Source organism: Camelina sativa, chromosome 16 (assembly GCF_000633955.1).
Source record: "Camelina sativa cultivar DH55 chromosome 16, Cs, whole genome shotgun sequence".
Taxonomy (NCBI): Eukaryota; Viridiplantae; Streptophyta; class Magnoliopsida; order Brassicales; family Brassicaceae; genus Camelina; species Camelina sativa.
This window is the reverse complement of record NC_025700.1, coordinates 12,630,933-12,703,021: the sequence shown is the minus strand read 5'-3', so window position 1 is coordinate 12,703,021 and position 72,089 is coordinate 12,630,933. Positions and strand designations below refer to the sequence as shown.

The following is a 72,089-nucleotide window of genomic DNA, read 5'->3' as shown; positions in this document are numbered from 1 at the left end:
ATAAAAACTTTAAGCACATATGATGTAACCTAAGTCCATAACCCAAACAAGAAAAGCAAAAGGATTGACCAAGAAACAACGCACGACATAATATAGAAGCCGACGGAAGTTGTAAGTAAGTAACCTTATACTTGATGTATGAATTTATAACAAATAATTTGTGGGATCTTAAGGTAAATAGGAAGAGTCTCGTTGATATACGAGCCGGGATTCGGCTAAATACACAGTTACAAAAATTGTTTGAGGCCGAATTGGTATAATACTTGACAAGGAACAAACTATTTTTGACGATTTTGATGTGTAGTTTTCAACGCTGGAGCGGATCACACAATTCAGATTTGTGAGTTTGTGTAGCGTTCCATCAAGGTGATAATAAAGATGATGGTGATGAGGCTTAAGAATGTTATTCCGAAGCTTATTTGTCCAACCCAAGCTACTTTCATCCCGAGAAGCCTAAGAATCAATAATGTGGTCGTGGTTCTGGAGGCGGTGCACTCTATGCGAAGGAAAAACGGAAGGAAGGGTTGGATGTTGTTAAAGTTGGAACTAGAGAAAGCATAAGGTCGCATAACATGAGATTTCTTGAAGGAAAAGTTAGAGGTTGCATATATTATCGAATGTGTTTCTAATTCGAGTATGAGCTTGTTGTGGAATGGGGAGAAGAGGGAATCTTTTCAGCCCTCACGAGGTTTGAGGCAAGGGGATCTGTTATCTCTTTATTTGTTTGTTATGTGCATTGAGAGACTATGTCATCTCATTGAGGCTGCAGTAGGAAGAAGGGATTGGAATCCCATTTGTCTTTTAAGGGGAGGGCTTAAGTTGTCACATATTTGCTTTGCTGATGACCTTATATTGTTTGCAGATGCATTTGTTGCTAAAGTGAGAGTGATTAGAAAGGTTTTGGAGACATTTTTTCTTGCTTCGAGACATAATGTACGCTTGAGAAAAAATCAAAAATATTTTGTTCAAGTAATGTTAGTCAGGATATGGAGGGATTGATTAGTGCGGCAAGTGGTATTTGCTGTACAAGAGATATGTGGAAGTATTTAAGCATCCCTATCTTGCACAAAATAATCAATAAAATGACTTACGGGAAGGTTTGAAGTGAGTGTCATCTCGCTTGGAAGGTTAGAAAAGTAGGACTCTAAGTTTGGTTAGGAGGGTCATGTTGACCAGAGCGGTTCTTTCTTTGATTCTTATTCACTGTATGAGATCCATTGTACTTCATCTGTTGATATTAAAGAGCCTGGATAAAATGCTGAGATCGTTTATGTGGAGAAGTACGACGGAGAAAAAGAAACAACATCTGCTTGTGTGGAAAAGAGTGTGTAAACCGCGAGCTGAGGTTGGTTTGGGGTTATGGGGTTCACGTGAGATGAATAAATCTCTACTGGAGAAAGTGGGGGTGGCGGATTTTACACGATCACACAAGCCTGTGGGCACGTGTTTTGCGTTGTAAGGATTGAGTGGGAGAGGTTGATGATGGTTCTTAGGTTATTCCCGAAGAGTAATTGGTCTTCTACTTAGCAAACTGTGGGAGTGGGGTTACGGGATGTTATTTTACTGGGATTAGGCTGGGTTCATGGCGATGGTCGATCAATTAGGTTCAATACGGATAGATGACTGGGGACGGAAACATTGTTACAGCGGTCAGTGATTTTGGTACCCCAGGAGGAGTTGCATAAGAGGGCGGAGAAGTATTAGGTTGAGGGCTTGGGTTGGGATATTTCAAAACTGGAGCATTATATTCAGGCTAGTACAAGTTTGCAATTATATGCGGTTGTGCTTAAGCACATACTGCGGAAGAAGGATACTTTATCTTGGGTGGGGAACACGAATGGGGGGTTCACGGTGAGTTCCACGTAATCTTTGCTTACGCAAGATCACTTACCTAGGCTGTGTATGGCACAATTTTACAGTGGAGTTTAGATAGTGGTGGCGCTAGAAAGAGTTCGTTTTTTTTATGGCTAGTTAGCCACCAGGTTATCATGACCAATGTAGAGCGTTTACGATGACATATGGGGGAGAGTGAGGTCTGCCCAGTGTGTAACGGAGCTATAGAGATGATTATATATATGTTGCGGGATTGCCCAACAATGCATGGGCTTTGGTTGGAGCTGGTACCACAAAGTAAGCGGCTAGCATTTTTACCAAGTCATTGTTTGAATGGTTCTTTGATAATTTGCGAGAGTGCAATGAGTGACGAGGAGCGTCCTGGTCAACTCTTTTTAGTATTGCATCTTGGTGGGTGTGTAAATTAAATGGAGGTGTGAGAATGTGTTTGGTGAGCACATGACTTGTTGAGATAGGGTGAGACTTTTGAGAGAGCTATCTTTGGAGGAAACGAAAGCTCACCATCTCGTTGCAAATTCTATAGCTTCATGGAAAAATAGATTGGTTGGAAAAAACCGACTGTGGGCTGGTTTAAGGTCATGACGGATGGTGTTTTTCACGAGAATTTGGGACCGAATACGGCTAGAAGATTCATTCTGGGTGAGAGGGGAAACTAGGTATGCGGGTTTGCATTGAATACCAAAGTCTGTTCCTCTTTGATGGCGGAGTTGTGGGGAGTGTACTATGGGTTGACCGTAGCATGGGAGCGTGGATGGAGACATGTTGAATTGGAGGTGGAGTCATAGTTGGTGGTAGATTTTATTTGATCAGGAATAAGTGATGCTCATCCGCTCTCGTTACAAATTCTACAGCTTATGTGGAACAGTTGATTGGTTGTTAAAAACCGAGTGTGGGGTGGTTCCTGACGGATGGTGCTCCTCAGAGGAATCTGGGACAGGCTATGGTTAGAGGAGTCATTCAGGATGAGAGGGGAAACTAGTTATGCGGGTTTGCGTTGAATATCAGACTCTATTCCTCTCCGATGGCGGAGTTGTGTGGAGTTTACTATGGGCTGGCCATAGCATGGGAGCGTGGACTGAGACGGGTTGAATTGGAGGTGGATTCACAGTTGGTGGTAGGTTTTATTCGTTCATGGATAAATGATGCTCATATGATATCGTTCCTGGTACATTTGTGCCATAGCATTATTGTAGGAGACTGGCTAGTCCGGGTTACACATGTGTATAAGAAGGCTTATTGTCTGGCTGATGGGTTAGCGAACTATGCATTTTATTTGTTTTAGGTTTTCTCTTTTTGGATTCGTGTCCCGATCATCCAGCCAATTTTGGTAGAAGATGGGAATGGGATGGCTTTGCCACGTCTTGTCCAGTTGTGGTTTTGATTATTTTTAATGAATTGGAGGAGGGTTTATGTAACACCCCGACCCTAAAACTCCTTACCAAATTAAACCTTATTTGATTCTAACTTAGAGCCAATTAATTTTTCACTTGTTTATTTGACAATATGCGCATTCAGTTAAGTAGATCAGGCCATAAATAAGCATAAACGTGCAATCAAATTAAAGATGAGGTTCTAGTAAAACGAAAGTCATGCCTATAAGGTAATACATCGATTCAAAATACTAGCCGGGAAATAAAAGTACCCAAAACCACCATCTTCTTCCTTCCTTGCCTTTGTCACGCGAGCTGGTCAGCCACTTAGGTTTAGATCCTCAAACCTTTCCTTTCCTGCATCCAAAAAGGAGGCGTAAGCAAACAAATTTGCTTAATGGAGCGGTCATCCCATCTCACTAGGCTCAGTTCAATAATCTAAATCCGACATAGGGTCTATTTCAATGAAGTCATGCAAGTCAAATAAACTTATAGGATAGTTGTCCAAATCGCTTCGACCATCCATCAAATTATTGCAATAAAAACAACTAGCCATGACATGCAAGCAAACAAGACTATATAAACCATGAGTCAAGAGATCGACCATAAAACTCAACCATAGTCACGTACTCACCCTGCAATCTGACCCTTGGTGCCAATTCTCGTCTATATCTTGTCCACTTCGTTCAATCCCTAATCTGATCACGTGACACGATCTCTCTCTCTCTCTCTTTCTAGCGGCGGCTCAAGATTTCTAATGAGGTGCTCTCTCAAGAGCCTTATTGTTGTCTCTCTTTATATAGGGTCGACTACACCGCCTTGGACTTCCAAAAGCGATAAGCCTTATCACGCCCAAAGTTCCCTTTTATTTCGCAACTACCTTATCCTACACAGATTGCCTTTTCCGCGAGTTTCCATTTTTCTCGAGTTTCCCAATCTGTGAGTTGGTCTAATTCCTTCGAATGATTCCGAGTACTGGACCAGCCATCAGTTATAGTCGTAACCGCATTACCATTGGACTATTAGCTCGGTCCATCGTTCATCGATACTTCCGTACCATCCGACAGTCTATGGCTCCGACAGTCCTTGTTTGAATCCCACTTCAGTGTCTACTCTCACTGGTCACTTCACTATTTCCATTTTCATTTGGGTTCCTTTTCTTCAATTCAAACATCGGTTCACAACTGTCACTTCACTAGTGTGGAACTCTCCATTTTTATTTCTTGGGACACTTGGATTCCCATAGGCTAGTGAATCCAACGTCACACGCTGACGGAACCTATCGTTAGTCGATGATGGAACCTATCGTCAGTTGATGACGAAACCTATCGTATAGCTGAGGAAGAAGTAAGAGGAGTTCTCGAGCACTACCATGGGTCCGCCTATGGTGGTCATCTTGCTACTTTCAAGACCGTTCAAAAGATCCTTCAAGCCGACCTTTGGTGGCCAACCATGTTCAGAGACGCACAAATTTTCACAACCAAGTGTGACCCATGCCAGAAAATGGGTAACATCAGCAGGAGAAACGAAATGCCTCAGCAGCCCATCCTAGAAGTCAAAGTTTTTGACATCTAGGGAATAGACTTCATGGGACCTTTCAATCCGCCTTCGAACGGAAAAATATACATCTTGGTGGCAGTCCCTTATGTCTCAAAGTGGGTCGACGCAATAGCAAGCCCGAAAAATGATCGCAGGGTCGTAGTAAAGATGTTCAAATGCATCATTTTCCCAAGGTTTGGAACCCTTAGAGTAGTGATCAGCGATGGAGGAACCCACTTCATTACCAAGGTCTTCGATGGTTTGTTGCGGAAGCATAAAGCCAAGCATAAATTGTAACAGCTTACCACCCAGAACCAACGGGCAAGTTGCAGTAAGTAATAGACAAATCAAGACAATATTAACTAGGATCGTGGGAATCACAAAAAAAGATTGGGTCTCCAAGCTAGATGATGCATTATGGGCTTATAGAACAACTTACAAAACCACGATAGGGCGAGATTGCCATTCCAGCTTCTTTATGGAAAAAATTATCACCTACCAGTTCAAGAAGAATACAAGGTGATCTGGGAAACTAAACTTCTGAAACTGGATATCAATACTGCTCAAGAAAGGAAAGCTATGGTCTTCATGAACTCGATGAAATACGATTATAGGCATATGATAATTCAAGGATCTACAAGGAAAGAACTAAGGCTTTTCATGATAAGAAGATCCAAGACAAGGATTTGAGAGCTGGTGATAAAGTTCTCCTATTCAACTCCAAGCTTCGACTGTTTCCCGGAAAAGTCAAGTCAAAAGGGTCAGGACCATTCACAATTAAAGAAGTAATGCCTTATGGAGCAGTAACTTTGCTTGGGAATGATGGGTCCGAGTTTACTGTAAACGGGCAGAGAGTGAAGAAACACATGGCAGGTGAGGGCAAAAAGGGGGGAGCATCTCTACACCTCACTGACCCCGCCCCAGTATGACAAGCATCGAAAGTCAAGCTCAATGACTATAAACAAGCTCACTTGATAGGAAGTCTCAACGATATCCTTGTGAATATGGTTTAAGTCTTTGATCATTTTAGGTCTCTTCTCTCTCCAATTTTCTTGACTACCCGGTGAGCTACGCTTAGGCGAGCATGGAGGCTGCTACAACCTCCCTTTTCACCAACCCATGAGGTACCACATTCATCCAAACCTTTGTAAATAACATTGCATTTATTTTCTTTCATTTTGTGATTTTTGGTTTCTTTTCCGAACTTTTACTTACAAAGGGACTGTGTAGTTTAAGTTTAGGGGAAGATCCAAGAATGTATTTAACATTGTGTTTTATTTTCTCATTTCAAACTTTTGCATACTAGTTTTATTCATTTGAATCTGTATCCATTTGCCTTCAAAAAAAAACCCAAAATTTTTAAAAACAAAAAAAAAATTTATATAAAAAAAAAGTGTTCATGTAGTTGCATTTACATAATAGGATCGAGTCTAGATTGTTTCATATAGGGTTGTTGCATATGCATTTTAGAGGGCAATGATTGATACTACCTTTTCTAAGTTCAACCTTAGGATTGGAGCTATAGCCCTTAATCACCATTCAGTGTTGCTTGATCAATCTTTGAAAAAATGAAGAATCTTTGTTGAAAACCTTGTTTCTCTCGAAAGCTTCTTCCATTTGTGTGAAACTTGCTTGAACATCGTAGCATCACTATATTATTGGAATTAACCTGAACTTGAATTATCTTTCTTATGGAACTTCAACACTCCATTTTTGACAATCTTTTCGTTTAAGCCAAAATGTTTTTCCCTACCCTTGAACCCAAACCTTTGTTTTCAAGCCTTGTTGTGATTTCTTGAGTGAGGCCTTTTTAGCTTTGATAGTGCTATAGGTTGTGAAAATTTGAGAGTATTGAGAATGATAAAGAATTGGCTCTTGTTTTAGCTAAGTTTAGTACCTTTTGAACTAGCTAATAGAATCGGTTTTCACTACAAGAAAACAGACAATTTACGACTGCACTTATAGGCGCTTAGTACTCGCTAAATCAAATATTACGACTACGTTACGACTAATCACCGTTGTCGTAAAACGTTAGTCGGTAAGAAATTCAGTCGTAACTTAGTCTGTAAATAGCGAGTACTTTCTGACTAATACACGTAGTCGTAACAGTAGTCGTAACGTTGTCGTAAATGTTTACGACTGTTTGGTGACGATGTTACGATTAATAAAAAAGTGAACAGTAGTACTGTACGTGTAGTCGTAAAGTAGTCGGTAAACACTTACGACTATTTGCTGACAGTTTAACGATTAATTCGATGTGAAGGAGATTGTTTGAGAATAGTTGTGATTTAGTCGTTAAATGTAGCGACTATGTGGCCACTACGTGACGACTGTTGTGCGACTATTGGACGACTTAATTGCGACTATTTGACGACTGAGTTGCGACAATGTAAAACCATTTTTAATGACTATTTGAAGACTATAGGGATTAAAAACCAGAATATTTTCTTTTTTGTTTTGTTTATAATTCGAATTTATAATCAAAGAAAGCCCTAAAATTTGCTTTTGTAATAACCAAAAGTTAACAATATTTGTAACAAGTACACCATATTAGCAATAACCAAAAGAGAGAACCATATTTAAAACAACCAAAAAGAGAACCCAAATGATCAATCCTAAAACTATGATTCTCTTAAGTGACAAGGAACAACACATCATCCCAAATTGTCAAGTTCATTAGAGTAAGAAATAGAGATAAGTAGCCTAAGAAGTAACCTAAGGAGGAGATGGTCTTTATGTTGGAGGGTTGATGGATGCATCACTTGATTCAGACTCATGGAATTCGACAAAGGCCGGATCAAGTTTGCGCATGAACTTTTCCAAGTGCTCTATCTTCTTCTGTTACTCAGCCACAACTTTGGAATGTTCTGCTTCACGAGCAGCAATCTCAGCATCACGTTTTGTATTATAGGCAACTTGTTCTGCGACTACTTACCGACTACCTGGCGACTGTGATGTGACTCGAACTAACAGTCGCAAAAAAAACAAAGCTTAACAACCCCACAAACGAATAAAACATGTTTCTTTTTGGCCGACATGTTTACGACTCGCCTCATTAGTCGGTTAGTAGTCGCCAAAGTGCCGACTAACATATATAGTCGTATGTTAGTAGCCAAATTAACGACTCGCCGCAATAGTCCCCATGTAGTCGCCAAATCAGCTACTCTTAGGTGACAATATTACTTTCTCGTCTTTCAGTCGTAAAGTCGTCGCTAATCAACGACTACTGAACCAACTACTCAATTCAGTCGCTAAAAACGACTAACTTACAACTAATAATAAGTAGTTGTAAATTAGTGGTTAAGCAGTCGTTATATAGTCACTAAATTTGGCGACTACGTGTTTAGTCGCCTATCGCAGTCGTAAATGCCCTGTTTTCTTGTAGTGTTATCAAAAGAGAAATATAAAAAAATGAGTCCCTAAGGTTCAGTTTAATTAGCTCTAAGATTCTAAGTAAAAAAAAAGAGAAAAAAAAGAGAGAGAAAAGTTTTGGTAATGCTCATACAAAAAAAAAAAAAGGAGTATAGCAAAGAAAAAGAAAAAAAATTTGTAATAGAGAGCTAGTTATTCAAAGTTAATACCATAGGGATTGCAAAAAAAAAAAAAAAAAGGAGTTAAGATCAAGGTTGGCAGTTCCGTTGTAGTAACTTTGTATGCCCCAATTGTTCTCTATGTTAGATAGTTTTCACAACTATCTAGTATTACTTCTTTCGAGAGTAAGCTACCTGAAAATATTGTTTGAAACCTACCTCTAAAAGCCTTACCCTTGAAAACCGATTGAGCTTGATTCACCTACCATTTGCATGAATTCACCAAACACTTTATGAATGTGAAAGAGATGTTCTTTGGAATTGCAACTCTTTACTGATTAGTTGGAGGATGAACTACATCGATGCATGGTGATAAGCATAGAATAATACTTGTAAGTATGTCGATTGATCTTAGTACCTTTGAACTATCTTTAAGGACTATAGTTTGGTACTATGAGTGTATTAGTCCCCACTTTCAAACCTCATCCTCTTACTTTCTTGCTAGAGGACTAGCAAGAGATAAGTTTGGGGGTGTTGATAACTCTCTAATTTACACTTTTTCAGGCATCTTTTTATCCATGTTTTGCATTGTATATAGCCTTACCTTAGCATTATTAGGTCCTTAACCTTAGGAATTTGCATTTAGGCTATTTGGGGTGCTACATTGTTGCATTTGTGCATTTTTGATGAAAACAGGTGCTTTGGAGCCTAAAAAGAGCAAGAATGAGGTGAAACCCAAGCATACACCCGATGGAGTGATCATGCAAGAAGAACAGTCCAGACCTTTTGATAACAGGATTTTCACCCAGGATATCAATCCCCTATGCAGTTGTAGTACAAAGGGTTATCAATCCAAATGGTTGTTATGCTAGCAGATAAGATATGATCAGAACTATGCAAGTCAAGCCAAGCAATAGTTCGGTTTGATCTAACAATCCTAAAATAAGAAAAAGAAAGCAAAAGAACAAGAACCACACGACCTAATCACTCGATGCAAGCATTCAAGTACATGATCGGGTGGGGTGAACGAGTAAACAAGGGAAGCAAGAACAGCTCGAAGGTATACTCGAAATAGGTGATCGTGTACCTGTTAGGGTAAGGGATCAAGTGATGAATAAAAACGTAAACAATCTAAATACGAAAGCTCCTAAGGATGGGGTACTCGACTCCTAAGTGTTCCTGACCAATATGGATATCCTACATGCCTCAAGCAAATATTCCCTAGACAATGAATCTGTAAAATCTTGTTAAAACACTCTCGTGATAGAAACAATCAACCTTAATCACTTCCCTACCCAACTCTCGTTGGAGAAACATGACCAAGCAGGCAATACAAACCGATTCATTATTGTCAATAAACCCTTTACTCATCTAATCTCTTAGGCTAAGTGAGTAAATCTCTAGCATTGATTGATTCAAGCATTTCATCTACACCTCTCGGTGGTAAAACGCCCTAGATCTAATCTCAACCTCTCGGTCTGTTAACAACATTAAGAACACCAATCTAGAAGGGAATTTATAAAACACAAATATCAAGCTAAGACATCATAATCAGTCAAGAACACAAAATTGTCTATCCCATCCCTAGAAACTTTACTACACTACTCATATCTCATTGCCGAAAACACAAAAGCATAAGTGAAAGAAAATTGCATTATATCAAAGATAGAGTAGAGTAGAAGAGTATATTGAAGAAATCTAAAAATGATAACAAAAAGAAGTAAAATAAATCCTAACAAAAGTGGAAAAGAGATTGAGTCACTCTAGATCTCTCTCAAAAGCTCTCGCTCTCTGGTTTGAGGGTCTGCGGCGTGCTCGTTTGCGAGGAAGAAGAGGGGGGTTTCTAGGGATGGGTTAGGTTAGTGAGTGTTCTTAATCGATTAGGATGTTTTAGATTGATTTTTTTTTAAATCCCTTCTAGATAAGTGTTTTTAGTGCTAGTTTCAGACCGAGAGGTTGACACTAGATCTAGGGTTTGCCAACGAGAGATGTTTGTTGAAATGCCTGAATCAACTTATGCTACAGATTTACTCACTTAGCCTAAGAGATTAGATGAGTAAGGAGTGAATCGGGTTTTAATGCCTGCTTAGTCATGTTTCTCCAACGAGAGTTGGGTAAGGAAGTGAATAGAGTTGATTGTTTCTACCACGAGAGTGGATTAGCAAGGGTTAGAGATTCACTATCTAGAAAATAGATTGCTTGAGGCTTGTACAATTTGAAAGAAGTGAGTCGACCCCTAGAACTACTAACCTTAGAACCAGAAAAAATTGATAGATTAGAAATCGACAAATAAAAAAGAAAAAGTAAGTGTACCTAACCCATCGAATCATGACTATATCCACTAATTTCTTTTCATGAAAGTAAAAAAAAAAAAAAAAAAAAAAAANGTTCGACTATTTCTTAAAATTTAAGACAACGATGAGAAAAGGAAGAAAAAAAATACCGATATTGAGATCTGCTAAAACAAGGTGATTACTAAAGGGTTCAAATACCCATGGATTCGCTGTTTGCTTACTGGCTTCCTTTGTTTATGCGGAACAAATTACTAGAATTCGTCCCCTACCTCCTTTATCACTGAGCGGTCATTTAGGGGCGTTCCGAGGAAGTTCAATTCCAGAGATGGCTTGGGAGCGTAAGTGGGTGACGATTAACTTGAGCGCAGCCATCTTATCCACTGAACTAGCTAGAAGCTATCGCTTCGGGTCGAAGCACTAAAAGAAAAGCACCGGGAAACGCGGCGGCATAGGAACAGTCCATGGATTTTCCTTCCTTTTGTAAATCGATTAGGAATACTTAGGAGCCGACCCCATCCTTAGGAGATTTTGTATTTTTGTTGTGTACAGTTTTACATCAACTTGACCCTTTACCTGAACTGGTACTCGATCATCAGCTTCGTGTACAGCCTCGGGTTGTTCATCATTGTATTTCCTATTTTTCCTGCTATCCGACCACCTATTTGATTCAGTACTTGATTGCTTGCATCGTGTACTTAGGTCGAGTGGTTCTTGTTTTATTTCCTTTATTTCTGCTCACCTTAGGTTGTTAGATAAAATCCCTATTTTTACTTGGCTTGACTTCTATTGTTCTGATCACATCTTATCTTCTAGCATAACAACCATATGGATTGATAATCCTTTGTACTTCAACTGCATAGGGAATTGATACCTTGGGTGAAAATCCTGTTATCATTTGTTTATCTAAGACTCGGACTACGAAACACGAACCTTAATAATTGCCACCTAAACAAAAATCATCTCCCCCCTTTGACTATCCCTTTAAACCCAACTAGAAAATTACTCTAGCATGTTTAAAGCAATCATCAAAGCAAGGTTGAATAAACTCATAAACATAAAAGAAAAAGTAGAGAAAAGGGTTTTAGATATTACTTCAATGGTTGTAAAAATTGTTTGAAAAAAGCTTTCTCTTTTTTAAAAAAAACAAATAACCACCAATTACGATACATGACTAAGAGTATTTATTCTCCTCTGAATAATAAACTATGACATCCCGGTTTCAAAGACTTACATAGAGGTTAAAAACTATTGATTTGGCCACTTATGTTACCAAAATGCACTTATCCTAAGAAAACTCTACAGTTAAGCGTGCTTTAGCTGGCGTAGTCTCTTAGATGGGTGACTTTCCGGGAAGTGATTGTTAGAACTGTGCGAGTGAGGATAAAACACAGGGAAAGATCATGTGGTAATTTGTAGGGACGGTAATCAGTCTTTAATACCTCCCGCACGTAGCAAACCGAACGTCGGATATAGATGGGCTCACGGGACTAGTGAGAGGACGTGAAGTCCATTAAGAAAGGTGGGCCCATGGACTAGGAGTGGACATAGGTCCCACTAAGAGGTGGCGTTCGGGGCGTTACAAGTGGTATCAGAGCCAAACCCAGACGAGTATGGAGTCGAGTGGGCTCACACCGTTATGGGGTGACGGTCTTGGTACGCAACAAGGACGTTGCAATCTGTTAGTAGGGGTGAGTTGTGACACCCCGATTTTATAGATTTTCTAAGAGGTTTAAAATAATTCATTTGGCCACCTATGTTACCAAAATGCACTTATCTTTTTGGTCAAGGATCCTCAGAGAACTCCACAGTTAAGCGTGCTTGAGCTGGAGTAGTTTCAGAATGGGTGACCTTCCTGGAAGTGACTGTCGAGTGAGGACAAAACACAGGAAAAGATCATGTGGTGATTTGTTTAAACTTTTTGGGTTTTTCTATGCAAATAGATGTAAACTCAAATGAATAAAACTAGTATGAAAAAAAAAAACAAAATTAAAATTAGAAAATAAAACACAATGTTAATTACATTCTGAGACCTTCCCCCAAACTTAAATTACACTGTCGCTTGTGTAAATAAAAGTCTGAAAGAGAACCCAAGAATCACAAAAAGAAACAAATTACAATGCAATGGTATAAACAATGATTTGTATGAAAAGTGGTACCTCATTGGAGGGTGAAGAAGAAAGTCGTAGCAGCCTCCATGCTCTCCAGGGTGTATATAGGCTCGTCACCTGCTTCAGTAGGTGCTGGTGTTAGCTCATCAGTTATAAGTTGTAACATCTGCGAACCAAATAGTCGGTTGGGAGTGGGTGTCGACTGACACCATTAATTTCCAGTTTGACCGGGTTCATTTAAATTGTTGTCTTCGTTCAATTTGGTTCAATTGAAATCCCTAACTGACATATTTAAAGGGGTAAGTCGACTTGAGGGTTGGGAGAAGCCACTTTTTGTCGATTGTCGTTTCCTAGAGAATGAAAATAACTTGGAGAGAGTGTTCTTGGGAGATGATTTTACCCATTTTAGCTATCGTTTTTATATGCATTTAGAAAGATTTTGACATGATTTCAAAACTTTAATGTCTATTATCATATATTTTATGTTTCAAGAAGGTTTTACAGGTTTGATAGCAAAAAGAACCAAAAGACAAGGAAAATGCGTTTCAGGAAAGATTCAAAACTTTACAGTACGACCTCCTTTTAAAGAACTTTAAGAACTCACATTTTGACGATCTTTTGGTCTATGGATAGATGGAAGATTCATTTTTTTCCTCGAAGTGTAATCAAGCTATTTCGTTCATCTAATTGGAAGATATGCCTGATTTACCATAAATGTCATAAACCAACGAGAAGATAAGTTTGAAGCCAAGTAAACTTTAATGATGGGCCGATTAGCAACCTTCACGGCGGCCTGATCTAGAGGAGTAACGAGTGTCCAAAACTCTCCTTCGCCGCCCCTTTTCGTGCACTCCATAAGAAAAGACATTTTTACCCTTTCCAAACCCTAAGCCTTTAAAACCCTATAAATACTCATCTAAACCTATGGTGGAGTCGAGTGGGCTCACAGCATTGGGGGTGACGGTCTTGGTGTGACACCCCGGTTTCAGAGACTTGTGGAGAGGTTTAAAAGAATTTATTTGGCCACTTAACGTGCATTTATCTTTTCGGTCAAGGGTCCTGAGAGAACTCCATAAGTTAAGCGTGCTTATGCTGGAGTAGTCTTAGGATGGGTGACTTTCCGGAAAGTGACTGTCGGAACTGTGTGAGTGAGGACAAAACACAGGGAAAGATCATGTGGTGATTTGTAGGACGGTAACAAGTCATTACTCATGGGCTAAGTGAGAGGATGTGAAGCACATTAAGGAAGGTGGCCCTACGGACTAGGGGTAAACATGGTACCCACTAAGAGGCGACGGTCAGCGCATTACATAAACCTTAGAATTCTAAGCTTGACCATCAAGAAATGTTCAAACCGACTTATCCTTAAAAGCCAAACGAGACTAATAAAAAGCCCAACAAGAAAAGAAGTAAACAAGAAGATAGTAAATGGTGTTGCATTAGTCTCTCGGGGTTAGAAGAAAATTTGTCCATGAATTTTCAGAATTTTCTTCAGGTAGAAAAGGAACAAGATGCTTGACATTGAAAGACGTCAGCTGTATGCATTTGCGGAGGTAGTTGAAGACGATACACATTATTTTTAATCTTCTCCAAAAATTTGTAGAGGACCAATCTTTCTTTATTTCAACTTGTCATACATTCCTCGTTTGAAACGATCTTTGGTTAACACTGCTCACACAATCACCCACGTTGAAGCTGACCGTAAGATGATGCACATCAGCGGTGGTCTTGTATTTAACCGTTGTAGCCTCTAAGTTTGACCAAACCAGTTGTGAAGTGCTCCAAATTCTTCGACAACATCACAAACGCGTCATGAACAAGAGTACGATCAAGGGAGATACCCAAATCCACAGGACAACAAGTCAACAAACCATAAACGACTTTAAAATGGCTGAAACTGGTACTGCAATTAACAGCTCGGTTGTGAGCAAACTCAGCTTGGCTGAGAACAGAGTCCCAAGACTTAATACTTTCACCAACCAAAAATTGCAACAGATCACCCAAAGCTTGATTTGTGAGTTCCGTTTAACCATCCGTTTGAGGATGATACGCCGAACTCATATCCAACTTAGTGCAGAAAAGACGCCAAAGAGACCGCCACAAATGACTAAAAAAACAAAAGTCTCTGTTCGACACTAGAGATGTAACGGCAAACCATGCAGCTTATACACTTTGAAAAACAATCAACAACAACAAAGATGGAATCGTTCCCTCGTTGAGTGTAGAGAAGACCTAGGATAAAATCCATGCTGACGTCCGTCCATGGTTGTGTAGGGATAGGAAAAGACAGATACAAACCAGCGCTTGTTGCTTTTCCCTTTGTCGTCTGACACACTCCATAACGCATAACAAACCATTCAACATCACGTCTTAATGTTGGCTAAAAATACGACAAACTAACCAACTTGAGGGTTCGATCTCGTTTAACGTGACCTTCTCCATGCAACTCACTAATCAAGTTTAACCTTAGGCTACACTCCGGAATACATAGGTGTGCTCCTCAAAAAAAAAAAAGCTATCATAAGACCAGATAAGCATCGCTAAGACCGTTACTCGCGTCACTCCAAATCTTGCCAAAACAAGGATCACTAGGATAGAGTTTTGGCAGTACTTCAAAGCCGGTTATCGAATCATGCGTCATAGTTAAAAGGGACTATCTTCGACTCAACGCATCTACAACCTTTAGTGAACCCACCTTATGCTTAATAACAAAAGTAAATTGTTCTAAATAAGCAAACAAAGCAGCATGACTTTCCGAAACCTTGTCTAGAGAACCCATATGCTTTAGCGCATCATAATTAATATAAAGTATGAACTCACGATTAAACAGATAGTGACGCCAATGTTTAATGGCCTGACCTACAACCTAAAATTCCATGTCATAAGTGCTATAACGTCCACACGCAACAGTAATTTCTCACTAAAGCAAAGAAGCACTACAATGGAGTTCAATTGCTTAATCAAAACGGGGTAGAATTAATAGAGGGGTAGTAGTCAATTTTTGTTTGATTGTGCAAAAATCAAGGTCAGTCGCGGGGGTGCGTGAGAACAGTGCCGCCTTCATACAATCATTTATTGGTGTCATGATACTACTAAAGTGCGAGAAAAACCGCCGATAAAATGATACCAAACCGTGGACACTTTGGACATCGGTCATTGTTTTGGAGTAAGCCAAAATTCAATGGCCACAACCTTAGGCTAATCAACCTTGAGTCGATTTCCAGAAAAATGTAACCCAAAAATGCACTTCCTCAACGCCAAATGCACACTTTTTTACTGTACCAAATAACTTGTGACGATGAAGCACCATTAAAACCACACGCCAAAACCCAAGATGTTCTACGAAAGAGGAAATATAGATTACTATATCATCAAAATAAACAACAACAAGGTGACCAATAAATGGACAGAGGGCTTGATTCATAACACGCATAAACGTGCTTGGTGCATTCGATAAGCCGAAAGGCATGACAAGCCAATCAAACAAGCCTTCCCTCGTTTTAAATGCTGTCTTCCACTCATCTCCCAGTCGAATATGGATTTGATGATAGCCGCTCTTAAAGATCCAACATAAAAAAGTAGAAGTATAGCCAATCTGATACAACAGGTCATCCAAACGAGGAACGGGAAACCGGGAACGAACTTTGATCTTTTTGATCGCCCTTCTGTTAACACACATCAGCCATGTCACATCTTTCTTTGGAATGAGTAACGCCGGAAAAACACATGGACTTAAGCTCTCGCACACATTTGCTTTAGTAAGTAAAGCTTCATCTTGACGTCTCAAATCTTCATGTTCTATATGGCTCATCCGATAATTAGGACGGTTTGGCAACACCGCATTCGGAGCTAAGCCAATGCAATGGTGTATATCATGCAAAGGTGGTAAACCATCTGGCAGATCCACAGAAAACACATTGGTAAATTCATCCAAAAGATCACGGAAAGCCAAAAGTATTGCTAGTTGAGTACTAATATAGTCACTAGGCTTTACCATTAAAACAAAGGCAATGTTCTCCGATTGAACCTCTCCGAGAATCTTTTGCTTATGAACACAAAGCACCAGAATAACATACATGGTCGAAGTAGGTTTCCTTGCATCCTCAACACTCCAACGAGGACTTGGAAGGAATCAAATTTATATGTCGCCCCACATATGTAAAAGTATGATTGTTAGTAAAGCCATTATGAATAAATCGACGATCATATTGCCATGGATGCACCACCAAAAGAAGATGGCATGCATACATAGGTAGAACATCACAACAAACCAAATCTTTGTAATTGAGACCCATAGAGAAAGGCACACAACAACGTTTAGAGACGCGCAAGTCTGTCTTAGAGTTCAACCAAGCCAAGTTATACAGTGTGGGATGAGATTCAGTAAATAAAGCCAACTTTGGAATTGCTACTTTAGAGATGATATTCGTAAAAATACCAAAATCGATAATCATTCGACACACTTTTCCCCGAATTGTACATGTTGATTGGAAAATATTTTTACACAACCATGATTCTTAAACATGACGAGGAACAAGACGATTATCACTGATCAACTGGTCTCCGACATCATCTGCTTGGTATTTGGTATCACAATACTCATCATAAACAGGGTCATTGATAACTCTCTAATTTACATGTTTTTAGCATCCTTTTTTGTCCATATTTTGCATTGTTCATACCCTTAACTTAGCATTTTTAGGTCATTAACTGTAGGAATTCACTTTTAGGCCATTTAGGGTATTGCATTTTTGCATTTGCATATTTTGGATGAAAACAAGTGCTTAAGAGCCTCAATCGGGAAAAAACAAGGACAAACCCGAGCATGTACCCGAAGGAGCCATCGAGCTGGAAGAAAAAGTCCGAACCCCAACACGATCGAGGAGGATCCAAAAGCATGAAGAACAACCCGAGGATCTACCTGAGGACGAACTCGACCACATCCTCGTGTACCACATCGTGTAGACCCTCGGGCAGGACTGGGAAGCTAGGTCAAAGGGGTTTCCATATATAAACCCCTCCTCCTCTTCCTCGCAAAGGAGCACGCTGCAGACCCTCAAACCAGAGAGCGAGAGCTTCTGTGAGAGAACTGAGCGACTCAAACACTTTTCCATTTTGTTTTGGATTTTTTTTATAACTTTTAATCATTTTTCTTTAGATTTCTTTCTTGTAATCGTTTAATATAATGCAATTTTCCTTCATATTTTTTGTTTTGTTTCTTGCTATGATTTCCGAGTAGTGAAGTAAAGTTTATAGGGATGGGATAGATAATTTTGTGTTCTTGATCGGTTAGGATGTCATAGTTGATTGAATATGTTTAATACATTTCCTTCTAGATTGGTGTTCTTAATGCTGTCAACAAACCGAGAGGGAGAGATTAGATCTAAGGTGTATTACCACCGAGAGGTGTAGATGAGATGATTGAATCAACCAATGCTAGAGGTTTACTCACTTAGCCTAAGAGATTAGATGAGTAAGGGGTTTACTGACAATAATCAATCGGATCTTAATGCTTGCTTGGTCATGTTTCTCCAACGAGAGTTGGGTAGGGGAGTGATCAAGGTTGATTGTTTCTATCACGAGAGTGTTTTAACAAGATTTTAGAGATTCATTGTCTAGGAAATATTTGCTTGAAGCATGTAAGACATTTGTACTGGTTAGGAACACTTAGGATTCGATTACCCCATCCTTAGAAGCTTTCGTATTTTAATTGCTTGCATTTTCATTCATCACTCGATCTCTTACCCGATCAGGTACACGATACCCTGCATCGAGTAACCCCTCGAGTTGTTCATATTTCATTTGCTTACCCGATCACCCCCACCCAATTCTGTACTCGAATGCTTGCATCGAGTGCTTAGGTCGTGTGGTTCTTTATTTATACTCTTTTCTTTTATTATTTTAGGATTGTTAGATAAAACCCATAATTGCTTGGCTTGACTTGCATTGTTCTGATTGCATCCTTCCTGCTAGCATAAACAACCATTTTGATTGATAACCCTTTGTACTACAACTGCATAGGGAATTGATATCCTGGGTGAAAAACCTACTATTAATTTGGCGCCGTTTCCATTTGGTTGATTTTATTTTGCTATGTTTAGGATTTCAGCACTTGCTAGATCAAGTTCTTTTGTTAATATTGGTTCAGAGTCTGACTTGTTTGCTTTCGTTCTTGTTTGTTTTCAATCTCAGGTACAACCCGAGCACCCACCCGACCCGTCACTCGATCGCCTGGATCGAGTAGACCCTCGTGTACACACTCAGTTACTTTCTTGTGCATGCAAACACTATCCAAAGGTAGCCAGAACCTGATTCCTTTCATTGATAACATTGACAGACCAAGGCTACTCAGACAACAACAAGTTCAACCGCAACCAGCAATCATTGAGGAGAGAATGAACAATCAAAACGGTCCACCAGCTCCTCAAGCAAGGACCAACATAGGAGCAGGAGATGCTCCATCTACTCACACTCAAAGGAATGACATTGTGCCACCTGCTGTCCAGAACAACAATTTTGAGATCAAGAGTAGTCTCATCCAGATGATACAGAGTAATAAGTTTCATGGATTGCCAATGGAGGACCCATTGGATCATCTGGATGAATTTGATAGGCTATGTAGCCTCACAAAGATAAATGGAGTTAGTGAGGACGGATTCAAAATCAGGCTTTTCCCATTCTCTTTGGGAGACAAAGCACACATCTGGGAGAAATCACTGCCCAAGGAATCCATCACCACTTAGGAAGCGTGCAAGAAGGCATTCCTGGCCAAATTCTTCTCCAACTCCAGAACCGCAAGGCTGCGAAATGATACTTCCAGCTTTGTTCAGAAGAACAATGAAACACTCAGTGAAGCTTGGGAACATTTCAAGGGATACACTACCAGATGTCCTCATCACGGTTTCAGCAATCCTTCATTGCTGAGTAAAATTTAAAGAGGAGTGGTCCCCAAGATACAGATGTTGCTGGACACCGCAAGCAATGGTAACTTCCTCAACAAGGATGTTGATGAAGGTTGGGACCTAATGGAGAACTTGGCTCAATCTGATGGCAATTACAATGAGGGATATGATCACTCTGTGCGATCTACGGGAGAGGAAGATGCCAAGTACAAGAGGGACATTAAATCCCTCAATGACAAGCTCGACAAGCTCCTCAACCAGAAGCAGCATGTTCACGCAATATCAGAGGAAGAGCAGTTTTTACAACAAGATGGTGAGACTGTACAGATAGAGGAGGTTCACTACATCAACAATCAGGGAGGTTACAACAGAGGGTACAACAACTACAAGCCCAATCCGAATCTGTCTTATCGGAACCCAAATGTTGCCAATCCTCAGGACCAAACTTACCCATCTGCGGTTCAAGGGAACCAGGTACAACAGAAGCCTTTCGTCCAGTACAATCAAGGCTATGTACCTAAACAACAGTACTCTGGAAACTATAACCAACCACCTGGATTCCAACAACCTCAAGGTCCGCAAAACCAATCACAAGAAGTTGAGTTACGCGGCCTACTTCAGCAACTGATTCAGAATCAGGCTTCAGCATCTATGGACATCGCAAAACGGTTCGCAGAGATGAGCAACAAGATCGACTCAGGATACAATGATTTGAACGCAAAGTACGAATCGCTCAATACTAAGATTAGATACCTAGAAGGCCACCACAACAACCAACCGACTCCAAATATCAACCAACTCCCAGGAAAAGCAGTTCAAAACCCTAAGGATTACGCCACTGTCCAAGCCATCTTCCTTGATGATGACTATGAGGATTACCTCACTGAGGACAGTGATGTTCAAGATGGGGAGGATAGGGATCACTGAATGATAAATGAGGCCAAGTACTACATATCTGAGTATGAACCCGAGCTTTCACCCGAGGAGACTGATCGAGTTGATGATCGAGCACTGGTTGGGGGATCACAAATCAAAGAACCACCCGAAACAGAACCTGATGACCTACCTGATGAGGGTGATCGGATGATTCATCGAGTAGATGTTGAAACGAGAGGTCAGCCTCAACCACCTGAGCTGCGAATCGAGGAAAAATTAGAGGATCATGGCTCCTTTACTTTTCCATGCTCGATAGGACTCCGAATTTTCAAGAATTGCTTGTGCGACCTTGGAGCTTCAGTTAGCATTATGCCACTGTCAGTTGCCAAAAAGATGGGATTCACCAGTTTTAAACCAAGTAGTCTATATTTAGTTCTAGCTGATAGAACAGTCAGACATCCTATTGGGATCCCAAAAGACTTACCACTCAGGATTGGAAGGGTGGAAGTTCCTACTGATTTCATGATACTTGATATGAACAAGGAACCAGACGATCCACTAATTCTAGGAAGGCCATTCTTGGCAACAGTAGGCGCTCTTTTTGAGGTGAAGCAAGGAAAGATCAGAATTGAGCATGGTGAGCACTTCAAGATGGAGTTTGATGTGAAGAAGGGGATTTAGAGGCCAACCATTGATGGTCAAGCTTTTTCCACTAAGACAAAGCAGAGAAAAGTCAAACACTTTGAGGAAGTCAACACCGCATTTGCTTTGGAACCTAGACAAAACCTGGAGAATCAGTTGAACCAGCCTGCTATAGTGGAGAGGATTCCAGAACCTCTCCCTAAAAGAACCCATGCTTAAGGAGCATGAATAGTTAAGCTTAGTGACTTTAAACAAGCTTACTTGGGAGGAAGTCCCAAAGGTATCTTTTAATTCTAGTTTATTTGTTTTATTTCTTTTTCTCTTTTTGCAAATGTTTTTAAAAAAAAAAAACAGAAAAGTTATAAAGGGAAATTGAGGAACTCGAGGGTCAACCCGACACCGTACTCGACGCGCCTGATCGTGTCCCTGCTCGGGTGGCGAGTGGAGTACGAATTCCACAAGCAAGCCAACTCTCAGCGAAGCACAACCACCAACCCTAGCTTATTTAAGGGTTTCGAAACCCTTCTCCCTCATTATCACCGATAAGTCTTCTCTCAACCCTAAAGCTTTAAGTTTCCTTAGTTTCTACTCTCTCTCGATCTCAAGTCTCATTCAATTTCTTTGGGAACTAACCCTATTAACCTCGAGGCTTAAATTTTTCTTCTCAAGGATTCAAACATGGAGTCAAACGCGAAAACCTACCAAAGAAAGGGGAGAAGATCAACCTCCGCCGCTGCTACAACCGGAGTTGATACCGATGAACCTTGAGAGTCCCAAGGGACAGGAAACGTTCTGCATTCCCAACTGCAGGCTGGACGTTTTGCTTCCCCAACCTGATGCTCAACCCGATCCGTCACCCGATCCGGTGCTCAAGCAACCGATCGAGTAGACCACCGAGTTCGCTCACCGAGTCCAATGGCGAGTGCTGTTCGCTGACCCCTTGTCGGGACCTGTCTACGTCCGAAAGAACCCTTACCGACCCCATGGAGGTCGATTCTGATGCTGGTGGAGAAGAGCAAGGGGAGATCCAAACCTCTCAATCAAGGAGCAGAGCTGCGGTTGCGAGAGGGAAGAGACCGGCTTCAGAGAAGGCTGAGAAGGTAGCTGAGAGAGCAACTGAGGAAGAGGATCAACAAGAAGAGGAGGAGAACCGAGAGAGAGAAGAGGAGAAGAGAGAGAGAACACAACAAGCCTCGCGGAGGCTGAAGCAAAAGGAGGTGGAGAATCCGGCAAGACTCTTCAAATTCTTCCGGAAGATGAGCTTCGTTGGTACCCGATACCCTCATCATGAGACCATGAAGCAGTTGGTGGGCAGGGTCCAGTTGTACAGCTTGTTTCTGGGTTAAAAGCAGGCATGCAGCCGTGGGCCGAGGTGGTTGATACTTAGTATGTTTAGATGCCGGTACAGCTACGACATGTTGGTGTGGGATACTTCCCTGGAGGGAGCGGATGGAGGACATCTTCCAGTCTCTTTGGTGTCCTGACCACTTTAGGTGTACTTAGCAGTGCACTACCTGTCGGGAGATGCACATGTGTTGTGGAGGTCGGTGCTGGCCCGGAGAGTGCAGCGGGAGATGATTTTGATGGATTTGGTGGGAGACTTCAATGCCAAGTACTTCCCGCAAGAGGTGTTTAACCTCATGTAGGTGCGGTTCTTGGGTTTCACCTAGGGGAACCGTACTGTGCGGGAGCTGGACGTAGAATTCAGTCGGTTGTGGTGTATGTATGTCGGTCAATGGAAGGGAATCAGCTCAGGTGGGCGATTCCTGTTGGCTCTCCGCAATGACCTGAGGACTCCGTGCAGGGTGAGGAGTTAAGCTAAGAAAGGATAGCTGGCGGAGACTATAGCTTGGTTAGAGGATGACTTGAGATCAAAGGTGTTGGTGGTCAGCCCCAGTGCATCCAAGGCGTACTCAGCTGCATTCTGTTCCATAGCAAGGGCGGGAAGCGTATGCAAGGAAAAAAGCGGAAGTTGAATGCTATGCAGAGGTCGGGGTCAAGCATTGCAAGATGCTTCGGGTGTGGGAGCTTGGAGCATAGGGTAGCGAGTTGTCTACAGAGGGGAAACTAACCAACACCGCCGACGACTCGAGTGTGTTACCCCTGTAGGGAGGCAGTACATCTCACATCAAAGTGTCCTAAGCTGCATTCGATGACGGTGGTGGCGATGCAGCTAGGAGTGCAGCAGGTGGGGCATACTAAGTTGCCATTACCAGCGGCGCCGCGTGTGTACACGATAGTGGAGACGGGATGAACCAGCGTTAACGCGATCACGAGTATTATTTCTAAACTTGGTTATAAGGTTTTTGTCATATTTCAATATTATGGGTGTATCTGATGAATGCTAGGGTTCTTATTGCATAAGGCTTCTATAGGGACCTTATTGGTGGGAGGACTTCTGTCCCATGTGTTTTTTTGACTCCAGAGCTTCTCATTGCTTGGTTACCCTAGAGTGTGTCGTGAGGGGCAACATTCATGGAGATCCCAGAGAGCGTTTTAGGACCATTAAGGTTGCTGGAGGCAGGATGATCCACGTCCATGGACGGGCGACAGATGTAGATATTCAGGTTGCTGGAGTTTCGATGCCGGTAGATCTGATTATCAGTCCAGTGGAGCTGTATGATGTGATTTTGGGCATGGATTGGTTGCACCGGTATAGAGTACATCTGGATTTTCATTGAGGTAGAGTTGTATTTGAGAAACCCAGAGCGAGGAGTTTGGTGTATGAGGTAGTAAGACCGACCTCAGGGAGTCTTGTTATCTCAGCTATTCAGGCAGGGAAGATGATCAGAAAGGGTTGGGAGGCATACTTTGCTACCATTTCTATGCCAGAGTCTGTAGGTCAGGTCGCAGTAGGTGAACTCCTTGTAGTTCGGTAGTTTGAGGATTTTTTCAGTCGTTGTAGGGGTTACCATGGCAGAGCTGAAGAAGCAGTTGGAGGACTTGTTGGGCAAGGTATTCATTCATCGTAATACTTCACCATGGGGAGCGTCGTGTTATTTGTTAAGAAAAAGACAGAAGTTTCTGGTTGTGTACAAATTATCGGCGTCTGAACCAAGTACCTTTGAAGAACAAGTGATGTAAGTGATTTGTCACTCAAAATCTTTTACGTGTAAAGAACACACGACGACTGAAAGTACACAGTTAATCAATGTAGTATTTTATGATCAATTCCACAGAGAGTAATAGCTAACACAAATTGAATTATAAGATAGAGAACTATGGCTAAGACTAAATAAGAGTTCAGGTTTTTGGTTTTCCGAATATCTATTGTAAAGAAAAGAAAGCGTAAATAAAGGCTGTTTAAAACTATAAGACTAAGGAGTTGGGTGTTTGGGAGTCATCTTAGGGTCTTCAGGGTTCTAAGAATTATTAAGTGTCAAGATCTAATAATTAAATACTAATTTTTTCTAGGTATTGTCATGGAATGAAAGTCTAAATTCTTCATACTCTGTTACTCAACTTAAGCAGGCAATGACACATGTCAACCAGCTAGTAAAACAAGTTCAATACATTCACCAAACTCCGCAACTTAACTTATGCAGGTTACAATGTGAGGTTTCGGATAACACTAGTTCGGAGAAGTAGGATAACACGGTTAACGCGCCCGTTCTCTAGATCACTACTTCATGATCAATCTAAGCAGATGCATTAAGATAAAGATGTCCCAAAAGAACTCTAATATAGAACCGAAAATAAGATCTAACAACATAATTGAAGCAAACCATGGATTCCCCTTGAATCACCCCATAAAATCCAACAAAGAAAACTACTCTCTCTTGATGCAAAAGTAACTTGATTCCCAAAAAGCAATGAAAGTATGAAAGAGATCAGAAAGAGTAGAAAGAGAGATGGTGGATCTTCAAAGACTTTGAGAGGGACGAGTGGTTGCGGCTGCTTCTCTGGTCGTGGCTAGGGCTGCTCCAAAAGCTTGATGGTGCACACTTGAACCCAAGATCTTGAAGAGTATTTATAGGGTTTTGAAATTGAATTAGGGTTTGTAAAGGTAAAAGCGTATTTTCTTCTTGAGTGCAGGACAATGGGCAGCGGATGAGGGTTTGGGATCGTGGTGTAGGCTTGGACTGGGCTGTTGTGATGGTTGCTGGTCAGGCCTTCAATAAAAGCTCATCGGCTATATAGTTCTCTTTACGTCGGTTTATAACACGTCTCGGTAAATCGGGAATATCTTCCGGATGGCTGAACAGATTCTACTTTGAGCAGAAATATGACTCTTTCAGCTTTCAATAAACACCATGTGTTTTGGAATTTTTTAAAATGTGGCCCATACTGTAAAGCTCTGAATCTGTCCTCAAACATGTGTTCCTTCTCTTTTGGTCCTTTTTGCTATAAAACCTGTAAAACTTTATCGAAACCTAAAATACTTGATAATAGACATTAAAGCCTTGAAATCATGTAAAACTATTGAAAGTGTCAAAATTATTGATGTAAAAAGTGGAAAAAGGTCTCAAGTCAACAAAATAGAAAATAGCATTAGTATAGGATGGAACGTCCTTCCCCCCAAACTTAATTCACACCGTCCTCAGTGGGAAGAAAAGAAAGGGTTGAGGATTTAAAATCATAAGGAAAAGTGTAGGTTTTAAGAACAATGTCACCTTGATTGAATGTGTTTGTCGACTCTTAGACATTTTATGGTTGACCAAAAATTTTCTAGAAGTCGGCTGTGGAATGAAAATGTGGTGACTAACCGTTTATACATCCTCTGGTTGCTTGACATCGAGTATGAACTAGGCTAAGTTCATTCGATTTGTATTTGATATATCTCTAAAATGCATCCTCCTTGAAACAAAAACCTAAAACCATCAATAATAATTATAAAATAAAAATAAGAAAAAAAATACCTAAGTGATAGAATGGTGATGGTTGGTGGTAGGATGGTGGTTGTTCGGAGTTGTCTCGCGGTTCACGGATGAACGGTCGCAGACATTAGCAGCTGGTACGGGGGGCATGGTACGCGGTACATAGTACATGGTACGTGATATGTAGTATTCGGTACATGGTACATGGTACATGGTACATGGTATTGGCTATGATTGGTATGGCTGGTGGGTTCTCTCGGCGTGCTTTGGTCATGTTGAACATGGCCGGTCAGTAGGTGGTGCTTGCCACTAGTCATAGTGTAGTCAATCCATGGACCTTCTTCTTCTTCTCTTTTTTGGCTTTTCTTTTTTCTATTTTTTTGTGTTTTTTTTTTTATTAAAACCTGAAACTAAATTGCAAAAATATAAAAAATAAATGAAAATAAAAGCTAAAAAGAAAAAATTACTAGACATGGGTTGCCTCCCAAGAAGCGCGCTTGTTTAACGTCGTTGACTCGACGTTAACTCGCTTTTCAAGCAAAGTGTGGAGATTCAGTTGTCCTTAGACAAACTCTCTTGGTTTGTTCTCCATTGATGTCATCAGGTGGCTCCTTAAGGTCATCTTTTTCTCTTGTTTTGGCAATAACGTTTGCGGTTGGCAGCTCCGCTTCTCCCTTTCCTCGACCTTGTAGGTCTCGTGGTGGTGGAGCATATAGTGTTTCTATAGCATAGCAATTCTTGGCAAGGATCGGAACTTCTTCTCGAGAGAGAGTGTTTGAGTGAGTTATCATTAAAGTTGTCGGTTTCCAAGGAAATTTGTAGCTTGTTTCCCACAAAATCTTCTTCAAGTTCTTCTATGGCTTCTAGGGCCTCTCCCAAATCGTGATCCTTTAAAGGAGGAATAGGGTTACCTTGTGTTTTTGTAAGAGAAAATTTTCCTTTTTCGAATTTTCTTTTTCTTGTTTAGAAATGAAACAACCCGACCGGTTTTTTTAATAAGTAATAATAATAATAATAATAAATACTCTAAACTAGTGGTCTCATACCCACTAGCCTCTTAACCACATTCAAACCGAACAGCAAGAAACATTCAATTCCAAGAAACCAACAATATCCATTAACCAATATCCAATAATAAAACATAGCAGTTATCCAATGACCAAACAACATGAAATATAGAACCAGCAACCTAGCAATGTTCTATTTACCCAACTCTAGCAACCTAGCAAAGCCAGACAGCAAAAAATCAAGTCCCTAGAACATCCTCCTCTTCATTGTCTTGATTCCACGATCACACTTTGCCTTTACCTGCACCACAAACACAAATTCAGATGCATGTGTATTTTATAAACACTCAATGAGGCAATCCTCCCATCTATTGGGCTATACACACAAGAAACTGAGATACCAATGTTCCAAATCAACAAACAAAGCATACAAACGAAGGAAACCAATATCATCTCGCTGGAAGGGAGGTGTCGACAAACACCAGCCAAGTGTCGACCGACACTGGCTCTTAGTGTCGACCAACACTATCCCACAGTGTCGATCGATGCTCCTTCACTGGTGTCGATCGACACTACCTCTGCAACCGAAATCCGCTCGAAGCCGAGAGTCGAATCTGGCTCCCAAACTCCACCAAATCGCCCAACACTCAAACGCAAAGCCATATACCTTCGTAGGAACCAAAAGCAACCATTCCCATCAAGAAAAACACACAAAACAACAACAAACATGCAAGAATAAAGGAATCTCATGCTTAGATCAGCCATAGTCATGCACTCACCTCTTTGCAGGAAGATACAGTCCAATAGCCACAAATCCAACCCTCCTAGCAAGATTCTAGCACCTTCATAGCCTCAGATCTCCCAAGAATCGCCAAGAAATCTCGCCAATCTTCCCAAAAACTCAAGAACACAGTTTCTCTCTTTTTTTTTTCTCTGTCAAACGGCAAAACACAACCAAACACGCGACCTAGGTCGTTCTATTACTTAAGTATCACGGTTCAATGGTTTTCCGTAAACTGAACCGACCAAAATTGATAATTAAATCGAATTGGTCGAACCAGAAAAAATGTTGGTGTCGACCGACACCCCCTTGGTGTCGATCGACACCCATCCCAAAAACTGGTTAATTGGTACGCGGATGTTACAAGAAACAAGTGAGGTGACGTCCTCAATCTTAGCAACAAGATCTTGGTTTTTCTCCTTTATTTCCAATTCAATCTCCTTAGGTAGCTTGTGGCTCTCCTTTGTGAATACAAACACTTCAGAAATTACTTCTCCAAATCGTTTTTGCTGAAACTCGAGACCAAAACATCTTCCTCTCACCTTCATAGGCTCGGTTCTCAAGCTTCTCTAAACGCCTCCTTGTGTTTAAATTCTTGTTGAACAAAACTCCATATTTCACTACAAGAAAACAGGCGATCGGCCACTGTAGGAATAGTCACTAAATAGTCGTTGATTGAAAATTTGCGACTATTTTGCGACTATACACTGTTGTAGCTAATATTTTGTCGCTAATACAGTTGGTCGTTAATTAGTCGGTATTTAACGACTATACACTGTTGTCGGTAAATTGTGGTCACGTAGTCGTTATGTAGTAACTAAATTTAGTGACAATTTGACGACTAGTGTACGACTATATTAGTAGTTGTCGTGTAATAGTCGTTAAATATGACGACTAATTTACGACGAAGTTACGACTTTGTTACATGAATAAAATTGCAATACTAGGTTGTCGTTAAATAGTCGTCATATTTAACGACTATTTAACGACAACCTAGCGACAATGTTCCGTCTAAATGACGACTACATAACGACAACTTTGTTTTAGAAAATAATAAAATTAACTGGTTATTATTTTTTTGTAATCGTGATATTAATCCTGATTTTAATCCTGAAATTAATGAAATGGAGAACAAACATAATATACAAGTCCAAAATCTAATGAAAACACATTATATAAATAACCATAATTTTATTGAAACCAGAAAATACATTAGTCCAAAACAGAAATCAAACCAAAACCAAAGAGAGAAAGAGTTTATAAAACATACAAACTGAACAAAAGAACTTGGTTAATGAGTTAAGAGAATATAGGAACCATATTGGAGTTGATCATGTTGTTGGTGAATGTTGATTGTCCTCCTCAGCTGATTGAGAGGCTATAAACTCCAAGTAGGCTGGATTAGTGTCGCGCATAAACTTTGCCATCAACGACAACTCTTTGATCTCATTCTTTTGCTCAGCCACAAGGAGAGCAGTCTCTTTTTCTCGAGCAGCAGCTTCAGCATTGAGAGTCGCCTGAATTTCAATTTGTCGTTGGGCTTCCTTGAGTTGCTCTTGCAATGTAAGAAAGGCTTCAGTTTGTGATTGTTGCTTGCCCTTGCCAAGATTAGCTTTGAGGCTTCCAAGACCATAAGGAGTTCCTCGTGAATCCTTCTCAGTGCACTGTTTTTACCAAAAAGAAAAACTGTAAATAAAGAGCAAAACAAATTCATGATCGAATAGAAATGGTACTTTACCTCAAGGAAGATGGCAGTACATTCATCGGTGGTGAGCTCTCAACGGTGTGAAGTACCATCTGAAAGGCTTGAATCTGCATCAAGCTCAGCCATCTTCTCCTGCAACTTCTGCTGATAAGCTTGATGAATTTTTTCTGCCTTGTCATCCACATAAGAACCATCCGGCTTTGTATGTGTTTTGAAAAAACCTTCACCCATACTGACCTCTCTTCCCAACTCTTCTTCCTACAATGTTACAAAATAAAGAATGGTTATGAAAGTGTTTAAAGATAGAAAGGATATAAATGTAACTAACAAATTAGAAATGACTTAACCAGATCATCTTGGATTTCTCTATATGACTTGGGTCCTGATAAGTGGATGTGAGGACCTAGACCATTACGGTCAGACAAACGACATTTGGAATAGGTTGAACTCCTTTGTTGTTGTTCTTCAGTATCCCAATTATCAACCATCTCTTGCCAGAGAGTACCTTCAATCCATGAAGGTTTAATTCGAGACGTCCTTGCATCGCTAACCATGCCCTTCATCCGACGGTTACAGATGGTGTTGAAATGTTCTTGAACGGTTCCTGTTATCAATGGATCCCAGGTGTGAGTTTTCTACATAACAAAAGAGAGAAGGAATTATGTTAGTGAAGTTAGTGAAAACAAGCAATAAACACAAGTAGAAAACATGTTACATTGTACTATTCTTACCGCAAATTCCATGAAGTATCTTTCTTTTCGATCGGGAGGCACACAAGTCCAAGTATAATATGGACCATCGAATTTGTTTGTAATAATCTTGGTAATCTTCCGAACAAGTTGACCTTTTTTGTCCCGATCAAACCTCCACACATGTAAACAATGCTAGTTAGTCAGATCAGTTATAAAGCAAACAAAAAAAAAAAATAATCAATCAATATATGCTAAAGAGATTATATTGCATCAATTGTTTCACATACACTACTATAACGAATTGAAAGCAATAAGAATGACAAACCAATTGAAAGCGACGAGATTGACAAACAGATTGAAAGCGAGGAGATTTACAAACAGATTGAAAGCAACGAGATTGAAACTTTCAATCAAACAAACCAATTTAAAGCAACAAAAGAATTCAATCCGCAAACTATGAGAACCAAAGACATCCTAAGTATGACAAACCAATTGCTTGCACCAAACCAAAGCAATTAAATCGAATTCTACATCAAACCAAAGCTAGAAATATTACCAAGTCGTCTTCTCCAACGGTATGGGAGAGAGAACAGTCGTAAACTTCTCACGGCCAGGCATCGTAAGCAGGACAGTTAGAGATTGCATCGTCTCATCCTGGAGTTGAAGCTCGTAGTTGTTACCTTGAGAAGGCGGTTGTTGACTATGACCATGAGAGTGCTGCGTTGGAGATAGCAGATGATCCTTCGGCATGTGAGCAGTATTGTTCTGAACCTCAGGTGTCGAAATGGGCGGATCAGGAACTTGATTGGCTGAGTTCTGGAAAAGCGTCTGTGGCGGTGGGAAGTTCCGGAAATGTTGTTGCTCTTGGGGCGTGAACGGGGAAGGAATTCGAGCCATTGGCGTGAAATTGTACTGAGGTGGAAGAGGTTTGGGTCTTCTAACGATAGGTGGGGGTTGGTTAGAGGATCCGGCTCTCTGAGAAAGGTTGGGTGCAACCTTTCTCTTTTTTGTTTTCTTAACAGCAGGATTCGATGACATAGAAGATAAATCGATTGAGGAAGAAGGAGATGGATCGAAGAAGGTTTAGGGTTAGGGTTAGATTGAGGAAGAAGGATGATGTATCGAAGAAGGTAGATTGAAGAAGAAGGAGATGGATCGAATTGATGGATTGATTTAGGGTTAATGAAAGAAGGAGATGAGAAAGTGAGGAAGAAGGAGAGATCGAATGTTTTAGGTTTAGGTTTAGGAATAGGTTTGTCTCAGATCGATTTTGATGGATCAGATCGAAATGTTGTTGGGCCCAAATTTCTTTTGCCCAAAATATAAGAGGAGTGTTACATAATATAAGCAATACGTTTTGTTTATATTCACAAAAAAGGAATTGGTTCAGATGGTTAATGTACCCTGATTAATATCATCATACCTGGTTTCGAGTAACCCCAAAGTCAAATTGTTAAAATTTTTTTTTTATGACATAAAAAAAAAGTTATACTTATTGTATAAAACAATAATCTTAAAGAAATTAACAAGGTCTTCCAAATGTTTATTAAACAGTAAATTATTTTACATATCTTATACATAATTTATTTTACATATCAGGGTTATTCGTCGTCTTCTTCTTCATCATCCGAAGACGGTAAATTACACATAAATTCATCTTCAGGTTCCGCGTCTGCAACATCATAATTGAGATTTATTTGGTCTCCCCTTTCCAAATTGTCTACTATGACATCTTCAATTGTAGTGATCAATACAGCATCATCAGTTTCTGTTTGCAAAAGAGCTGGTTCTCCAGAAATATTTCCCCTCGGATTTACTTTTAGAACATTGAGCCACAAATGCTTCGGTTTCTTTATGTATGGGTACGGAATATAACAAACTTGGTGGGCTTGAGATGCTGTTTTGCTATCAATGTGTAAAGGTTACACATATTATATATAAAGGTGATAGTGACAATATATAATTAATGTGGAAATTAATATACATACCTAGAATAAATGGTTCATATTTATTGTTCTTTCTGGATGAAAGAACGTCTACAACGCCACCATTACTTCTGCGAGTGCCTCTACCAATAACAGAGTCATACCACTTGCACTTAAATAGTGTGATCTTCAACCCAAGCATCCCCTCATACTCAAGTTCTATGATATCAGCTAATGTCTCGTAGAAATCTGCAGCATCAGATGCATTCACATAATTTTCACCTTAAACAGAGACCCCATAGTTACATGTCTTTCGTCCAGCACCGTGATTCTTTGTATGAAACATATAACCGCTTGTAAAATCAATTGGACATGTTTTAGCCTTGTTCAAAGGTCCATGGACAATTTCTTGAACCCAAGTAGGAAATGGATTGGAGGCGATCCAATAAGTAACCTGCATATAAGTCCCGTTATTTTAAATAATAACAATAAGTAAAAAAGGTATATCACGAAAAATTATTTAACATACATATTGTTTAACCCATGAATGATATTCATCAGCTCTTTTCAAGGAGAGTTCTTTCTCGCTAAGTCCTAGATATTTTGCCGAAATATAATCCTCGAACATACTAAATATAGAAAGACCAGATCACCACAAATGTATATGAGAAAATATAGTGGAATTAGATATCTTAAAATGTAACTAATTTGTGACATGTAACTAATTATATACCTCTCAATTGGTTGAAAATAGTCACAATTCCGTAAAACATATGCGTGTGCGCAACGATAGTCATCACCTGAAAGCCATATTTCATTCATTTCTCCACTGGGACGGCCAACTTGAGTAAATATAGAGGGTACTCCAGGGACATGATATTCAAACGCTTCACCTTCATCAAATCTTGTTAATCTGACCATAAAATTAAAAAAATAATTATTATGACTATTAAATTAAATATCACTTTAAAAATAGTTACTGTGAATTGCTCACCTTGATTTTGTTTTTATGTTCGCAGCAAAGTAGTGCTCAGAGAAATAAGCAATCTCGTCATTGATATATGATTCAACAATTGATCCTGCCGCATATCTTTTGTTCTTTGCTTTTCCTTTCAATTTTTTGAAAAACCTTTCAAAAGGATACATCCACCTATATTGGACAGGGTCTCCCAGTTCAGCTTCGTAGGGAAGATGTATAGGCAGGTGCTCCATCACATCAAAAAAGGATGGTGGAAATATCTTTTCCAAATTGCAAAGAATTACAACAATGTTCTGTTTTAGAATTTGAAGTCGACTTGTTTGCAAAGTTCTTGAGCATAAATCCCGAAAAAATGCTCCAACCCCTGCAATATTATATTTATTCAAACTTCATCACATTAATTACGGAGAAACCTTTACTCACTTTATATATATATATATATAGACTTGTTTCGTGTTACATTTTTTTTAATAATTAATTAATATACCTGATAACGCAAGGTGGACATTCCGGTCAAGGAGTTCTGCAAAGATAAATGGAAGTAATCGCTCCATGAAAACACGGCAGTCATGGCTCTTCATGCCTGAAAACTTTCCATTTTCCATATCAACACAACTAGCTAAGTCTGCCGAATAGCCATCTGAGAATTTAACCGAGTATTTCACACATTCCAATAAGCTTTTTCTTGCTTCATCTGTCAATGTATAGGGCGGGAAAGGTGCTTTACCCCTACTATCAAGATGTAATTGTGGCCGAGAACAGAACTTTGCTATATCCAATCTTGACATGACGGAATCTTTTGATTTACCTTTCGCACGCATAAGAGTGTACATTATGTTGTCCAAAAATTCTTCTCTGTATGCATCACATCAATATTATGTCGGAGATTAAGGTCCTTCCAATATGGTAGCGACCATAAAATGCTTTGCTTGTGCCAGTTATGGTGCTTTCCATATCCATGCATCTTCCTTTCATGACCATTTCCACCGACGTCATACGCAGGAAGGTCGCTTATCGTCCACATCAGTACTGCTTTTAGGTTGAAATTTTGGCCCAAGGACACATTGTATGCATCAACTCCAGTAGACCACAACTCTTTTAACTCATCAATAAGAGGTTGGAGAAAGACATCAAGACTAGCTCGCGGATGGTTTGGATCAGAATTTAGAATTGTAAGAAACAAGTACTCAGTATCCATGCACATACCAGGGGGTAGATTATATGGCGTCAATATCACTGGCCATAATGAATGGGGACGAGACATCCCAAATGGATTGAAACCATCAGTACACAATCCCAGATACACGTTACGGGGTTCTTCAGCAAATTGAGGATTTTGTTCTTGAAAATACTTCCACTCCGCTCCATCAGATGGATGACTCATTTCTCCCACCTTTGCTTGGTGCTCAGCATGCCATCGCATTGTTGCTGCAGTCTTGTGACTCTGATACATTCTCTTCAGTCTATCACCAATAGGTAAGTACCACATACGACTATATGGTACTTTGGTTCTGCGTCGGTCATTCTTAGGCTTCCATCTTGGTGCATCACAAAACAAACATTTTTCTTCCTTTTTGTCATCTTTCCAGAATAACATACAATTGTTTATACAAACATCAATTGTATGATATGGGAGTCCTAAATTGCGCATCAATTTCTTTGTCTCGTAATGAGAACCCGTAGCCTGGTTTCCTTCTGGTAAATAATCACTCAACATTTCACATACTGAATCCACTAACTTTTCACTCATATTATAATCTGCCTTATTTTGCATAACTCTAGCAGCTAAAGATAATTGTGAGTGACCTTCACGACAACCATCATATATTGGATTTTTTGCACCTTCTAACAAGTCATAGAATTTTTTTGAATGGTTAAGTACTGGTTCTTCTACACTCTTATAATCCCCATCCCATTGATAGTTATCATCAAAACCCACATTAGAAGGAAATGCATCATTCACCATATCCACATATCTATCTTCTACTACATTACCCACTTCCTCACTCCCACTAATAAATGTCGGATCAACAGTACTCGTTCCTATATCCATATTTATTTCTTCCCCATGCTTATACCAAACATAATAATCTGGCATAAACCCATAACTAAAAAGATGATTCCAAATTCTAGTCCCTAGAAAACGCTTCTCGTTTTTGCACCTACTACAAGGGCAAAAAAACTTACCCCCATTTTCTTGTGCAAAAGGCTGGCTATTTGCAAATTGCATGAACTGCTCCATCCCGGCTCTGAACTCTTCTGTAAAATTTCCCGTCACCTCATCGATCCTCTTGTACATCCACTCCCGGAAATTACTATAATTGTAATTTCCTGACATTATTATAAATCTCTATGATCTCGTTTTTTTTTTTGGTGTTGCTTTGTGTGTTTCTGTGAGTGAGAAAAACGTTTGGTGAGCTCAGTTTATATAGGTATATTTAGCGACTAAAAAGTGACAATATCACGTAGTCACCAAATACAGGTACACCTACTCCGAATTGCTAAAAATGTGTTTTAAACCAACTTTAGCGACTATTTTGCGACATATGCTGCGGGTCGCAAACTTTTATCGCAAAATAGTCACCAAATTTACGACAAAACAGCAACTACACAATCAGTCGCTAAATTAGCGACAAATGTGCGACAAAATTTTGCGACCCGCCGCATAAGTCGCAAAATAGTCGCCAAATTTACGCCAACACGAGCGGCTACACAATTAGTCGCTAAATCAGCGACTATTTTGCGACAACATTCACAACTTCCTTACTTCGTCGCTTTTTAGTCGCCATTTAGCGACTAATTTAGCGAATCAATATTTTTGTCGCAAACTAGCGACTAATACACGACTATATATGATTTGTCGCAAAATAGTCGCTAAATACTCATAAAATAGTCACTAAATTTAACGACTACGCATTTAGTCGCCGATTGTAGTCGGAAAAACCGTGTTTTCTTGTAGTGTTTGGACTCATGGTCCTTTGTTAAGTCAGAAACTTCATTCGCCAAGTCTCTACTGTTGATAGCATTATCTTGGACACTCTTCAGATGTCTCTCTTGTTCTTCTTCAAGCTTATTGAAACTTCTCTCCATGGCTTCAGCATCTTTAGATATTTGCTCTTCTATGCTTCTAACTTTCACAGCAATGTCGTCCATTTTTCCCGATAGAACAGAATTGGCTTTGTCAAGCTTCTCATGCAGCATGTTCATAGTCTCCTCTTGAAAATCTGCCAACTGATATATTAGGTTCACCATCCTTTCTTCTTCAGCTTTTTTTCTGTAGACACATGAAAGTTATCTTCAAAAACTTAGTGGGGAAATCGGAAAGGATCTCGGTATTGGTATGAATGGTTTAAATTATTTTCAGCTCTCCTAAGGTAAGATCTTTGAAAAAAACTTGGACAATGACTTGGGACAGGTTACCAATCTTCATAAATATCATATGGTGCTGGAGATGGTCGGGTTCTAGGGTTACCTTGGTAGAAATCTTCTTCTTGTTCTTGAAAATGTCGAAAATTGTTGTTTTCGGTAACTTCTTCATAAGGGATCCGAAATGTCATGAAACAGTATAAGTCTTTGAACACTTCTTCTTCATCTTATTTAGTAGATGATATATCATAAGACTTATCATTCCGTATTGGCAAATATTCATAGGGCTCTCCAAAGATTCTTATTCAAAGTATGCATCTCCTTCATCGGTTTGGTAATATTCTTCTCTAGTCTACTCCTTGGACTTGTTAGCATCGGTTGGATAATCATGTGAGGCTCCATATTCCTCTTCAGTTTCATTAGTTTGATATGATTGATCATCACTCCAGTTACTGCATTCGCCGGAATTGTTGTATAGGACTTCTACCTTCCACTCTAAGCGGTTCTCGATGGTTAACCCATGTTGATAATCTTCATTCCCTTATCTTGTATATCCTCCATATGTTTTAAAACTTGATTGTTGATGGCATCGATTTGTTCCTCCAATTATGATGAGCTTTTCATCATGGACATATGAGCCAATCGACATAATCATGGACATATGAGCTTTTCATCATAATTATAGAAGGATCAGTTGGAGGAGCTTGTAGAAAGTGACGACAACTTAAACAAGAGTGATATTATACTCAAATCTCAAATCTATACTAGTATTTTTGCAGCAGTTTTTTGTTCAAAAATACTTTTTGGAAAGTTCTTACATTTAATGCATTGTCTTTAATGTTAGTTACCAAAAATTTCAAACTTAATTACAAGTAAGATTTAAAAAAATAAGGAAATCTTTGTACTTCATTCAAACATAAATATATGATTCTCTTTCATTTTATTTGAATTTATATTTAGATTATTTTCAATTATTCGATAATATATTTAGTTAATAAAATTTGTGATTTTTTCTTGCATATGATGTAATACAAATTTTTAAAACCGGATATATATTACTCAATAGATAAATAAAAAATACGGGTATAATATCCCACATCGCGTTGAAAAATTGGGCAATATTTCAGAGTCATACTATAAAAGAGACCAAAATGATTCATAATACAAATGAGTAGAAAGCTTGACTTATTTGGCATTCAAACTTAAAACACTTTTATTTGGTTTATTCAGTTTCTTTATTTTAAAGATTTTTTAAAAGTTAAATATTATAAACATTTAAAACTTTTAAAAGTTAAATATTATAAATATTTATATTTTATAAAAAGTATAAATATTATAAATATTTATATTTTTTAGAAAGTTAAACTTCATAAAATGTTAAAAATATTAATAATATTTTTATAAATAATATTCAAATATTATAAATATTGAAACTTTATAGAGTCTAAATATTATAAATATTTCAACTTTTAAAAAAAGTTTGAAGACATTTAAAATATCAATAATATATTTAAACTTTTACGAAACTGCAAATATGAGAAATACTCAACCGTTTTAAGAGTTCTAAGTATTATAAATATTTAAACTTTATAAGAAACGTCAATTTTATAAAATATAAATGGTTACAACCTTAATAAATAACATATCAACTCAATCTAATATTGACAATACAAAACAATAAATAATAAAAATTAAGATTATATAGTGCGAGTTAAAATATCTCGGGACGGAGTTATATAACGGAACGGGTTTTGTTGATATTTATATAAATTTAAAATATCATTAATTTGGTGTTATACGAGTAAAACATCATTTCATTATTTTGTTAACATTATCGGTATCCGAGAATAGACATATCTAATTAAATTGATTAATAAATATTATGTGAAAAATAAATTATACTTCAGTATTTTATGGTTTAAACTTATAAATACAAATTATAATTTAAATATTTTAGCTATAAATAATTTGTCCCGCAGTATACCGCGGGTCTTAATCTAGTTCAGTAACTAAATCTTCTAAAATTATACTCAAATCTCTCAAAATTTTAAAATATTAAAATCTCAACAAATCTCCTAAAATATCAAGTTCAATACACCTCCTAATAGTATTTATACTCTTCTTAATAGTGTGAACTCTAGAAGTGTAAGCAATGTTTAAATCAATTTATCCTTAAAAGTCAAACGAGATTAATAAAAAGACCAACAAAAAAATAAGGAAACATAGATAAATGGAAAATAAGAAGATAGTAGATGGTGCTGCATAAAAAGCATAAGGGACAAGACATAGGAGAAAAGCATAAATGAATAAACACGTTACAGGTAAAAGCATAATTAGGAACACATAGAATCGTTTGCTTGAAGAAAAGAGTCGTCTGCTTGCTCGTTTGTCGGCAAGTAAATTTTCTATAAAAGACATGATCTCATCAAAGCAGTAAGGTTGTATTGTGATATTATTAAGTCAGCATGCAAAAGTCCAATTTTTTTCCCTTTCTTCTATTCTTTCTTGATTTTCATTTTTGGACGCATCCAAGAGATATTTTCTTTCAATTTCCATAATTTAGTTATGTTTCCTAAGTAATATCTTATGTCGACCTAATTATACAATTGAATCATCAGAAAACATTAAAAATGAAGACGTTTATGAAACCTAAATTTACATGTTAAGATTGTATAATATTCAAAATAATATATGAAACTATTGATTTATATTTTCTGGAAGTGGAAAGTTACAGGATCCAGTCTATCCAATTATTTCATATTTCAACTTAGAAAACGGTATTCTGAATATCCTTGAAATTCATTATGTCTGAAAAATGACAAATTATCTATTTCTTGTTAAAGACATAACTATTTTTATTACTTGAAGCGAAGATATATACAAGGTTGTAAACAAAAATTTCATTTTATTTTACATTACTATTTATTGTCTGGAGTCTTGTCCCTGCAATTTGTGGATATATAATGCATGCGTGACCCTGTTTGTGGCTGTATCGTAACTATCTTTTAATGCATGCGTGATCATCACATATAGGAGAAAAGAATAATAAGAGGAAGCTAAAGAAATTGGTGATTTGGTAAAAAAATTCTTCTGTAACAAACAGAAAAATTATTAAACTAAAAATAAAAGTCGTAGGACCAAAGGATATGTCTAACATCTTAGGCTCGAATCTTTTGGTACTCCAGGAGTGTTTTTTCTTTTTTTTCTAAACGTTTTGCAAATGCTTTAAACCACTTATAGTATAGGGCCGGCCCTGCCTGCTCGTTTGTCGGCAAGTCAATTTTCTATAAAAGACATGATCTCGTAAATGCAGTAAGGTTGTATTGTGATATTATTGAGTCAGCAGCATACAAAGGTCCAATTTTTGTCCCTTTCTTCTATTCTTTCTTGATCATTTTTGGACACATCCAAGAGACATCTTTCTTTATATTTTTCTCTATATACTCTAATACTTTCTTTCTACTTACTGTCATTTTGTCAATGATATTTTCTTTCAAATTTTCACAATTTAGTTATATTTCCTAAGTAATATCTTTTGTCGACCTCATTATACAATAGAATCATCAGAAGAAAAAAAAAAGTCGTTTAGGTTTTTTGTTCACAGGAAGTTACAAAATAGTACTATTGTCTTTAGGAATATATATTAAAAAAAAAAATTATTATGATTGTTTTAAGAACATCGTCCGACAAATTAAAGTTCACAAACAAAATATTATTTTTGTCCCTATACGCAAAATATTATTTTTGGGCGCCCTATAGTTTTGTTATTTATTTTGTGAAATCTTTGTGGCCTAAAATTGAAGTGTGACAGAGGGATATATAGAATCAGAAAATGAGTTTTACCTACAAAGTTCTGATCCCAAAATATTCTAGATTACCTACAAAGTTCTGAATCATTACTAGACGCAAAACCGAGAAGAACTCAGTTGTGTGGTTGGTCGTCTCTCTTAACAGGTGTAACTCTTCTTAAAAAAAGGCTCTTGATTTATAGTTGGGAATGGAAAATCGATTCGAACAGGAGTTGAGAATATTGTCAACCCTCATTCACCATGCCCAATCTCTATCAGGACAACACAAGAGCCTTTCCTATTACAAGATATGATTATCCATCAAGGTTCTCATCGTTCATGGGATCGGCAAAAACTGACTAATACCATTACTAAAGAGGATCAAGAGATTGTTAAGAACATTTATATCCAAGGAGGAGAGAGCGGATAAACTCATTTGGAATTACACTTTTTTCTGGTGATTATACAGTGCGCTCAGGCTATTGGTTCCTTACTCATGACCCTTTTAATATAAATCCTCAACAGATCATCCCACATGGTTCAATAGATCTCAAGAATAAACTCTGGAAGTTGAATATCATGCCTAAATTCAAACACTTCATATGGCGTTCGATTTCTTTAGCTTTGCCTACAATGACAAGGCTTAGAACTAGAGGTATGACAGTTGATCATGTATGCTCAAGATGCAGACAAGATGATACGGTTCATCAAGCCTATTATCGAAAGAAGACTTCAGCGAGTTCGAATGTGGATAAGGAAAGATCCGTTATGCCACGTCAGGACGAGGCAAACGATATTGAAGACTCTTGTTGATCCAGAGGGTTTGCCGTTTTACAAGGAAGAAGAGTTTATGTAGAGTGGAGAGTCTTTTTCTTATTTCTCATGTTGAATCTGAATTTGTAAATCCTTCTGCGATGTGCTGAGGTACCGAGTGATGTGCTCGGTTATTGATCAATGTTGATCAGTACTTTTTCAGATTGAACTACATTCATATTCTTCCGTTATCTCTTTGTAATTCAGAAACTCTCTTATTCTCAGATTCCTTCTAATTGAATATAGCTTTGATTCACGAGTACGACTTATCAAGAATCTATCACAAGAAGATGAGACCATAAACCACACTCAATTTACTTGTCCTTTTGCCCGATCAGTCTAGCGTCTTTCAAACACTTCAACTTTAAATTGGAGCCAACTATCTGATCAGGCTGAGGATAATATCTCGACACTCATTCACTTTTCTTCTCGACAAGACATTGCCAAACAGGATGCTCTACAACCTCTATGGCTACTCTGGAGAATTTGGAAAGCTAGAAACAATACAATATTCAACAATTACAGAGAAAGCTCTACTAAGACTGTTTTACAGGCTCAACCTGAAAGAAAGGAATTGATCAATGTGAAGTTAAATCCTACGATACCCTGCAAATCAACACAACAAACATATCGATGGACACCTCCTACAGAACCCTCAATAAAATGTAACTTTGATGCTGCTTTTAATAAGACTTTGTTTCGAGCAATATATAGGTGGTTGGATCATTCGCGACCACAATGGGACATCTCTCTTTTGGGGCTCATCTAACTTTGGTTATGTTATGTGGAAGGTTCACTTGAAGCAGAGACAAAAGCTTTACTTATCGGTTTACAACAATCATGGATTCGAGGAGACACCAATGTCATTTTTGAAGGTGATTCGAGGATACACCAATTATCAACATTATCAATGGTGTTCGGCAGAATAGGTCACTAACAAGCCAACTTCATGATATTCATTACTGGTCTTCAAAGTTTACTTCTATCTCTTTCCAATATACAAGACGCGAATGTAATGGTGCTTCTCATAATTTGGCAAAGTATGGTTGTGTAGATAATATTTTCTATTCAAGCAATGTAAATCCGCCGCCATGGCTACAAATTCCCTCTGTATTGACATTTTTCTTGAAAGTAATAAAGTATCTTATGTGGAAAAAAAAAACGTGGTGCAAGTCTTGTTAGTTGTGTCTTGTGTGCATGCAGTCGTTCATAAAACTGAATGAATTAGATCAAGATCATCACATATAGGAGAAAATAATAATAAGAGGAAGCTGGAGTAATTGATGATTTGGTTCTGCTAATGTTTATTAGAAGAAAAAAAAAATTCTACCGTAATAAACAGAAAAAATTCTTTAAAACTAAAAATAAAAGGCGTAAGATATGTGACATATCATATGTCTAACATCTCAGGTTCGAATCTTATTTTGCTATTTTATGAGTGTTTTTTTTTCTTTTTTTCTATACGTTTAGGAAATGCTTTAGGCCAATTATAGTATGGGGCCGGCCTTGTCTGCTCGTTTGTCGGCAAGTAAAATTTCTATAAAAGACATGATCTCATAAAAGCAGTAAGGTGTATTGTGACATTATTGAGTTATAGCATTATGGGTATCAAAATGGGTGATGACTAATGGTTCAACTCAATTCAACTCAAATCAAAAATAAAGTTGAAAATTTTAACCCTAATGACTTGATGGGTGAAATGAGTTGATGATTAAATGAGTTAATGAGTCAAATGAATTTGGTTATAATAGGCTTATGAGTTAACCACTAGCCCATCGATTTCTATGTTATCAACCTAATATCATCAACATCATCATAATTTTTTCGCCAAAATCCCAAACCCGCAATTTTCCCGCTAAAAAACACAAATCCGTAATTTTTGCTAAAAGTTGAAATCCATATTTTCTTGCCAAAATTCAGAATTTATAATTTTCCCGCCAAAACGCATAACCACAATTTTCTCACCAAAATTCAAATCCGCAATTTTACGCCAAAATCTCAAACCCACAATTTTTCCGCCAAAAACGCAAACCTGTAAATTTCTCTCCAAAAAACACAAACCCGCAATTTTTCCACTAAAACGCAAACCCATAAATTTCTCGCCAAAAACGCAAACCCGTAAATTTCCCGCCAAAACGTAAACCCGTAAAATTTCCCCTCAAAAATGCAAACCTGTAAATTTCCTGCCAAAAACGCAAACCCATAAATTTCTCGCCATAAACGTAAACCTATAAATTTCCCGCCATAAACGCAAACCCGCAAACATAAATTTCCCGCCAAAATGAAAATCCATAAATTTCTCGCCATAAACGCAAACCTGTAAATTTCTCGCCAAAAACGCAAATCACCAAATGTGAATTCCCGCCAAAAATAGTAACCATAATTTTCCGCCAAAATCTCAAAACCACAATGTTCCCGCCAAAAATAGAAAATCTGATTTTTCCTCTATAATTTAAATTGTAGTTCATCTAATAGGAAAATGAAACCACAACCTAATTATTCATCTAACTCATTTAACTAAATGGATTCATGGGTTGGATCAACCCAATTGTTAAATGAGTTGAGTAACTCATAAATTCATTTAACTTTTAACTCATTGGATAATGAATTGAGTTGGGTTGGGTTAACCATTTTGACACCGTTAATTAGCATACAAAAGTCGAATTTTTGTCCCTTTGTTCTATTCTTTCGTGATTTTCATTTTTGGACACATCCAAGAGACATTTTGTTTATTTTCTACTTACTGTTAATGATATTTTCTTTCAAATTTTCACAGTTTCTACAAACTTTCAATGATATTATTAGTTCTACCAGTCAGAGCCGTAGTAGGATGAAAGCTATATTTGATTAATATTCACTACGAACAAAACTACAACTACAAAATCAACAATATTGATTTTTACATTATATTATTTTGCTACTTATAAACCTAAAATCTTTGTGGACAAAATAAACCTAAAAAACTTTAAACCCTAAAACTAAACTGAATGCTGAATGAATGTTAAGGGTATGAATGGTAACTTTTGGTGAGACAAATATATCTGTCTGTGGATTACATTGCTCTATTTTTAGTGTGGATAAGAAACCGTTGTGGTCCAAATATATTTGTATGCAAAAACGATCCGCAGTTAGTCGGCTGCGGATTTGTCTCAGTTTTCTTTAAACTGCACCACTACAAACTATGCTGAATATGGTATTTAAAAAGCACTCTAATCCAAGCTCCAACCGCTGCAACGATTCACATCCTAAGATTTAAATCATACACGTATTCAAGCAAATAAGATTTAAACATGTAACTGTGATTATATAAGTGGTATATATAAAGATATAATTTGGATAATACTATCTACATTTCTTTTCAACAGAACTTTAATATTTTCAAAATAAAATATGTTTCATTATTTACTGAGGAAATAATGAAGTATTAAAATATTAGTTATATTTTAATAAGTATATATGGATTCACTCTTTTTATAAAAATGAATCTAAATTTAAAATTAACAAAAATAAGAACAAAAATCAAAAGTTGGAAAATCAAAAGTACATTTAACTACAAGTCTAATTTGAACCAAAAAAAGGCATATCAAATCATTCATATTATATCATATTAAAATTTGTTGTTCATAACAATCGACGAATCCAATCTGATATTTACTGAACCGAAATTCTTATTGCAAATTACAATCTTCTCTATTTAACTGCTAATTTTAACTATATCTATATATCGATCTAACGCCTACGAGAAATATGACATAGGCTATAAGCTCCTAGGTATAGGTTGGGGAACGTATACGTCACACTCATGAGTCATGCACATATAAAGTCAAAATACATATAAATCAAACCATAATAAGTAACCATATAAATCCAACAAGATTAAAACAAAGGGAAATTGGAAATATGAAAGGGCAAATATGTCGCTCAAATGAAGAATAGAGCCATTGAACGGGCTGCTTCCTCGCTACTCGATCAAACACTTTGCTTCTTTGTTATATTTTTCATTCTTGTTTTGACTTCTAGATTCATTTTAGGTATTCGTTTTTATCTTGAATCAAACTGTCTTCTCCCTTTATCAGTATGCTAATGGTTTAATTTGAAGTTGATGATTTGGTGCAAGAATGTGGTATGGTTCTATATATATATATATATATATAATTTTTTTTGGCATTGGACCATTTATGTTGTTATGCTTAATTGTAAGTCAACCTTTCATTATAAAATGAATATATATTTCATTTTCATATATATATATATATATATATATATATATATATATATATATAAAGAATTAAGCCATATATATTTCATTTTCATATATACAGTAGTTTGGTTAACAAAAGTGCCGTCAATACACAATTTCACATCTTGTATAATATATATATATATATATATATAGATATATTCGGAATTTTCAAAAATACTCCTTTTTAATATATAAAATGACTAAATTCTAAATCCTAAACTTTAAATATATATAAACCCTACCCCTAAACTTAAATGTAAAATAGAGAATCTAAACCTAAAAAAAATTTCAAAAATTAATTTAACATATTGTAATTGCGTAAAAAAGAGTAAAAAATAAAATGTTCAAAATGAGTATTTTTAAAAGGATATCAAAAATGACATTTCTAACAAAGTTTCTTTCTCTCTCTTTATATATATATATATATATATATATATATATATATATGTTTTTTTTNTTTTTAATGTAAGGTTAAATTATATGTTAAAAAGAATAATGTTTATTACATCAAATGCGAATAAGATTTTTGATGAGAATAAATTTGAAAAACGAAAATTAACTCCTAGATGCAAACGAAACTTGGAGGTATTGTTAAAATCTCTCGTCGCTTGTAGCCCGAATCACTGAAAATTGGTTGTGAATTCGTTTATCTATCCACACAAGCGCAATGGGCACTTGTTTCCACCCATTGCACTCCTTCGATAGAAAATGTATCGCAGTTTGAAAGCTGTATCAAACTAAGAAAGTTTAGATTTGATCAAGAGGGGAATATGAGAGATGTTGCACAAAGTGCTGCAGTCCATACTGGTGTCGTGTAGCTACAAGTGAAAAACATGATCCTTTGTTTCGAGGTGATCATGACATAAAACTCAAATGGATGAACTTGTGTTCCAGCTGAGCATTGGGTACCGGTTTAATTGTAATTCTACATCGTAATTTTTTTTTTATAAATCCAAACCAATATATAATATCGTTTATATATAAAATCTATACTCTATTCTTCATTTATAAACTTATACCGACATATAAACTTAATATAGTTGTAAAATCTAAATACTAATCTTTCTTTATTTAATGTCTCTACCGCCACTTTTTATTGGGCCCCATGTCCACTTCTGACTCCTGAATCCACCTTTTTTAATAGGCCTCACGTCCTTTCACTGGGTCCGTGAGCCCATCCATACCCGACAGTTGGTTTGCTACGTTCGGGAAGCTTTAAACACTTGTTACCGTCTCTACAAATCACATCATGATCTTTCCTCGTGTTTTGTCATCACTCGTATAGTTCCGACAATAACTTTTTGGAAGATAACCCATTCTGACACTACTTTAACATAAACACGTTTAACTGTGGAGTTTTGTAACATAATTGTTTCTTCTTGTTGAACAATATTATTTTATTTTTAAAAAACCACTTCAAAAACCATGGATTTAGCGATGTATTTCTCTGTTTTGGCATAATCAAAAATATCTAGTTAAAATCAAAATTACGATGAAAGATACATTTGTGGACTAAATGTCGTAGCTAAAAACAATATGCATACGTGGCCACATTCGCGTAGTTAATTGTTGTTGTCTGATATCATTACTCTTATATTGGAAATGCTCTCTTCAGAACCGCCACATTCGCCTAAAAAAACTGTCAGTTCAAAAAAATTGATAACTGACTAATTAAACAAAACCTTTATGTGTTGATATAGGAAATCGACAATTTAAATAGTACGAAAGTTTTTGGGGATAAAATCATAACTGGTCTTTTTATTAACGTAGAATCGAAAAAAGAGTTTACAGAAAATGACAATCAAACCGCAAAGTGAAGTAAATACGATTACTAAATGTTATTTTCTCTCTGATTGCCCAAAGTTTGGATCCCGTGCCTGATAATAACCTCTAGTATTTATAGTGAGTCGTTGACATAAGATTTCGCAAATGACGATTTTGTCCCTGCAGCCAAATATTTGAAACCTTAAAATCTGATTGGTTTTCTATTTAGGCTTCTACAAATGTTGGGGGTGAATCTTATATCCAACATTTACCAAGAGTTTCAGTTGCAAAATTGGCTACTGCATTAACAACAAAACTACAAAGGTGAATATGTCATAGCTATCATCGGGCAGCAAAATTAGCGACGGTAATTCCATAGCTGTTTTACCTTCTTCTTTTTTTTTTTCTTTTTTTTTGGAAAATAGGCTTCAGTTGTAATAATAGAATTCTCATGGTAGCTCTATTCAGAAAAAAAAAACAAACAAATAATGATATTAATGAGGTAGAAAAGAGTCGAACTCCTTAAAATGGTAACCAATTAATATGTGGGTATCATTTCTTAGAAGTTTATATGGTGTATTCAGTATAACATTTTAACTGGTTTTTGTTTTAGTGAATTTTTATATAATTTTGATGATTTTAACGAAGTTTGTATGATTTATTATAAAATCCTTTTAAATCCTACCTAAAACCACAAGGTTAAGATTTATGTATTTTGAACTAAAGAAATATTCTAAAATCTTCGAGAATCCTTAATAATAACAATAAAATCCAAATCTGTAAAACATTTAGGGGATATATTTAACTTGACATTCTAAGTGATTTGAGTAAAATTTACAAATCCTATGTTATTCAATCATGGATTTTAAAAAGTCTCCTGAAATTTACTATTATTGAACTAATGATTTAAAAATCCACCTTAAAATCAACTGTTATTTAGAACTGTTTATGATTTTAATGATTTATAGAAATTCTGGAGGTATTCAGATGACTTATTTAGTTAAAAATACAAAAAATCAAATATCATGTGTTTAGGTAGGATTTGAAAGAACTTTATAATAATTCATATCAACTTCCGTAAAATCAAAATCTCATAAAATCTAAAATTATTTGAAATATTAGATTGAATACACCCCCTTAGAATAACATATATAGGATTTTAAACTAGACTAGAGTTTAACCCGGAGTATACCGGAGAACGAACTTTCTTTCCCAAAAAAAATATTTTTTAAATTATATTTATTTGTTAATTTGTTTTGTTTATTTTCTAAGATTGTCTTATACTACTTTGATTGTTAATTTTAGGATTTAAATCTCGACGTGAAAATTTATTTTTTTACAATCAAATTAATTAGATATATGTATTATTCTAATATTGATATGATAAAATAATTATTTTTTCTAGTTGTAACACTAAATCAATAAAAAAAAAATTAAATTTTAAATATGCCATGTAACCCCATCCCGTAATAAAATTATATCGATCAATAATTGAAAACAGGAAGAGGGAGTTTGTAACGGGGTGAACCATATAACCTCTAGAGTGGTTACATCATAAAAACAACCATGTTTGTCAAGAACTGTCGTGGACACCAAGATCGTACAGCCGACACATTATAATGTTTATTACATGTGAGCTAATGAGGAATAATAATAAAGATTAATTATTGTACAATGCAAAATCCTCTTGTTTGTTCCTTCTCTCGTTAGATATTTTGTCGAATCAAACTTGGAATTGGAGGTCTTGTTAGAGCATATGGTGGTGTTACAGTATGCTGCTCCTACTTGACAAGTCCAAAGTAAAATTATCAATTTTCTTTTCTTTGTGTTGTTGGTCTTCCCTAAAGTTGATGACCAGATGAACACACATGCCCCAGAGAGAGGATTCATCCAGCGTAGGGGACTGACTGAGAAGAAAGAACTGGTTTAGGTCTCGATAAATCTCCCCTAATTGATCAAACAATTGGTAACTAAGCTCTTGTGTATGTGTTTATCGCTTTTGATTGTGGGCATGAGGAATGAACATGAGGATTTGTGGATTATTGGTAATTGGGGAATGAACATGAGGATTTGTGCTCAGATTAACAACGACGAGTTTAACGGAACCGAGATTGTTAGAGCTATCAAGAGGAAGATCTCTGGTAGGAGCTCTGTGAGCCAAAGGCTGAGCCTTGAGCTTCTGGAAGCTTGTGCTATGATGATTGCCGTGCCAATGATTTGAGAGGCTTGGGGCGAAATTTTGTAATGTAAAATTTTAGAAAACATAACTAACAATATATCATCTAAAATTTGTGTTAAAAAATAATTTATAGAGTTTTTGAATCAAATACTAAAATTTATAAAAGATGATAACAAAAAGGTTAATGATAATAATGATAAAGTTCAAATTTACAGTTAAAAACACTTAAGCATTGTAATTAACTGAATAAATCTATAAAAAATATTTGTCAAATGTGGCCTAAAAAAATATGATCGAGGATGTGGCCTAGGGCTATTGCCCCATTTTTTATTAAGTAAGCACGGCACCCCTATGAACTGCGAGAAGGTTTTCTCTGAAGTTGATTCTGAGAAGGTTCTTGATGAGAACAGGAAGCGAGCTTTTCAGGTTATTAGAGCTTGGGGACAATCCCAAGATCTTACTTATCTTCCTGTGTTTCATCAGACTTATATGGTAATCTGATTTGCTTATCATGCAATGACGTTTTCTTGTTAATATATGCGTACTTCTCTGTTTTTCTTATTCCTGTGTGTTTGTTTGTGATTTCTCCTAGGGCTTAGAAGGCGAAAACGGTTTAAACCAATAACTTAACTTATTCTATTCTCTGTAACTTAACGTATTTCAGTTAAAAATTCATTATTTTATAAAATGACTATGCTATAAAAATTACGGTTTGTTTCTCGGATGGTTTTGATGGTAATATCATTTAAAATTTCTCGTTTGTCACTTGGATAGAATTGGCTGGACACTTTTTAATATTTTAGGGAACTAAAAATCCCAAACATGTCATTCTGGCTTATCAGATTTCCTTTTTATCTTGCATTTGGACATATATATATATCAAGTTTCATTTTAATTTTTCACACTAGTTAGATCCTAAAACGACTGGACTCATATTTTTTAATAATAAATATACTAAATTAGTGGTCACATATCCATTGGTCATCTAATCACAATCAAACCAAACAACGAAAAAATATTTAATACCAATAAACCATTAAATAACCTATATTCAATAACCAGTATTAACCATAACAACTAAACCAATAAACCAAACAACATAGAACAAGGAACCAGCAACCTAATAATGTTCTATTGACCCAATTATAACAACCTAAAATAAGCCAGACAACAACCAATCGAGCCACTAGAACATCCTTCTCTTCATTGCCTTGATTCCACGATCACACTTTACCTTTACCTGCACGACAAACACAAATTAAGATGCATGAGTATTTTATAAACACTCAGTGAGGCAACCCTTCCATATACTGGGCTATACACACAAGCAATAAGATCTCTACATGCCACAAACAACAATCAATAAAATAAACCAGGCATTATAAATGCATTGCATCATCCGTTGCAAATTTGTCGACTGACACTAGCAATCTGGCGTCGGTCAACACCCTTCTCGACATCATCGAAACCCTATATTGTGTCGACCGACACCTCCACATGGTGTCGAATGAGACTCCCCAAAGTTATCGAATCGTCCTCGCGTTGGTGTCGACCGACACCCCAACTGGTGTCGTCCGACACTGATGCCGAGCATTGATTTCCCTCGATCACAAACTCCGAATCTCGTTTCCAAGCTTCTCCAATCTGCTTAATGCATCCTCAGAAGCAAAACCCAGCCATAACAAGCACGAAAAACCATAGAGAACACAAAGGAAACAATCACATAATCACCGAATCATAGAAAAACTAGAGATCTTAGCTTAGATAAGCCATGGTAATGTACTCACCTCTTTGCAGGAAGATTCTGATAGACAGCAACGAATCCAACCTTCCTAGCCTCAAATCTCTCAAGAACAACCAAGAAATCTCACCAATCCTCTCAAAAACTAAAGAACTCTCAAACGTTTCTTTTCTCCTTCTGTTCTCTCTCTCTTTTCTCTGTTAAGCAGCCAAAACAACAAAACAACCACGACCTAGGTCGTCCTCACACTTAAATACCCCGGTTCCATGGTTTCCTTAAACCAAACAGACCAAAATCAAGAATTAAGTCAATATAGTCGAACTAGAATTTATTGGTGTCGACCTACACCCCATTGGTGTCGATCGACACCCATCCCCAAAATACACATTTTGGTTCGCGGATGTTGTAGATCCACACAGATTGATATGTTACCATATTTATACTGAATATACACTAGACCAGAGTCAATGAGTTGGAGTACATGGACGGAATTCGTCAAACTCATTCTCTCTCATAACGGGTCATCCACGACCCAATCCTTTTTCGAACCTGTTCCAACAACGACGAACAGTATGCAAGGGTGAGACATTTGGTGACTAACCGGAGTCCCAAATAGTGAACTGGCAAAGAAACAACTGGTGAATTTAATGCTAGTGTTATTACATATACATGGTAATTGTTTGTAGTTTAAGTACTAAATACATAATAAAGTTTAAGAAAACATATTCTGAACACTTGATTAATATTTTCTCTTTTTTTATATATACCTTCGTTAAACGAATTTCACCATTTTTGAATTTTGAAAACGATAAATAATACAGATCACTCAAACTATTATACTTATTTATATTATGTAGAATTCTAAATAATAATATGCACTAAATCCTTCTACTTTTATTTGGTTACATGAATTTATAATATAAAAAGTTTATATTAAAAACTAACAAACATAGTCACAAGTTTTAATATATATATATACACATACTATTAATTATATTATACTATAATTGAAAATAATAATATACACCGACTTTTAATCGATAACATAAATTAATAATTTAACACCAATAATTGAATAACCTCTTGATTTAAGAGCACCTTTAAATTTTTCTTTTTGTTTTAAAAAAAATCTTATTTTTTTATCCTAATAATTGTAGCCCTTGAAAATAATTGTTTTTCTATTAAAAATATTATAGCTTTATTTTTCCCCTATTTCTAATCTTTTATAAATATTTACACAATTATCTAATTTCAACCAAACATTAATAAATTAAAAGAGAACTCATAGGTTGGTTGCCCAAACCGGAGGAAAAGAGTTTACAAAAGAAATTTCATAAACTAAAGTTCTTGAAGAACGGGCTAAACAATCTGCCCTTGCGTTAGAATCACGAGGGATCATGTTCAGGGTGAAGGAAGGGAAAGATGATTTGATCCTAGAAAAGTCCTCCTTCGAGAAAGTGTGGCAATCATCGGGCTTCTGCACCATCGCGAGTAACTCTCCACAATACGTCTCAAAAGCTTGACAATCCACTCCTGCCGCTAATATAGACTCCATAGCCCAGGTCAGGGCTTGAAGCTCAGCATGTAAGGGAGTAAGGCCGTGTCGCTGACTTCAGTCTCCCAGAAGAAACGTCAAATCATCACCACTACAAAACCACCACCCCAAACCCTGGAGAACATCCAAACTATTCCATGAACCATCGATCTGACAACAGGGAGAAGAATCCCCGTCATCCAAAGAATCCAAAGGATTTGAATAACTCCCGGTGAAAGATTTGGCGTCATCCCACAATAATTTGTCATCAGTCGCCTGATTTAAAATATCTATCGGCTCCGCCTCCATTCCCTCAAAAACCTTTTTATTCCTATCTTTCCAGACTAACCAAAGCATCCAGGGAACATGAAGAGTGTTGTCAGAAATCCTCGATTGTGATGCTGCCCGCCAATATATAAAATCCAAATTTGCATAGATTGAAGCATATGGAAAGCCTTCCGGATCTAGCGTAAAGGAGACAGCTCCCATATACTCCGCGAACGCTGACACTCAAAAAGAGCGTGATTGATGGTCTCTGTTGCCAAACCACACCGTTTACACAGGGTATCACATCATACAACTCGATGCGTAAGCCGTTCCAATACAGGGAGAGTACCAGAAGCGATCTGCCAGAAGAAATGTTGAACCTTCAAGGGAACCTCCAGTTTCCACGCTTGGGCTCAAAGAGCCATACACGTAGGCCTGTATTCAACTTCCACAATTAATTCTCGTGCTAACTGATAGCCTGATATCACCAAATACTTCCCCGACTTAGTAAAATGCCATACTAGGTGGTCTGGTTTATAAAATGTAATGACCGCTATACTGCGAATAATCGATATATCCACAGGATAGGAAAACTCCTCTAGTATAGGTAAGTGCCAATCCTTCGTAGTTGGATTAATTAAATGGTTAACCATCAAACTCGGAAGCAACAATCAACCTCGACCATTAGCTGGTCTTGGCCGAATATCTGGTAACCACGGATCACGCCAAACCGAGATAGAACAGCCAGAGCCTAACGCCCACCTCGCGCCTTGCTCCACCAGTGCCTTAGTTGAGTAGATACTCCTCCAAGCAAAGGAAGGTTTATACGGTTTTTTGGCCATAAGAGGATGTTTATTCCTAAAAGATCGGCCTCTCATTACCCGAGCCATTAAGGAAGTCTTACAATGAATAACATGCCAGAACTGTTTCGCCAGCATAACATCATTAAATTGATCCAGAGCTCTGAAACCAAGGCCCCCTTCACACCTATCTTTACACATTTTATCCCAAGCTACCCAATGCATACCACGAGCCTTATCATTCGACTTCCACCAGAAGGTAGAAATAACATTCGTTAATTTGGATGTCAGTTCCTGCGGTAGTTTATAACACGACATAACATGGGTAGGAAGAGCTATCGCCACCGACTTAATCATAATCTCCTTACCCCCCTTCGATAAATACTTCGCAGACCAACCATTTACTCGGTCATCCAACCGATCCTTAACATAGCTAAAATCCTTAGTTTTTGAACCCTGGAGAATTTCTGGAATACCCAAATACGAACCCATACCGCCCTCTTTAGAAATACCAATAACGTATTTTCAGTGAGATAGAATATCAGATGGGACCTTTTTGCCAAACATAATAGAAGATTTATCCAGATTAACCTCTTGTCCTGAGGGTTTACCATAAACAAGAGGTTTATTTTCAGTGTATCGCACTTTGTCTTTACCTGCACCACAAACAACAATTGAGATGCATGAGTATTGTCATAAACACTCAGCGAGGCAATCCTCCCATCTACTAGGCTGTACACACAAGCAACTGAGAATCCAATGTTTAACACTCAACAAACAACACAAACAAACTAAGATAAACAAGTATCAGCCGTCTATTGAAAGGGCTTAGTCCCGATGAGTTGACGGCGCGAGGACTTGGGAAGGTGTCGGTCGAAACCAGGTGGAGGTGTCGGTCGACACTACTAGAGTTTTTGGGTCGAGGTCGTCAATGTCCGTCGACAACAGGAGGATGTCGGTTGACCCGAACGACTAGTGTCGCTCGTTGGCTCCTTATCGTGCCTAAGCCCGCACGCCATAATATATAAGGGAAGTCCAATATTCGTCTCTCGGGTTGCCACCCTACAGTGCACCTCTGGATTGTTATCCAAAGTTGAAATACCAACCACACTCTCAAGCCACAAAGACTCAAAATATGATGGTACTAGGAGAACCAAAGTTCCCCAGAGAGTTGTTCATGACCAACTTTCCTTAAAGCAAACAGTTCTGAACACGTCTGAGTAGTATCTCTGAAACGACATGACCCATTTTTAAAACAATATAATAATTATAATCTAGTGACCACATACTCACTAAAAACCTAACCGCATTCAAGCAAAACAGCAGAATAATCAAACGATACCAATATCCAATAACCAATAACTCAATAACAATAATAAATCATTAATAAAACATTAACCCATAAACCTAACAACATTCTAATGATTCAACTCTAGCACCCTAACAGAAGCCAAACAACAAATCAATGAGCCACTAGAACATCCTCCTCTTCATCGCCTTGATTCCACGATCACACTTTTCCTTAACATGCACAACAAACACAAATTGAGATGCGTGAATATTGTCATAAACACTCAGTATTCAGTAAGGCAATCCTCCCATCTATTGGGCTATACACTCAAACAACTGAGATTCTAATATTAATCAAGCAACAAACAAACAGAAACAAACCAGGGAAATAAGTATCAGACGATCCTAAAAAAAATGGAGTCGGCCGACATTGCCCTTTAATGCCGATCGACACTACTCCTTGGTGTCGACCGATACCACCTCTTGGTATCGACCGACACCACCTCTTGGTATCGACCGACACCCCTCCTCGACCCAGAAACCCTCGAACGTACACTCGCCAAGTCTCTGTGCCGTCAACCCCTTGGTGTCGACTGACACCCAACTGGCTCGATCGACACCGACTCTGCAGACGCGTTCTGCTCGAAGCCGAAAGTTGAAGATCCGTTTTCCAATTCCTCCAAATCTTCTGAAACTCTCCAAAAATTCCTGAAAACTCATGAGAACTAACAACCAACCAAAAGCATACAAGAAAACAACACAAACAGGCACACAACAAGCAAAACAAAGGATTCTTAGGCTTAGATCAGCCATGGTCATGCATTCACTGATGGACGGCCTGGGAACTCAGAAATTATTGCCAAGGATTTAGACTAAATCATGGAAAAGGAAACTCGAGAGAAATGGAAACTCGCGGAAAAGGCAATTCGGGTAGGATAAGGATAGTTTCAAAATAGAAGGAAACTTAGGGTGCGATAGGGCTTATCTTTTTTGGGAAGCCCAAGGCGGTTTAGTTGACTCTATATATAGGTTAATAACTTTAAGTTCTCGAGAGAGCACCACATAAACATCCTTAACCCGCCGCTAGAGAGAGAGATCTGTCAAGCCTAAACCGAGAGATCCTAAGAGTCCTAGTCGAAGGAAAGATCGGTAAATGATCCTCCAGCCTTAGTCCTTTGATAGTTTTACGGTCTTAACAATGGATGGTAACGATGGCTGATGTGTCCGTGTTTTTAAACAAGACCAAATCGGGGGACCGTGAGTCTAGAACAAGAGAAAACCAAGAGTTAGCACCTAGGGTCGAATATGAAGGTGAGTGCGTGACTGTGTCCGAGTTCTTTGGTCAATCTCTTGACCAATGGTTTATTTAGTCTTGATTGCTTGCTTGTCTTGGTTAATTTTTTTTATTGCAATACATCGATGGTAAGTCTAAAAAAATTGAACAACTATCCTATGGCTTATTTGACATGCATGACTTGATTGAATTATACCTATGTCGGATTGAGATTATTGAGCAGTTCCTAGTGATACGGGATGACCTTTGCACTACGCAAACTTGTTTGCTTACGCCTCCTTTTATGGTCGCAAGGAAGAAAGGTCTGAGGATCTGGATTTAAGTGGCTGACCATCTCGCGTGACGGAGGAAATGAAGGGAGAGAATGGTGGCTTTGGGTAGTTTTACTTTCGGTCTAGTATTTTAAAACAGTGTGATAGCTTATTTGCATGACTCTCGTTGTACTAGAACCTCATATGGAATTTGGATGCATGTTTAATTTTAATTTAACCCGTTATTTACTTAGCCGCTGTCGCATATTGATTTTAATAACGGACAAGTACATATTGGTATGAAATTTTAGGGTTAGGGTCTTACAGTGGCCCTTGGGGCGGTCTTTTGAAACATTGTGTGGCCTTTGTGACGAGCTTCTAAACCAATAGAGTGGCCTTTGTGGTGAGCTGGTTAGCCAATGTGGCATGTTTAGGCGATCCTTTGGGATCTGGGGACTTTGTGATGGTCCTTTGGGATGTGTGGTCTTCATGACATACCTTCAGGATGTATGGTCTTCATGACGATCTTTCGGATGTGTGGTCTTCGTGACGATCCTTCGGGATGTATGGTCTTTGTGATGGTCATTCGGGATGTGTGGTCTTTGTGATGGTCCTTTGGGATGTTTGGCCTTGGTGGCGGTCCTTATTAAGACAATTGTTTGGTCTTGGTGACGGTCTGTTTAGTCATTTGTTTAGCCTTGGTGGCGATCCTATGTAGGACATTTTTTGGCCTTAGAGGCGGCCCTTGTGGCATTTTGATGATCTTTGTATGGTCATGAGGTATTCTAGTGAGGGAATATGTAGTTGGTAGGACATTGTGATGTTTTACGCGAGCCACAGGAGGGAGACCTGGTTAGGAGATATGATTGAGACGTGTTCAGAATTGTTTGCCCTAATGACAGTTGGTCCTGAACACTCTGTGGAGAGTTTTAGTTCTCCTAGTACCATGATATTCTAAGACTTTTTGGCTTGAAAGTATGGCTGGTACATCGACTTTGGATGATTATTCGGGGGCATGCTTAGGCCCGATAAGGAGCCCATACTATGGAATGCAGGCTAATGCCTGATGAGGAGCCAACAAAAACTTAAGGTTGAGACCTATGAGTAAGGGAAAGTCCAAAAGTAGAGAGCAAATAATGTCTAGAACGTGAGTCTATCACCTGGAGGTAACCTTCATAGATCAGTCAAAGGAAGTATGGGCCGTGAAGACGGTTGCACGGGAGTCCTTGAATGATGGTTGTTCGAGATTCGAGGATGAATCTATATTGGTGGGGAGAATTGTACCGCCCGTAAACCAAAATCCCGGTTTGGGATGTGCATCAATCAATGTTGGTTGTGCATCAATCGCTACAAGGTTTTGTTTTGCTATGTTCTAGGTTTTGGAAAACCCTAATGTCGGCTAGAAAAGGAGAATACTTGACGTTTTAGAGAGTTTAGCCATTTTTGTCATTCCAGACAGAAAAAAAGAAAAGAGAGAAAACTTCTAAAAAGTTTGTAAGAGCGTTTTTGGTGAGTTCTAAGCCATTTTTGGAGAGATATGTCCCTGTGAGTGGAGATCTGAGGCTCACAGGCTATTTTCGTGGGATTTATAATTAGATTCGTTATTCCCAAAGGTGATTGTGTGACCATGGCTGAACTAAGCGATTAGATGTTTGATTGTGTGTTTTGGGTGTTGTTTGCTTATGTGGTCGTTTGTGAGTGTTTGTTATAAGCGTTTGTGGCCTTTGGACTCGGTTTCGGCTTCATGGAGCCAAGAGGAAATGGAGGAGACCATAAGCAGTGATGCGTCGCGCGACTGCATCGATCGACGCAGTTAGAGATTTGACAGCAACGCGAGAAGTTGCATATGTCAATGCATCTAGGGATTTGTAAGAATTGCATCGGTCGATGCAAGGATGTGTCATTGCTCGACGTAACGAGTGTTTCGGTCAATGCAAGGCTGCCGCATCGGTCGACGTAAGGAGTGCGTCGGTCAACGCTAGTGTGTAGAGTTGACACTCATGTTCAGAGTTGTTTTGTTTGCTAGTTTTTTCTGTTTATTGATTGTGTTTATCTTTTCGCTTGTGTGTATAGCCCAGTAGATGGGAGGATCACCTTGAAGAGTGTTTATGATAATACTCACACATCTAATTTGTGTTTGTTATGCAAGTAAAGGCAAAGTGTGATCGTGGAATCAAGGTGATGAAGAGGAGGATGTTTTAGTGGCTCGTTGATGTGTTTTCTGGCTCTATTAGGATTGCTAGAGTTGACTCGTTAGAATGTTAATAGGTTTATTGTTTATTGTTAAGGACTTGTTGGATGGTTTATTACTGTTTATGATGAATTGATTATTGGTTATTGGTTATTGGATAAATAGTATTGCTTTATGTTATCCGCTGTGGTTTATTGGGGTTAGGTTGTTAGTGAGTATTAGATCAATAGTTAATTATTGTATTAAGAAAAGGTCGGATCGTTTCACTTTTGTGCTTGTTTGTGCTTGGTTTTCCTGGTGGTTGTGGCATGTTGAGGTCAGATTTGGCATCACAGACATTGTGGCGATTTTTGGAACCGAGAGAAGTCGAGAGAGATAGTGTTCGACAGATGTTTCGTACGACTGCGTCGATCGATACCAGGAGAGGGTCGGTCGACGCAGCTAGGTTTTTGGTGGAGACGCGAGTAAGCATAGATCGATGCAAAGGTTCAGTGTCGAGTGTGGTGACGAAGAGTGTCGGTCAACGCATGTGTTCAGATTTGTCTGGTTTGCTTGCATTTGTGAATTATTTTTGTTTGTCTTTTTACTTGTGTGTATAGCCCAGTAAATTGGAGGATTGCCTCACTAAGTATTTGAGATTATATTTACGCATCTCAATTGTTGTTGTGGTGCATGTATGTTACTTGAAATCATGTCGATAAGGAGGAGGATGATTTATGATCTCGAATGAGCATTGACGGTTATGTCTTGTTGTGTTGTTGGAACCTTAGACAGCAGTCTTATAGGTCGCTGGTTATGTTTTATGTTTCTGCTGTGCATATTATTGGTTATTGTGGTATGATGTTTGGTTAATGGTGGTTGTTGGATGTTGGTTTATTATTAGTTTGGTTAGTGATGTTTATGTCATTGATTTAATTAAATATTATAAGATATTTAATTATATTATTATTATTTAAAAATAAAAAACAGACTGGTTGTTTCATTCTGGTATGGTAAATGAACAAGTAACTTCCCTCCTTTTCGTTTTACAATTACAACATGTTTCAGTAAGTCCCAAATGGGCGTTCCAGTAAGTCCCCACATCATTAACAGTCCCACAAGGTAATCTACTAGCAATCAGTGACCACCTAAGAATGCATTTATATGATCTGTCTATGAATTAGTATTTGAACATTACATTATTTAAGTGTCTTGGATATTTGTCCGAACAATATAAACCTGCTTCCTAGATGTTTATAATGGCGAAGAAGGAAAATCAACTTCATCAATGCCAAATTTTACTCTTTCGATACTTGGCTTCAAGTTCTTGAACCATCTTCGTTTGCAGCTCTTCCAGCATCGGTTTAACCCTTAACAACCAGTAATGGATACCAACACTATCATGAATAAGACTTCTAGGAAACACACTTCTTTAACGGGTTGTGCACACTTGACAATTAATTTATAGAGAAGCTACCGAGAGGGTGTTTACAGACTTGGAACATTTAAGAGGTTCCTTGAAACAGAAATTGAGAATATCTTACAACTTTGATTTATATGTATGTATTGGCAATTAGTTAAATAATAACGGTCTACAACAAATAATTCAAGAAACATAATTACTAAAAAAGTAACCAAGTTATTACAAAACAAGTAATCTATATAGATATAAATTTATATATAGCCATACATATTACAAAGCCTTATTGCCTTAATTTTGATAGGTATTGATTGCTCGAGTAAAATAACCTGATACACTTAATCGCAAGTTAATTTTTTTCGAGGTCAATCAACAATGACCAATAATACACTACATATTTGTGAGACTCTTAAATGTTGTAAATCACTTAGAATGAATCTCCATAACCGGCCCATATACATAAGGTTCATTGGCTATTTTACATATTTCCTAGTTGGTTTTGTACTAAAGGTTTATCCATCCCTATATATATGTAACACTTATTCGATTGATGATTAATAAGAAATAGAAAATACAACCTCTAGTTTCTCTACTTTCACAACACGTTATCAGCACGAGTTTACCCTAAACTCCAACTGAGAAAATCCCTAAACCCTAAACCGTCGCCGCACATAAGTTCGTGATTGTTCAAGCTCGGCGATCGGTTCTAGTTCGTGATCTATCCGTGTTCGTGGTCAGATTTTGTTCGTGATCAAGCTTTGTTCGTAACTAGTCCGAGGTTCGTGATCAAACTCAAGGTATATCAAAGGTCTTTAGCTCCCGGATCAATTCCAGTCAACCCCAATAGGTGTAAGGTAAATAAATCGAACCCACCAGACATAAATATATCGAACCTGATCTTAATTATATTGGATCTCTAAAACATACAATTACACAATCAACAGATCTAAAATCCTAAAGCTATAAACCCTAAATCCCCTAAACCTTAAGTTGTGATTTTAGAACTCTAAATTCTAAAACATTAAAAAATCGATTGCTTGAGGTTAGTCCTGGGCATTTGGGTACCCGTTCGGGTTCGGGTCGGGCATTTTGGATTTTCAGATATTTCGGTAAAGGGGTTCTAGACCCATTCGGATATTTATAGTATTCAGGTCGGGTTCGGGTAACCAACCACCGGATTTGGATCGGGTTCGGGTACCCGAATTCAATCCGAAAGTAAGTAAACCAAACTCAATCAATAATCAGGAATTAGTGGCTTGACCATCGATGCTTCTCACTGGCCAAACAAATAATAAGTTTGTTGTTTTTTTCTCATACCATTCCTATACTAATTGTTTTGACTGAAAATTTGAGATGAACGAAGTTTCTTCTTCTAATTGTCCATCTTCTCAATCTATTTCTAAATTCTATTTTAAAAAATGAAAGTCGTACATATTAATATATAAATACTAGAGGTTTTAGAATTAAACAAAGATATTAAAGTGGCAAAATGGTTAGAATGCACCCTTTAAATGCTTTAGGTCATGGGTTCAAATTTCACTGATAACTATTTTGCACTATATTATACATGTTCGGATTAAATCGGGTACTTGTTCGGATATCGGATAATACCCGATCGGGTTCGGATACCCGATCTCAATAAATCCTAGACTCATTCGGGTATTTTAAAATTTCGGATACGGGTTCGGGTCGGGTTTTTTAGATCAGGTTCGGGTATTTTGCCCAGGCCTACTTGAGGTTAAGATTTGTTTAGGATGGTTTGATTGTTATTTGTTTGTTCTGTGTTTAGCATAAAACCTTAAAATCGGAATTGTTCTATTTCTTGCATGAAACCCTAAAACTAAAAACCTAAGAAACCCTAGAGAAAGGAAAATATTTCCCTAAAAGCTTTTGTCCTAATCCTAACTAGAAAAGGAAATCTTATCTAGAGAAAAGGAAAACTTAATAAAAGGAAATCATCTAGAATAGAAAATTATTTGCATATTTCCTTGTTCATACTAGATTATATTTTTGTCTAAGATTGTTTCATGCATATATTAACTATATATTAAAAGACAAGAAATTATTTAATAAAATTGGCATGGTTCGGTATTAAATACTGCATGGCACAGACGAAATTAACTCCATGGTTCGGTCTTAAATACCGCATGGCCTAGACAAAATTAATTCCATGGTTCGATCTTAAATACCGCATGGCCTAAGACTAAAACGATTGCATGGTTCGGTCTCAAATACCGCATGATAATAATCAGGTGCTTGTTTTCTATTTTATTGATGTCAAAGATCAACAATCTCAAATATGCTGCACTTAATGTCTCTGGAGACAACTATTTACAATGGGCATTGGATACTAAGATTACCTTGAAATCGAAGGATCTATGTGAATGTATCGAGAATGGTAATGATACCACCAAAAAAGAAAGATACAATGCGATTTTGCTTATACGACATCACCTTAATGAGAGTCTCAAGAACCAGTACCTTACCATTGAGAATCCTCTTGACCTTTGGACAGAGTTGAAAAACAGATATGGACACCAAAAGACGGTGCTCCTACCAAATACTTAATTTGATTGGAAAAATCTAAGGATTCAGGATTTTAAATCCGTGGATGAGTATAATTCAGAGCTATTTAAGATAGTCTCGATCTTGAAACTATGTGGTAAGGAGGTTACTGAGGAAGACTTGATAGAGAAAACATTCTCAACCTTTCACACTAATAACATACTGCTTCAGCAACAATATCGTGAAAAAGGTTTTAAGACATATGCAAGTCTAATCTCTTTTTTGCTACTTGCTGAGCAAAACAATGAGTTATTGTTAATGAACACTGCAATGAGACCTCCTGGTTCTGTCCCATTATCGGAAGCCCATAAAGTTGATATAACAACGAAAGAGCCTCAAGGGCCTAAAGAAACTAAAGAGTCCAATTACGTCCATAGGGACAAGTGTCACGGTCGTGGTCGTGGTGGTCGTGGCAATTACCAAGGAAACCACTATGATGGTTATGGCCATGGGAACCGATCTGACTTTGGTTGTGGTCGAGGTAGAGGCCACGGAATTTTCAAACCGCAACATAAGACTAAATCAGTTTGCCACCGATGTGGTATGGAGAACCACTTAGCTAAGACGTGCAGGACATCTAAGCATCTTATTGATCTCTATCAAGAAAGTTTGAAAAAGAATCCAGAAGCTAACTTGGTTCATCTCGATGGTGAAGGAGATTTCGACCATGAGAATGATGACCAAATGGATTATGAGACTTCGGATTGTCTAGGAGAGGATAATTAAATTTAAAATTTTCTTGATTTCATTTTTATGTTTTATGCTTTGAATTTTATTGAATTATGATTTTGGTTTAAATTCAGTTATTTTATTTCCTTCAATATATATTTGTTTGTTTTATTCTTTTTTTGCATAAAATGTAAATTTTATTCGAAAAAATCGTTTTACATTAGCATTTGTTTAAAGGGTGTTAATTGGATAATTAAGACTTAGAAAAGAGAATAAAACAGAGTAAGAAACAGAGTATAACACAGTGTTATCTTGAAGCTAGCCACATTCCCATTGCAGCCGCATATTTGCCGTTGTTTGTTTTATTCTTTATGTCTAAAACATGATTCTTGTCCATATTAAGAAATGCCAATATTAGCACAATAGCAGGTATAGCAAGTCTAATTGAAGGCTACGGCCAGACACACATCTTGAACTAAGTGATGCCTTATATTCACCCAGCTCAAAAAGGAGCTTATCAAGTTTCAAAGATATTCGCTTGAATGGTTTCTATGTTGAAACCAAGGGTGAAGGAAACCAAGAGTTCCTACATATTACTGAAATCACCCAAGGATCTAAGAAAATCCTAGAGACTATACCCGCATTATCTATTGGTCTTTACAATGCTAAAATAAATATGATAGAAGCTAATTTGGTAATGAACAAGATGTTCAATGAACAATTTACTTTATGGCATGACCGGCTTGGCCATCCAGGTTCTAACATGATGTGTAAGCTAATTATGAATTCAAATGGGCACACTCTTAAAGAGAGAAGAGTTATCCCTAAAAATCTCACATGTGTGGCATGTGCACAAGGGAAACTCATTATAAGGCCATCACCAGTAAAAGTCACTAAAGAGACTTTAAATTTTCTGCAAAGGATACAAGGAGATATATGTGGACCAATACACCCACCTTGTGGGACGTTTAGATATTTTATGGTTCTTATCGACGCGTCGACTAGATGGTTCCATGTTTGTCTACTTTCCACAAGAAACCTAGCCTTTGCTAGATTGTTAGCCCAAATCATAAGATTGAGAGCTCACTTTCCAGATTTTCCACTTAAGACTATTACGTCTAGATAATGCTGGTGAATTTACATCCCAAGCATTTAATGATTATTGTATGTCCATGGGGTGAGTGTGGAACATCCCATGGCACATGTCCATACACAAAATGGATTAGCTGAATCATTCATTAATCAAATTCAATTGATTGCTCGACCATTACTCCTGAGGTCGCAGCTTCCTGTGTCGGCTTGGGGACACACAATATTACATTCATCAGAGCTTATACGCATCAGGCCATCTAGTGAGCATAAATATTCGCCATCCCAATTATTAACGGGTCATGAGCCAGACATATCTCATCTAAAGACATTCGGGTGTGTCGTTTATGTACATATTGCTCCACCACAGAGAACAAAGATGAGACCTCAAAGGAGGATGGGAATATACGTTGGATATGATTCTCCCACCATTATTAAGTATCTAGAGCCAACTATGGGTGATTTATTTAAGGCTAGAGACGCGGATTGTCAGTTTGCTGAATCTGAATTTCCTACATTAGGTGGAGAGACAAACAAGCTAGTCAAAGAAATATCATGGAATCAAACATCCTTAAATTGGCAAGATCCTCAGACTCTAGCATGTGAGGCAGAGGTCCAAAAGATTATACATTTACAAAAGATAGCTAATCAATTGCCAGATTCCTTTGTTGACCCAAAGAGAGTTATGAAATCGTACATACCAGCTTGTAATGCACCAGTACATATTGATGTTCAAAAGGAACACAATCAACAAGTTGCTACAGAGTCTAAGGCACGTTTAAAACGTAGTATACCAATAGGTTCCAAAGATAAGGAAACCATAGACATGGCCGCGACAAATCCTAAGGTACCGAATGAGGTTTGGGACTCTGAACCTCAAGGCCCTGAAGGTATTGATAATAATGAGATCTCAATAAATTATATCATGTCTGGAATTCAATGGAACCGAAAAGATGTCGACATCGATGAAATATTTGCATACAAGGTAGCACTTGAAATAAATGAGGATCATGAACCCACGTCTATTTTAGAGTGCACTCAAAGACCAGATTGGTTAAAATGGAAAGAAGCCATTGACGTGGAGTTGAATTCATTAAAGGAAAGGAATGTATTTGGTCCGATCTTAAGGACACCATTCGATATAAAGCCAGTGGGACACAAGTGGGTCTTTGTAAGAAAGAGAAATGAGAATAATGAAATCGTGAGATATAAGGCACGGCTTGTAGTACAAGGATTCTCTCAAAGACCCGAAATAGATTATGAGGAGACATACTCCCTTGTGATGGATGCAACGACTTTTAGATTTTTATAAGTCTGGCTATAAGAGAAAAACTTATTTGCGCCTAATGGATGTAGTGACCGCATATTTATATGGTCCACTGGATAATGAGATTTATATGAGATTACCAGAGGGTATCGAGCTCAAAGATAAGAGTGGTTCTCGAGAACAATATTGCATAAGGCTAAACAAATCCCTTTATGGACTGAAACAAAGTGGGCGAATGTGGTACAATAGACTAAGTGAGTACCTAGCTAAAGAAGGCTATAAGAATGATCTCATCAGTCCATGTATTTGTATAAAGAAGTTTGCAAACAAAGGGTTTGTAATCATAGGAGTATATGTGGATGATTTGAATATCCTAGGAACCTCTGGGGAAATCGCCCAAACAGTTGAATATCTCAAGAAAGAATTTGAAATGAAAGACCTAGGTAAAACTAAGTTCTGTTTGGGATTGCAGCTTGAGTACATAAATGATGGAATCTTTGTGCATCGAATGGCATATACTGAAAAAGTACTCAAGAGATTTAATACGGACCAAGCTCACCCATTGTTTAGCCCAATGGTTGTGAGAAGATTAAATTTGGATAGTGATCCATTCGGTCCAAGGAAGGACGATGAAGAGATTCTCGGTCCGGAAGTGCCATACCTCAGTGCTATAGGAGCGTTAATATTCTTGGCTAGCCACACTAGACCAGACATTTGTTTTGTCTTGAACCTCCTAGCAAGATTTAGTTCTTGTCCAACCCAAAGGCACTGGAACGATATCAAATATGTATTGTGTTACCTACAAGGAACGCTTGATTTGGGTTCATTTTATACTAACTATAACAAAGAAGGTTTAGTTGGTTTTGCTGATGCAGGTTACCTATCGGATCCACATAATGCTAGGTCTCAAACCGGCTATGTATTTACACACGGTGGTACAACAATTTCATGGAGTTCAATGAAGCAAACCATTGCGGCCACATCATCTAATCATGCTGAAATTTTGGCTATGCATGAGGCCAGACGTGAGTGTGTTTGGTTGAGATCGATGACTCAACACATCAGGTCAGATTGTGGCATGGCCGACGACAAGGAACCAACCGTCATATATGAGGACAATACCGCTTGCATCGCACAGCTTAAGGAAGGATATATCAAGAGAGATCGGACAAAGCACATTTTACCTAAGTTCTTCTTCACACATGAACTACAAAAGGCCGGAGTAGTTCAAGTGGTGCAAGTTCTATCTTGCGACAATTCAGCCGATCTCTTCACCAAGTCATTATCGACATCGACATTCAAGAAGCTCACACACCATATTGGGATGCAGAGACTTAAGACTTTTAGTGATACTTAGAACAGGGGGAGTAATACGTGTTGTAGTCTTTTTCCTTCACCATGGTTTTGTCCCAATGGGTTTTCCTAGTAAGGTTTTAATGAGGCAGCACCCCCAAGCGTATTAGGGTGATCTCTTAGCATTTGCACGTTTATGTCATCCAAGGGGAAGTGTTGTAAATCACTTAGGATGGATCTCCATAACCGGCCCATATACACAAGGCCCATCGGCCACTTTACATATTTCCTAGTCGGTTTTGTACTAAGGGTTTATTCATCCCTATATATATGTAATACTTATTCGATTGATGATTAATAAGAAGAAGAGAATACAACCTCTAGTTTTTCTCAAGTTTCACAACAGTAAATAGTTAAAGAGGGAGAATATTCACTACAAGAAAAATAATTTTATTGAGACATATTTTTGAGACATAAAATTTTCGTCACAAATTTGTAACATTTTCAATATGATATTATAAATTTATTTGTCACAAATTCATAGTATTTTCGTCACTATATTGTGACAAAAAAAATTATAACCAAAGTTTGTCAGAATTAGTGACGAATATGCTACAATAATATTAATCTTCACTCTTATGACTACATTGTGACCAATATATTGTTGCAAATTAGTTATGGAATAGTATAAATTGTTGTCATTTATAAAAAGCCTAATTCTCTAATCCTAATTTAAGAGATGATCATGGTTTTAATCTTTATAATTTTGTGCCTCCTAAACCTAGAGAGAGAAAGAGAGTAAACCATTTGAGAGAAAGAGAATAAGGAGCCACAGTTGAGATTAAGGACAGATCTTACTTGTCCTAGGAGATGGTGAAAAAGAAGGGGTAACCGGACTCTTTTATGCACGAGTTTTGGTGAGAAATTTTCCAACCCATAGATGTAAGTTTCCCCAAAGGATTTTGTAGATTAAAAGTTATACATGTTTTATCAAACCTATTCTGCGCAGATCCGCGAACTAACATCAATCATTTTGTGAAATTGTTTCCCACTGCTACAAATTGAAACAGAATCTGATCTACCCACTGTTGGAAATATCTGAGTCTTAACTTTCTGGAGAGCCTGAGATTGTTTGCATAGGAGTTATAATATGAGAGTTATGATCGAATATGTGCATCTGGTAGAATTTGTGATTTTTCTTCTTTGTAAGAATAAAATAGATTATAATGTATATCTAATGTTTATGATTATAAAAATTTGTATGATTATAAATTTTAAAAATAATATTGTTTTGAGATTAACTTTTTAGTTATAATTTTTATCATATGCAATGAATTTTTTAGTAATAACGTGTGACCATTTAAAACTAACTTCTAATGATGGGATTGGACATTATGATAGTCACAAAATATCATGATTTTTGAGTATTTGTTCAAATTCTGAGACAAATTTTTAGTTATCATTTGTGACCATTTTAGACTATAGTTTCGTAATAATAAGATACATAAATTAAAATGTTATTTTAAACATGAATTGTAACGATTTTAAGACGTTTTGTTAGTCTGTAACTGAGACAGTTTGTTACTTTTTGTGTCGTAATTATTTATGACAAAGTGGATACTAATATATTCATTGCAACTCTTATGACGTTTTTGTTACAAATAAAAAGTTGTGACGATTGTATTGCAATTATTCAAAAAACGTCACAAATTCGTAACAATGTTTATATTGTGATTAAATACTTTTTATTGTGACTAAATATTACGTCTTAATAAAATTATTTTCTTGTAGTGATTATTTGGTTTTCAGAATTGTAAATAAAACTTATTAAAAAATAAACGATTTAACTAATGAAATAAAAGCATTTGGGTATTGGATAATTGAGAGATCAATTTTTGTTGAAACAATGAGAAAAATAAACTCAAGTTAAGCACTATCCTCGAACATGAACATAAAATTATATGAATCTAATTCTCTCAAGGTATCAAACACTAAATATGACTACACAATTACTAAAGTCTCATATGTAACAAATTCACATTAAGCAAATTGATTAACTTCACAATACTCCCTAACATATCAATTATCATTAGCTAGAAACGTATCGCTCAATTTTAAAATTTTGAAAAGTGATCAATCTAGTCTTAGCATTATGAGCATCTGAATCATATAATCTAAGGATAGAAAACTTCATATAACAATCGAATCATCAAACCATTGATCCCCTACTTTGAACAATTGAAAAACTACTCATACAAATTAAAGAAAACAACATAAAGAGACATGAAAGAAAACATGATTCAACTGATAAATAAAGAATAGTTTAAAAATCATCTCCAAAGTGTAAACTGAAAGTATGAATCCTCTCTCCAAAAATGTTGTGAGTGTTTTGTCTCAGTAAAATTATATATCATTTTCCAGTTCATATATAATAAGTTGTCTGTCGTCCAAAGTCTTTCTGTTTTTGATCAAGTTCTTATTGATTTTGATTACAAGAAGAAATAATTTCAACAAATCTGGCTATAATATGGAACAACGACGTGGTTGGCCATGAATAAAGGCCGTCCGAATTTTACAAATTTTGTTTCAAGAACTAATTTATGCAAATAAGACATAAACTCATAAAAGCGGTAAGGCATATAAAGTTGTCTCTTTCTTTCATCTTTATAGTTTGGAGCCACTTGAAAAGGATATTTTTTAATTTTTAAATTGTGATGAGATCATTTAAGTGTTATTTTGACAACTTTTACATAAATTAAGAAAACATATTAAAATATCTTTTATACCCTTTAAATTTAAATTATTTTTTGATATTTTCAATGGATAAAGTTGGAAAATCTAAAATGACATTTATTTTAAAACAAAAAAAAATAATGCTAAAATGACATTTTTGTGAAATAAACAGGGTAATAAATAGTAATACAGTATAATGGTTTTCCAGAAAAGAGTATTTTCTGTTCAACCTAATTATTATACCATTAAAGCCTTTTATCAACCTAATGCAATTTTATGGCTGGAGTAGATCAAAATGTCTTCTGTTTTTATCTTTATTAGCTTCACTGCAACCTCAATGGGAGGTTATATTTTTGGGGCTCTTATAATTTTCAATTAATATAAGATGTACTTTTAGTTGAATAAGAACTTTGGGATGCATAATTACAATTTTTCCCTCCAATGGTGGGTTCTTATTTTGAGTCTCTTAATTTGATTTTTTTTTTTTTTTAAATTAAATAAATTAAAGTAGAATATGAAATTTTTGCATATTAAGATACATGTTTATAAAATTATTGCATTTCATTAAATTTTAAACATTGAAAACATTAAAACATAATTAATAGAAGTACAATTCATGAAAAGGGAAAATGATTAATTGTAGTCTCCAAATTTTGCCCAAATCCAAGAAGCAAAAAGGAAGATATAATAAACCAAACCTCTTGTTTTAAACTTTTTTGGTTTCCTTACACCATCCTCGTTGTTCACAGCCATTGCGTTAATTATGGTTTTCTGCTGTGAACTGTTTCATGGAGAAAGACAACATTGTTCAAACACACCAACAAATATATGATATCTCTTATTTCAAAAGCTTTAGAGATGCCAAAGAATGGGTATATATCTATCCAGCAGAGACTTACAGCATGTTGTGGCAAAACTCTCCCTTTGGGAGGCTAAATTTCTTGGTGTTGTCAGCTGATGCAGAAGCAAATGCATTCCTACAAACAAAGAGAGAACATTAGGAAAAGCCGGTTGAGTGTCTTAAAGACTCGGCTGTTGGAAAGACATGGTGGATGTCATGCAACTATACATACTATTTAGGATGGAGAGTCATTGCTCGGTCAGACTTCTTATGATGTGTTAGCGTTGCCATTGTTCTGCCTGCATATAATATAATCCAACATTATTCAGATGAAACCATATACTTGCACCAATGTTTATACAATGAGAAGGGATTAAGAAGTATGGCTTTTAAGTTCAAGCAGATGGTTAGAATGAAAAGACATACCATATCCGAGGTCCCAAAATTTGATGGTGGTGTCATGGAATCCAGTGACAACTTGTGGATCCTGCATCATCACAGATCAAAGTGAGTTCCAGTTACCATGATAAGAAGATTCCAAAAGAGATCCAAATCAACAACAAGAAGTCCATGTGAAAAGATACGTACAGTTGGCCGAGCGAAAACAGAACAAACGGTGTTCTCAAGTCCAGAGAGTGCAAAAATTTGTATCTTGGTACGAATATCCCAGACCAGCAAATAAGCAAACATGGAAAAATTCAGTAAAGCTCAAGCATCAAAAGAGCAACAATATATATGGTAACAAAAAAAGGCTTTAGTATTTTCAGATCTTTGGCATTGTCTCTGTGATAAAGAATGAAAAAATCATCAAACCATGAAATATACAAACAAACACAGTCATCAATATTAGCCTCCACCACATAAAACTCCAATTTTCTTGACAACGATGAAACACAAACTCATAAAATTCTGAAAAAAAATTCGTGTCTAATTCGATCGTTTCTAGCTGTAAGCAAAAAAAAAAAAAAAAAAAAAAAAAAAAAAANTCTGGCCAGTAGGGTTACTTTCACTTCTTCATCGAAATTGTGTTCAATTTCCTTTATTTGTTTCAACGGTTATATTTGAATGGTTTTTATGTATCATGTAAAACTTTGGTTATATAATATTATCGATTTGCCGTATTAAAAAAAAAAACAAAAAACAAACCTCTTGTTTTAAACTTTTTTGGTTTCCTTACACCATCCTTGTTGTTCACAGCCATTGCGTTAATTATGGTTTTCTGCTGTGAACTGTTTCATGGAGAAAGCATAGAACTATGAATAATCAAACACTCTCATTATAATGCTTCCACCACAGAACACTGATATTTGCTTGACATTAGTATCAGAATCAAACTATTTGGACTATAATAATCGAAATCAACAACAGCAACACACACACGACCAAATTCTAATAGACTTGGACTATGATAAACTTAAACTGCACAAATTTGAATCAGAATCACGAAAATTGGAGACGGGAAAGAGCTGAGATCAAACGAAGTAACATGAACGTCGCGGCCATGGGATTTGTAGGTCTTGATTAGGATTCCACGGTGCGGGTTCCAGAGACGGATGGTCCGATCCTTGCCGCAGGAGAGAGCGTAGTTCGCGTCTCCGTTAAACCTTGCCGCTAAAACCGCTCCCTCGTGGCCTTTAAGCACGTGTGCCTCCTTCGTCGATAGCTATGTCGTCGCGCTCATCTCTTTGGGT

At 37.3% G+C, this 72,089-nt stretch overlaps 2 protein-coding genes across 2 annotated transcripts; both read right to left on the bottom strand.

The window, feature by feature from the left end:
- On the bottom strand, positions 29,030–31,014 carry LOC109129495. The gene is made up of 7 exons (XM_019237758.1): positions 30,674–31,014; positions 30,443–30,520; positions 30,157–30,289; positions 29,773–30,060; positions 29,617–29,683; positions 29,459–29,496; positions 29,030–29,384 (listed from the first exon to the last, which is right to left on the bottom strand). The coding sequence occupies exons 1-7, from the start codon at positions 31,012–31,014 to the stop codon at positions 29,052–29,054; spliced, it is 1,278 nt and encodes a 425-aa protein (XP_019093303.1). The 3' UTR covers positions 29,030–29,051.
- LOC109129494 (uncharacterized mitochondrial protein AtMg00310-like) lies at positions 53,388–54,008 on the bottom strand. Its single transcript, XM_019237757.1, has one exon. The coding sequence runs from the start codon at positions 54,006–54,008 to the stop codon at positions 53,388–53,390; it is 621 nt and encodes a 206-aa protein (XP_019093302.1).

Coding starts and splice junctions, on each gene's coding strand:
- LOC109129495 (XM_019237758.1), bottom strand. CDS start 31,014: ATGGCTCGAATTCCTTCCCCGTTCACGCCCCAAGAGCAACAACATTTC. Junction 29,684..29,772: donor GAGAAATCCAAGATGATCTG/GTTAAGTCATTT, acceptor GTAACATTGTAG/GAAGAAGAGTTGGGAAGAGA. Junction 29,497..29,616: donor AACACATACAAAGCCGGATG/GTTCTTATGTGG, acceptor CACACCGTTGAG/AGCTCACCACCGATGAATGT.
- LOC109129494 (XM_019237757.1), bottom strand. CDS start 54,008: ATGGGTTCGTATTTGGGTATTCCAGAAATTCTCCAGGGTTCAAAAACT.